At 33.8% G+C, this 72,089-nt stretch overlaps 2 protein-coding genes and 1 long non-coding RNA gene across 4 annotated transcripts; 1 reads left to right on the top strand and 2 right to left on the bottom strand.

Moving 5' to 3' along the window:
* Positions 1–22,722: 22,722 nt before the first annotated feature.
* On the bottom strand, positions 22,723–37,373 carry LOC110805866 (potassium channel AKT6-like). Its single transcript, XM_022011489.2, has 12 exons — positions 37,097–37,373; positions 27,792–28,160; positions 27,621–27,678; positions 26,859–27,176; positions 26,108–26,353; positions 25,111–25,209; positions 24,955–24,987; positions 24,680–24,865; positions 24,207–24,401; positions 23,926–24,001; positions 23,576–23,848; positions 22,723–23,249 (listed from the first exon to the last, which is right to left on the bottom strand). Exons 1-12 carry the CDS (start codon positions 37,198–37,200, stop codon positions 23,209–23,211), a joined length of 1,998 nt encoding a protein of 665 aa, XP_021867181.1. The 5' UTR covers positions 37,201–37,373; the 3' UTR covers positions 22,723–23,208.
* A 6,409-nt stretch (positions 37,374–43,782) lies between these two features.
* On the bottom strand, positions 43,783–50,608 carry LOC110805865 (potassium channel AKT1). Of its 2 annotated transcripts, XM_022011488.2 has the most exons (12): positions 50,292–50,608; positions 47,704–48,072; positions 47,518–47,575; positions 47,090–47,407; positions 46,674–46,919; positions 46,488–46,586; positions 46,321–46,353; positions 46,049–46,234; positions 45,699–45,893; positions 45,459–45,534; positions 44,761–45,357; positions 43,783–44,656 (listed from the first exon to the last, which is right to left on the bottom strand). In XM_022011488.2, exons 1-12 carry the CDS (start codon positions 50,477–50,479, stop codon positions 44,391–44,393), a joined length of 2,631 nt encoding a protein of 876 aa, XP_021867180.2. In that variant the 5' UTR covers positions 50,480–50,608; the 3' UTR covers positions 43,783–44,390. The 2 variants fall into 2 exon arrangements, with proteins under 2 accessions (XP_021867180.2, XP_056690905.1); XM_056834927.1 differs by lacking the exon at positions 47,704–48,072 and having other exon boundaries at positions 50,292–50,607.
* A 14,711-nt stretch (positions 50,609–65,319) lies between these two features.
* On the top strand, positions 65,320–68,563 carry LOC110777619 (uncharacterized). Its single transcript, XR_002530508.2, has 4 exons — positions 65,320–65,589; positions 66,324–66,406; positions 67,206–67,350; positions 68,292–68,563. It is a non-coding gene; the product is annotated as an uncharacterized lncRNA (long non-coding RNA).
* The last annotated feature ends 3,526 nt before the right edge of the window (positions 68,564–72,089 follow it).

The raw sequence follows: 72,089 nt of genomic DNA, 5'->3' as shown, positions 1-72,089 counted from the left end.
CATATCAACAAGTTAACATTCAAAAGCTCTACTTTGATGAACTTTTGAAATTTAATTGATTTCTAGATCAATTTAAGACAAACAAGTCTTACTTGTTGAAAGTAACAAAAGATATGAACTATTGTTAGAACGCCTAGACAATAGAATTCAAAGCTAAAGAAAGGTTTTATGACTTTATTATTTCACACAGATTTGAGTAAATATAGGTTTATTTACTCAATGTGATATAAGTTTGAATCTGTTTGGCTAGTTCAAAGATTCAGAAGTATAAATCCCACTTGGCAAGAAATAATAAAGATCTAGGTTAGATCATGTTGATGATTACTTAAGTCAAGAATGACCATCAATGATTGTGTGTAGTAAAATTCACAATCTACCTCCATAAGATATGGCATATCTAAGTTGGAATGATCGAAGTCGATTAGTACTTGATTCGATCAATGATGGATCATAAAGACTTTTCCTATAATTTCTAAAACAAAATTCTCAACTACCACCAAACTAAACCAAATTCGTCAAAGCTATTGAAAAGTAATTTCAGAATATCTTTTCATAATATATCTAAAGAGTTCCTAAACTCAGTGGGAGCTTAGTGTTTGTTATTCAACAAACTAAAGCCCAAGTATAGATATACGTTTCATTGTGATTTATTCAAATGAGACACAAGGGTATTGTTCCTACCACGAATTTTTGAGAACATAATGTTTGTTTGCTCGAAATAATGTCCTTTTGGAGATTCGTTTCCAAAATGACAAGTGGGAGAAAATAGACCTCGAACGTCTTCGAGGCGAACAACAAACATAAAACGGAGATTCCGGAGGCTTTTCGAAGTTCTTCAGAAAATTCGAACACTTATTCTTTAAGGACTTTAGAAGTGGCTTCAAAGAATAAACATCTCTTAGAAGACCTTACAAGTGCTTCAAGGAGAACAGAATATTCAAAAGACTTTCAAGTGGCTGTTGATATTCTATTGTTTGATCGATATCCTATACCCAAGTAGGCATAGAGTTCAAGTCACTGAAACTATGAGATTCTTCTATTAGATAGTGAAGAAACATGGAGTTCAGATCACTGAAACTATGCGATTCTTCTATTAGATAGCGAAGAAACCTACAACTTGCAGTCAAACTATTATCATGTAGATCAATGAGTTTGTGACTTGTAAGAAAGCTATGACGAAACCTAGATTCCCTAAAATGGTTAGAGGCCATGTATAGACTCAAATGTTTTAGATGGTTAAAGGCCATAAAACATAATCAATGTTTTGATGACAAAATTGACATTTTGTTGATTTGCAAGAATAGTTTCACACCTATTGGTTGCAGGTTTGTTTTAAGGATGAAAACCATCAAACATGAAATTGTGTTCACAACACAAAGCTAGATTAGTTGCTAAAGGTTACAAGAAAATTCACGGAGTGGATTGTGTTGAAGCCTCATGCATAATCGTAATGCTCAAGTCTATAAATCAAGCAATGATTGCATATTGGTACATATGGCAATTGGATGACAAAACATCTTCCTCAATCAAATGTTGGAAGAAACTATGTACATGGTATGTCATAGGATTTGTGGATCCAAATAAATGCTTGAAAAAGAAAGCTAGCTTATGAAATCTAAGTACGGATTTAAGCAAGCAATTGGGAATTGAAACTGCATTTTAGTGAAGCTAATAAGTATTTTAGTTTCATAAAATGCACATGATTCTTATAGATATATAAGAAGTTTAGTGGGAGTACGTAGAAACTTGATTGGTCCTATGTGTATCACACACATATCTCTCTATTGTGAAATAACATTCAAACGCTAATGACTTAGATTTGAAATTAATAATCAATGTTGGACCATGGCGAAACTTAGTACATACTGGGTATTAAGATCTATTTACAAAGATCTTATATTATTGTTTTGGATTAAGCAATGCCATTTACTAAATCAAACACGAAAGACTCCATTGGAGATATTCGACCCATGTGAATAAATCTAAGTAATGAATGTTTGAACTATGTATAAGCATTTACTAAGTTAAACATCAAAGAGTCTAAATGAGATTCTTAACCTATATTATATGTCAAAATTTAGCTGGATTTAGTATCTACTGAAACTAGATGAGCTAAAGTTACATGAATAGAATTCAATTGGGAATTATTCTGCAAAAGAATTTATCATGTATAATATAATATGAGGAACGCCAAAAACGTATCGTATAACTTTAGGCATGAAGAACATATACCAATCTCTATTGATCTAAGTGAAGATCAACTAGATTGAGATCAAGGATAACTTATGGTACTTGAAAGGGTACATAGAATTTGTTCTTGATTCAAGGAAATAAAGATATGCTAAATATTGATGCTACACGCATAAACACTGGCAAAGGATCAAGCAAGATCCCTTTGGAGTTAACCATTGACAAGGACGAGCTAAAGAGCATCGTGTTTTGAAATGGCAACATGGATTGGAGACCATGAGTTGTTGCGTGGGAAATTAAATATTAATTTCTATGTTCTAAGATACAGCTGGAAAGTCTTCCACATATCTGTGAACTGCTTGGATAAGTAAATCCAACCAAAGCATCACTAGCAACCTATACAGTTGAAGTAAATGTACTTATTGCCTAAGAAGAAATAAAACAGGGTTGTTTATGTTAAAGAGCTCTTCACTGAACTTGGGTAGATCACATGTCTGTTGACTTAATGGTTCTTCATTGAAAAATGCGTAGAACCACTAATGTAGCAAGAAAAACTAGATCACAAAATAAACATAGTCAAAAGATCTTATCGTTATATCTCGAAGAAAATTCGATGAAAAGGATATTAAGATTGGAAAAGCATGATAACTAAACCTATGCAACAAGTGAGAAGCAACACTCACGTTGTAGCACTGGAAATCAAGCATAGCTTTGAATTCCATGAATTGTTTTAAAGATGGGTTTGAGGCCCATGGTTGTAAAACATTGGGGTTGAACATTTATCATATATGAAATGTATTTTCATATTCCATTTAATCTTGGTTTAGTATTAAATGATGAGTCCCTTCAATTTGACGATATATTCAAGATAGACTATCAGGACCAGTCCTGTGACTAAGAAATGTCTATCAAGTGAACTTGAATGTCAAAAGTTGAAAAAGGTCCCTGGTTGGAGTTTTCTATAAAGATGGACGCATAGAAAACGTTAGACGACTAGAATGCAAGATGACTAGTAGTTGTGTTTCTTGAACTATGTGGACATGGCAATGTCGCAATCATTTACGTAGATACTTACTTTGGGAAGACTAGTATCGGACAGACCTATGAAACTTTACCTTAAGAGATGAAAATCTTTCATAAGTAAATTTCATTAAAATTATTAGACACTAATCCTCAATACCTGAGTGATTTGAGATTACTTGTTTGAGAACTGCTTACTTTGACGTTGTCAACTGTCGCACCGTAAAAGGAGGCTATAAAGGCAATGCTCAGGTAATCACCTATCAAACGAAGTCTAATCTCAAGATCTTAAGATTGGGATTGTCCTCCCATAAATCGGGATGAGATGCTGAAAGTTATACAAGGCCACTCGGAGAGCTAGAAACTGTAAAATGCATGGCCGTGCTCAGATGAATCATAGGCTATGATTATCTGTTTATTTGATCAGTTGAACTCTGAAACCGAGAAACACCTCTGGACATAATATGGATGACAACTCTTACCTTATGTTCAAGAGCAAGCATCGAGTGACAAAGGAATTAGGAAATGCACACTTGTCCCTAAGGACAAGTGGGAGACTGAAGGAAATAATGCCCTTGGTCCAAGTATGCATTTAATGATAAGTCTAATAAATGCAGTTCAGTATTAATTATGCAAGTTAATAATTCAGTGAGATTAAGTGAACTGGATGCCTAGCTAGAGGACGCTTCAGTTCAAGTGGATTAATGACATTAATCCACAACTTACTCTTGACTGAACCCGTAGGGTCACACAAATAGTACGTAAACGGATCAAGTATTTAATGGCATTAAATACTCTATCTAATGGATATTCGGAATCGACAAATCTTGGTTTCAGTGGGAGCTGAGATCGTCAAAGGCAAATAAATGAATAAACCGGAAACGATGATATTTCCGGAAACGGAAATATGGATCGTATCGGAAATATAAATATTATCCAAGTCGTAGATGTTGCCGGAAACGGAAACATGGTACGTATCGGAAAATATTATCGGAAATGGAAATATTGCCGGAATCGGAAATATTGCCGGAAACGGAAATATTGTCAGAATCGGAAATATTATCGGAATCGAAAAATAATTCCGGAAACGGAAATATTAAATATTTGTTCGAGACGGAAATTAATTCCGGAATTGGAAATGTTAAATATTGTTCGTATCGGAAATGAATTCCGGAATCGGGAAATTAATCGGAAGCGCATCGGACGAGCTTGCTAGATGAAGGCCCAACACGAAGCCAGACCCACGTCCAGCAAGGGAAACGCGCACCACAATACACCAGCCCAAGGCTGCGCCAGGCCCACTGCAAGGCAGGCCCAGCGCTCGCCCAAGGCTGCGGCAGCGTGTGGGCTTCGTGGCGAGTGGGCTGCGAGTGCTCGGGCTGCGCGCGCGCATGGCGCCCCTCGTGGGCTGTTGTGCGTGCGTGTGTGTTTGTGTTCACTTACGAAACCTAAAGCTTATAGGATTCGTTTGATGATTGAATTTCATAATCCTAAAAAGATAGATTAATTAATTTAGAGTTCTGCTAGGATTCTAATTTAATTAATTCGTATCCTAGTAGGATTCGATTACTTATTCCATGGCCTATAAATATGAGTTCAGGGCTCATAATTTACAACGAGTTTCAAGTATTCAAAGGTAAGAATTTGAGCAAAAATTCAGCCAAACACTTGCCCATATAGCCGAGTATTATTAGTACCTTAAGGGCGATTCTAGTTGGTCAATCTTAAGGCGGATCTGGACGTGTTGTGGACTTTCTACGGAGGGACGACACTTCGAGTCCTAAAGACTTGTTCGTGTTCGGTTCGGGCGCAGCAAGAGAGGACATGCTACAAAGTGTATGCATCTAAATTATGCTAATTGTTATGTGGAAATTAATTTGGAATCCTGGCATTTATGGTTATTTTCGCATGATTTATATTCGTTTATATGTATCATAACCTAACATTACAAACCAAAATGATCAAGAAAAAAAGAAGGTGTTGCCCCGTAGCTATAGCCAAGCTATGAATTCCTCAGCTCTAGTGAGACCAAATTTCAACCACTGTTAGAGGTTCCTTGTATAGACTAGTGTTACTTGAATTTTTATGCTGGTGTTACTTATACATTGTATTCGATGTCACTTTTCTTTTTTTATTGCAGGTTCTTCAAATTCATGTTAAAGGTTCATAGTATAGAATGGTGTTACTTGATTTTCTTTACTGGTGTTACTTTTAGTTATTGAGTTTCTTCAATTTCATATTAGAGGTTCCTTGTATTGACTGATGTTACTTGACTTTCTATGCCGGTGTTACTTGTACATTGTATTCGCTGTTACTTTTCTTGTTTATTGCAGTTTCTTCAATTGTAAGTTAGAGGTCCCTTTTATACACTAGTGTTACTTTATTTTCTATGTTGGTGTTACTTTTAGGTTTCGTTGGTTGTGAACACGCCACACCATCAAGTTGATGGTGTGGCTAGTCACATATAACAAATCATTGAAACGAATAATTGATCTATAAATGAGATTAGGAAAATCATTAAATGGTTATAATATTAAAACAATGAAAAATCTAAGAATTAAGCTGTGAAAATAAATTACTCCAAAACATAACATTTTAAAAAGATCACATTTCAATATCACAAAAAGTACCCAAGAAGATAATAAATTAACAAAAAAAATTGAATTTACAATTACACATGAAATTATCGCTTTAGTACTACCTCGGTACTTCCATGTCTCCAACTGTAGCTAAAATACTTTTAGAAAAAGTAGAGTTTAAGATATGGAAGAAGTAGAATTTGTATCATAATAAACTACAACTTAGAATAGATGATATATTTGTATTGTAATACTCCATAATAATGAGAAAGAAATTAACAAGTTAATACGTTTAGGTTTCTTTTCATTAGGGGTTGTAACTTGCAATTATAATTTTGTTTTTTTTTCAAAAAATATTTTTGGCCTTTTCATATTTTTCACATTTACCATGTATAAGAAACATGTAATGATTGGTGTAATAAATTATCATTTTTTCTTAAAGTAAAGTCAGTTCATTAATAAAAATTTATATACTTACACTACAAGAATTTGTATCTTCAATGACAACCTAATTACGGCGGGTCAAAAATCTCGTCGCAAAAGCCTTTTGTGACGGGGCTAACAACCAAACAAAGACGGAAACAACCGTCACAATGTCTTTTACGACCGGTTAACGACGAGATTTTCCATTAACGAAAGCCCCCTTTTATGACGGGTTCGCGACAGAAAATTCCGTCATTATTCAACGATTATTGGCCTTTAGTGACGGGATTTCCCGTCGTTAATGGTACAATTTCTCGTAGTGTTATATGACATCTATAATAGAAACTCAATTTAACAAATACTTAAATAGTTCAAATAGACTTATGTAATGGGGAAATAGATAATTTTATTTGCTAATCTTTCCGCATTTTAGTAGGAGTCACATGTTGACTGGCACGCATATTAAGGAAAGAGAGTTGAATCTAATAAAAATAATGAAGTAAGTGGGGGAGAGGGCAATAAAAAAAATAGAAAAAAGATGATGGGAAAATTATTTTAATCAAAATAGAGAGGGAGTTTATATATTGTAGTGGTGCCCCTATATGTAATTAGATATATTAAATAATTAGAAGGTGGGATAAAAACGTTACTAAAAATAGGTGCAACTCCTAATATCTTATGATGTACTCTAAATTTTAAAGACACATACATGTGACCTAAATGTGAATTGTCCCGCGTTGGAGAAAAAAGAGAGAATAAAGGTTGAAGATTTACTCCTACTATTACCAATTGGTTATATAGTATGTGTATAATTTCTCTTGGGCTTATAAGCAGACCACTATCCACCTTCTTATTAGGTTGCCATTTCATACACTTTGAAATTTAACACACAAGTATATGATTAAGTACAATTGTAACTATTTGATTAGAAATATAACTAATTGATTAAAAGGTACATACGTACAACTATTTGATTGTAGAGTATAATTAAGGAAGTTGCACATAACTACTCCCCCCGTTTCATAATATTCTACTCACTTTCCATTTTGGGGTGTTTCATAAAAATTTCTACTCACTTCTACTTAATTTATTCTATTTTTGACAACATGTTTTGTCATCTTACCCCATTTTCACTCATTCCTTAGTACTTTATCCAACTTTTTCTTACGCTCGCCCACCCACCTTTTTGCAATATATTTCTCTTATTTTTTCCACTTTTCTCCTACACTACTCACTTTTTAAACATTTTCTAAAACAAGAGTATACAGTAAGCGAGTATATAGCAGAATTGATGGAGTATTTGATTAGAACGTACAATTATTTGGTAAGAAATTGATCTTATACTCTTATACATACAAGATCGACATATATAAGTTTTTGTATTATATGGATTACATTTTAATTAGTAAACCGATTTTAAACCGTAAAATCAGGTACTCATAATCAATTAATTAATCAATTAAAAAAATTAATTACTCTCCCTGTCCTATATTAGTTTTTACACATTACACCTTTCATTTTCATCCATTCCATATTAATTTTTATACTTCTATTTTGAGAAAGGCCCTACAATTATTTTAATACATCTCTCTTTCCACTACCATAAAGTAAGAGTTTTACTCTCTCTCTCACATTAAAATAAAAATTCCATTTTGTAATAAAATAATACACCATTATTTACTTTCTATTAAAATAATATCTGACTACCAAAAAATAACTTATCTCCTAAACTATGTGTCATGATATTAGTGTCAAAACTAATATGAGAGGGAGGGAGAAGTATCTTCAAATAAATAGATAATTTTAATGAGTGAAAATTCAGTTTGAATTAGTTTTATTTTATCCTCGTCATATTCATTTTTTTTAAATGTGCCAAGGGCGGTTCAAACTATAGAATTTTTTTTTTGGGTGAAAAGAGAGAGGCAGGGCCTCAAGCAATAAAATTCAAATTGTAGATGAGGGAAGGGGATTTGAGCCTTTGAGCCTTTGAGGATTTGAGCCTTTGAGCCTTTGAGCATATGTTCTTTCATACACATACCGTCAGTCTTTATCACATGATCAAATCATATAATTAAATGCAAATTGATTTTGTCCTTTTTATCGTCGCCATTTGGTAAGGCAAAAATTAGTTCCAACTAACCGTAAGATGAGGCGAGATTAAAATTTTCCTTACCCGCAAAAATCATATTTATGGGTTGGAAACTTGGAATTGAAGGAACAGTGGAGTAATTGATTTCATCAAATTGGTCCAATTGTCTGCCTTTGTATAATTTGTCAACCTAGCTTAATTATTGGGTGCACGTTTCCAACTTAATTGTACGATAACACTGTGTTTGGTTTGGTCAGGCCTATTGACTTTGGTAGTTGACTTTTATTTCGATCATCTCACTTATTACTGTATCCCCATCGCTTTCTTTGTCATGCAAAATTTATTTTTAGAATCTAAGGAATCAAATTATAGGTTCCCTATTTTAGGAATTTAGGCTAGTGCAGGGGTGAATTAGGTAAACATAAAATAATTTGACCCAAACCCAATTTGCTAAAAACAATGGATATGTGTTTCTAAAGATATATGTTACTCCGTAGTATACATGATTATGTAATGTTGAAAAAAAAAGTTGAAAGTGCATGGTTTCGTAATATTGAATAAAAAAGAAAGTGCCATTTTTATTTATACATATATAGTGCATGGTAGTTTACAAGTTTAAATTCTCATTTCCAATTTATAATTTGTAATACCCTTTCTTGGCTCATATATGTAAAATAACCTAGTACGGAGTACGTAGTACTTTGATCAGTATATTAAAAAATAAAAAATGTAATCTATTGGACATCTATTTACTTATTTGGTAATTCTGTAAGATAACGTGAATTGAAATTGAAGGAATGTTACATACTTAACCGACCAAAATACAAATAAACACAATAATGCATGCCTCCCATGCACATTATTCATGCCAAAATTACCTCTGTTTGTGTAACTTGCGCCACAAATCATGCAACCCCAACAATCTAGGGTTTAAAGGTGAATTGATACCTTTTAAAAAGAAAAACAATACCATTTGACTGTAAATCTCTCATCAACAGAGAGGGATGGGAAGTTATAGTGAAGCACTATTATAGGGAGGCTAATCGGGCAGCGGATTGGCTAGCCAACTATGGTGTTAGTCGGACCAGAAACTAGTCATGTTCGAGGCGATCCCGAAGGATTTTCATGTTGTTTTATTGGAGGACTTGAGTGGGGTATCTTGGCCAAGATTGGTTGCCGGAAGTCCATATGGACTTGGTTGAGCTGTGACAGTAGCTAGAGTTGGTCGTTTTTATGTTTCGTTTTTGTTAGTTGTTTCTTTATAGTTAGTTGTGTTTGTTTTTCTTGGGGCTGCGCCTCCCTCTTGCACCAAAAAAAAAAAAAAAAAACAATACCATTTGACGTTTGTCGCTAGTATTTTCCGTATTTAGACCCCACTATAACGGTTATTTAATATGGAAAATAAACAAAACGACAAATGAACATAGCTATTTAAAAGAATAGAAGAAATACACGAAGAAAAAACATTAACGGAAAACTTCAAATGGTAGTGTTACTCAAACAAGCAAACATATAAGGTAGTTAGCTTTTATAAGGTACTCCCTCCGTCTCTTTTTGTTTTTTACGATTGTTATTTTTCACGCGTTTTAACGAATAATTTATTTGCATTGAAATCCCTCAATTTTTTTTATTTAAACGAGATAAATTACGTTTATTTATAATGTTTTCACTTTTATCAAAATTCTGATATTGGGAATTGAGAAAAATTTAATGTCCAAATGGAAAAGTGTGAGAGATTAAATGATCCAATGAATTTGATTGGTTAAAATAATGATTGGACACAAATTTTGATAGAATACTAAGTTATTTATGTGATAATATAAAAGGAAATGTAAAGAACATTTTGAAATACCCAAAAAGGAAAACGTAAAAAACAAAAAGAGACGGAGGGAGTAGCAATTTATAAAACCACCAAACTTAAATACAGTGTTTCACAAAATTTTATAATACTAATCACAAAAAGTAGGATTAATTACCATTAATAGCTTAAACAAAACAAGAAAACATAACCAATGGTACGTATGGAGGTCGAAGCTGTTCAGAAATACTCACATAAAGTTGCAAGGTCTTAAGAATCCGATCAAGTAATTGAATACGTAGTAAGTTGCAAGGCATTCTAAACGTTTATAGTCAGCTAAACCTGCACTTAATAATGAAATGCCTTTCTCAGTTCACATTTGTGGTTTTTACATATACGGTCGGGCTTTAATTTGTTAAACATTTGAATATGTTTAATTCTTTTTTATCATATTTAAGACACTATTTTGATCAATTAAAAGCTCTTGAAACTTTATCATATTTAAGAAACTATTTTTATCAAACAGTTAATGCAAACAATTATATATCTTATCAATTTTAACACCTTCTTTGTTTAAGGTGTAATCTTATTAGTTTAATATTCTGTATCAGTTAGCTAGTGTTGTCAAACTTAGGCTTAATTAATTAAACTGATAACAAAAATTATAAAATACGTACTGAAAACTAAAATTAATTTTTTGTGATAACAAATGGAACACGAGGAAAAACATATTAATGATCGTCACGAACTACAATATTTTATCATCGGGTACCATGTAGACTTGTCGGTCGGATCTGGTTATAATAATTTACTTATAAGTTGATCGGGTTAATTCTGGTCGGTCATTTTTGGGTTCAGTTTTACAAATGTTTGTACATGACCGAAAACTTTCAGGTTCGGGTCGATCCGGGTTGAGGGATTTTAAAATACGTATTATGTTTTCATTGATCTGCATAAGAAATATAACCATATACTCCGTATCAATAAAATATACAAAATATACGCACACATTAACCAATTATCTTACACATGCAAGTTAAAAATTATATCAAATTCAACCATAAAATGACGTGTAATTCAAATAAAAATTATATCACACTTAACAATAGTAACAACAACGTACGTGTTTGTTGTGCTTAAAGTTCCTCACAATCTCATTTATTATTATAAATACAACGATTTTTAATTGATCAGGTCAAAACGGATTTGGTTTGATTTTAATTCATTACTTTCGAGTTGTTCAGTTTCAGATACAATTGGGTTTTAAGGATTTGTTCAAGACTCAATATTTCCGGATCCATTTCAAATGGGGTCGATTTTTAACCGGTTTAGTACTACCTCTGGGATATATTTCTGTGTGTTATAGAGTTGACTAACGGATTGAGTAGCAAAAGCCAACCTGAAAATTATGTAGACAAGTAATAATATATATAGTGATGATGATTATATCTATTTATAGGGCGGCAAAGTATTAAATATAGAAACAAATGATATTGCCATTATTAGTAGGCAGGATTTGGGCATGTGAATTCAATGACCTCCCATTTCTAGAAAGATCAATACCTGTTTTCATTATGTTATTGTGGAAGGTCGTTAATAGGATTAAGGTGAACCCGTTGACCTTTCTTCAGAATGTAAGGCCATTCTATATTGCCTATATCCAGTTCATTGCATAAGACGTGGATCTGGCCGTGTCATTTACAGATTTTATATGCAACTTAAACTTATCTACAACTTTTTTTTTTTATTATTTAATTCTTCCTCTGTATTTATTTAAGAGATACACTTACTTTTTCCGGCCGTATTTATTTAATAGATACACTTGCCATTTTTAGTAACTTATCAACCCCGCCATCTAATTACATAATCTATCTACACCACATCCCTACCCTCATCCCCTAAAATGACATGGTTCCCACTTGTTTTACTTATAAAATATCTACCCAACCCCACTTGTTTTATTACTTTATTTCATTCAATTCTTTTTCTTAATACCCGTGTCCAATCGAATGTACCTCTTAAATAGATACGGAGGGAGTATGGTACGTACGTAAGGTACCAAGTCTAACGATAGTTGTCCATGTCCTGTCTCCGTGGTATAATTAAGTACGCATGACATCAGATCGATAGGGGTCCTAGTTTTGGCAGGGGTTCGATCTTGTCAAGGGGCAAGGTGTAGATATCGAGATTGACAGAGAGGCGTTCTCAACGGCTTTCTTATAGGAGGAAGTACAAATACATATCAGATATGTATGAGGAAATACATATCAGAACATAAGACAAAATAGGAAAAAAGGACAAAAAAATAATTAAATGGTTCTTTTCTAAACACAAATGGTACTTTATTTTACAGAATGGTACCTTTTTTTTTTACAGAATGGTACTTTTTTTACATGAATGGTACTTCCTTTTTTGTCTTTTAGCTATTTGTCTTTTAGTTGATATGTGTGTTTCCACACATATCAAATATGCGAAAAAAACGAACCCTTTCTTATAGTGCATCGCCACACCCTATCCTACTGAAATACTCGTCGCCTCGTCGAACACAATGCAGTAGGATCCCTTTTGGGTTCATTTACAAGAATAAACTAGTTTCTCATTCGACTCCCGAAACAAAGAGATACTGAATATGTTATTATGTGTATATATGTCAAACGGGCCCTGTTCTAATCTTTAAAAGGGGCCAGGCCCGGCCCTAGGCATAGGCGAAGGTTGCGACGGCCTAGGGTCCAAGGCCGAAAGTGGCCCAAAAGTATCTGCGTCTTGTTAATATAAGTATTATAAACACAATGAATCTGGCATTAATGATTCTGTGGCTCAATGGTAGTTTACATGTTGATTGATCCCCTTAACCAGGGATCGAATCTCGCTTTGTGCCAATACGTGATTCTTATTTTTTTTTTTTTACTGATGTTCTCTTTTTTTCTTATCTTCTTTCTTTTTAACTATTGGTCCATAGGAGTATTTTTTTTTTAAAAAAAAATCCATTCCCTATTGTACTTCTTTTCTGTTTTATTTTCTTTTTGCAATTTATGTTTGATAATTTTTTTTTTCTTCCTAGTTTTATATTATGTAAATTTTTTGGGTAAATATTCCTCGTCTTTCTTATATTATGTAATCATATGTAAAATTATTACATATGATTTGTATATACGGAGTACTTTGTAAAAGAAATGTACCGTAATATAAACAAGCATATTATTTAAAGTAGATTTTGAAAATTAAAATGCTTATTATACATGGGAGCCCATATCTCTTTATTCGCCTAGGGCCCTCGAAATGTCAGGACCGGCCCTGAAAGGGGCCTTAGTATACACAAATGTAATGTTTTGATACAGAGTAATACGTGTAAGAAGTTATTTCAAAATATTATTATGCATACAAATAGTACGGAGTATTAAGATTATGATTTTATTCTTACAGATTTAAGCACAAAAAACACAAACTGAAGTAATGAAGTAATGTGTTGGTATTGACGTCTAATGAATGAAATATATGGGGAAATTACACGGTTACTAAGGCCGGAAGGGTAGAGGTTTCACACACAAAAAAAATAAAAAAATAAAAGCATTTCCGTTTTCTAAAAAACGAGAGCCAAGTTTTCCCCCTTCTTTCCAAAAAGGCGAGAGCCAAGTTTTCCACTTTCTTTCTCAAAAAAGCAAGAGCGAAGGTTTCCGTTTTCTTCCTCAAAAAGCAGGACTGCCAAGTTTCCAATCTATCTAAAATCTATCATGTTTTGGAAAATCTCTGTCTTTATCTAAACACCTCCAATAACATTGTCAGGAGGTACAAGTTCATTCAACAAAGTATCCAATTACTCGTGAGGAGAAATGTTGACATTCCTATTGATGACCCTTAAGTCAAATTTTATCACTCGGGGGACTGTGAGACCCTCGCATCCAAAATAATTTCCCAAAATTGGATTCGCTAGCTAGACGAACTCCGTCTACCAATACTCGTCTTAAACAGATACAATCAAAGTGGGGGCTAACTGTAGACGCCTACGTTTGGTCTCCGACTAGAAGCGATAAGTTCGATGATGAACCAAAACATCCACTTGGCAAACACATTCCTAATCAACAACGAACATTCTAAGACTGACATACTCATTACCCAAACCCCAAAGTTTCAATTTATAGTAACTCTATTTATAGTAGCTGTAGGGTTTTACAGTTAAATACATAACATGATTGAAACACCCCAATAATTCCTTACTTTTATAAAACCATTTTCCAACTTAAAATAAAGGAATTACTAAGATATTACCGCTACCGTGATAACGGTTAAGGCTATTAACAGAATCACGCAGCGGAATTTATCTAACTTTCAAAACAAAATAATAGTTAATGACCTCCATACAAATCGGAACCATTACGGCCCAAAACCAAAACATTTAATAATTCATTAACTAACAGTTTAAAAATAGTTTAAATAGTTTAAATAGTTTATGTAGTTTATGTAGTCATGACTATAAAAATAATAGTAGAGTTTAAATACGGAAGAGAAAACATCTCTCAAACTCAATCCCATGCTTGATAACTTTTCCCGCAAGTTATCTCTACAAACCTGTTATTAAAAATCTACTCCCCAAAAACGCAAATGCAATGATCGATGGATCATCATAGGGTCATTAAGGCAAAGGCCATGACCAAAAGGAACATGAAGCACGAAGTAAGTGAAAGCTGAGTACGAACAAGCTGGAATGAAATCCTAGTCTAACATGCATGCTTCACTCAACAACATAAATAATCCACATGCAAAAGCTATTTAATAAACAAACAATCATGGAGACAAGACTCGACACTTGACGTACACGACTCTTGACTCATAGATTAATTAAGAATAAGCTTCGAACGGGCCAAAGAAACATCCATAAAAGGAAGGGTGTTGGGAGCCCACCAAACACCAAAATAATAAATAAAGAAGCTTGTCGAACCATACCAACGGAATTCCAGCGCATAAAAAGAATGAAACAACGTCTTGTATCATTCGTAGGAGAGCATTTGAAATTAACAGATTTAATTATATATTATTTATTCGCTTATCTTCAAATGTTTTATTTTGAAAAACGATGAGTTTTTCTGTACTTAGGATTCTATAATTGGAATTCTTTTTGTGAAAATATGGTTTACACATTCCTTGATTTTCTCTAGAAGTTGCGTTTTAACTAAGCAGAAAATCCTTGGAGTTGTGTTTTAACAAAGTTGAAATACAGTTTGGAAACACGATTTCACTAGCATTTTTATGAAGCAAAATAGTTGAGATATTGTAGTATGACTTGGTCACCACTCCACAGATTCCTCCTCATGAACTGTTCAGCTGGTTCGTGCCTTAAGTTTAGGCATCGTGGCTAACAAATGGGAGAGGTTGCTTGGGGAAGATGATAACCTTTGCCCATAAATAGATCGGTTGTTATGCTGGAAAATTTACCTGGCTTTATTGACAAAAGTACTTTAGTGTTTTTCTAAGCTTTCCTTTTTCTCCTAACGATCAGATCCTCTAAGTCTTGGAAGTTCATGCCAAGTTATTTGTTTTATATACACTAGAGTATTATCAATTTTGTAATCAATTATTCTTTTGTAAGGGTTGAGTGTATCCTTGAGTTTCAAGCTTGAGTTGAGTCTGTGAGTGGAGGGAATAAATTCTGAGTTGAAGTTGTGTGAGTGAAGTTGCTTGAGGAAGTTAATGTTGGGAACTTGAATTCAAAGGGGCATTCGAGTATTTTGTAATATCTTAAAAAGTAATAGAGTCGCTGCCATGTTAATGAAAGAGATTTAAGTAAATCACTAGTGGGTCGAGGTTTTATTTTCAGGTTGGCACTGAAAAGTTTCCTCCCTAAAACTCTCTTACACTTGCTTTAAAGTTCCTGTAGCTTTTAGTTTAAATTCCGCGAAAATTAGCTACATGTTCCAACACTACAAATCACCCCTCCCCCCCCCCCCCCTCTTGTAGTTTTCAACCGAGTAACAATTTTGTAGGTTAAGGTAATTAATTATGAATGATTTGCATGATTAATATTAAAATATTTATTATCTAACTTGTTTTATTTTGTAACGCTATACCAAATAATATGAAAATCGTATATAAATTTTGTAACTCTTTTTTTAAATTATTGTAAATAATATGTTATAAATTTTGGTTTTTAGGATGTATTGTATTTTATTTAAGCATGTCATATTATCATGATTATATCATTCTTTATGTGAATTATAAGTTTATTTTTCTAATTAAAGACTTGTAAAACACATAGCGATTAACAAGATTAACTTTTAATTGCTTTTTAGGTTTGTAGTGAATTCTAAATTAAGTGATCACCATTAATTAGTTTATATGATTAAATGAATCTACTTAGTTCTTTAATTTTATGACCTTAATTAATGTTGCGGGTTTTTGTTGCATTACCCAATTATTGTGCGAATCGGAGTGGAGGCAGAAAGTGGGGTGGTTGATGCAATATCGACCCCTCACCTTGTCCATGTATCCATCTTTTGTTGATGACTATTTTTGAGTCAAGTTATCTTGTTATTTGATAGCTAGGAGCCTTTATGTGGATATATCCTAAAACGATTTGTCCATAAACATCCTATTTGAGTTCCACATAAAAGTTTAAGGATCTCCCATAAATATCCATTGACGACTCTCTAACTTTGTCCATTTGTTGACCCATTTCTCAAACAATTCAAAACCTACATTCCCTTTGTCAAATCTGCCCTTCAAAATGCATCCTATAGGGATTAGGCACTCGTGGTTTAGGGACAATAAAATGAAACCCTACAAGGTTCAAGTCCAATAAATTCAGATAAGTCCAGAAAAAATTAGATAAGTTCATTTCAAATAAGTTGAAGAGAATAACCCTACCTCCATTTTTCTTTGTTCCACTCACTTATCATTTATGTGCTTAAATTATTTATAAAAAAATTGTTTGCACTTTCTGGTCGGGTTGTATGTATATTCTACCTCCGTTTCAACATACTTGTATCGTTTCTCATTTTGGCACTATTTATATCAACCAACTTTGACAATCTTTTTTTCACCGTCATGTTAGAAAAAAGTAGTCAAGTGGGATCTTTTTAAATTCGTATCAATGAAAAGATTTCAAATATAATATTTTTATAATTATTAATAATACGCAATTAGAGATATAAATGTCCAAAGAAGCATGTTGGAATACGTGAAAAAGAAGGAAATGGTGCATGTATTGTGAAACTAGGGTAGTATGAAATAGAGAAATTACATTGGATAAAATCAAAATCAAAATCAAATTCACCCCATCACCATATACTTATTCCCGCGTCTAAATAGGGTTGGAAACAGGTGAATTTCATTAAACCCCCTCCACTGATTTTATTATTCTAATTGTGATTTAAAGTATTTGTATGGAGATATTGTAAAAATAATGTCATACAATTGAGAATGGTATTACACGTAAAGTCATAAGATCTTAGATATTAGTTAATTTAGTAGGCGATAATTTTCAAATCTTATTGATGTGCTTTCGTTTAATTAATAAACTATTGTATAGCCCGGGGGATGCCCGGGTTTCTAATTTAAATAATATCATTTGATTTTAGCGTGAATAATTGTTACTTTGAATTATTTTCTCTACTTAAGAATAATTTGGTATCAAATTAAAATATTTTGCCCATCAACATCTAGTGAAAGTATAAAAAAAATTGTAAGAGGCGGTACATAGTACTTTGTAATAAACATCAAAACGTAGTTTGCATGCTATGAGTTAAATCGTGTTGTGTTTTTTTGCATTATATTAATGTAATTAGTTTTTGTTGGTTTGTAAGACGAAAATTGTAGATCTGGTCATAGAGAAAGTAGAAGATATGTTGTCTCTTTTGTGATTATATATTAATCTGTATAGAGAAGATAATTGCGGACTTATGAAAATTAACCATCTGCCCTGATAAGATGCAAAAAATCATTAATCAATGTTTTAAGAGAACATGCTGAAGCAGTACAAGAGATTGTCATCTACAAAAAGAAGGCAAAGGATCTTAGGAGTGGGAGGCGCAAGGTGAATGCCTAATCATGTGCTTGTGTTAGTGTTAGTTTTATTCAACATTACTATAGAAACTTCAATGCCTAGTAAGAAAAGGTAAGGTGATCGATAAGGGATCCCCTTGTCTAATTCCTCCAAAGGAGGTGAAGTGTTTCGTGGTGAAACCATTAATTTTGACTGAGTAAGAGATTGTGGTTACACAAGCCTTAACCCATTGAATCCATTGGGCAGGAAAACCAAAGGCGGCCAGAGTCGCCCACAGAAAATCCCACTCAATTCTGTCATAATCTTTTTCCATATCTAATTTAATGGCACATTATCCAATCTTAGATTTAGATTTCTAGAAGTTATTTAGAATTTCTGAACTATAAGAAGATTATCATGGATTAACCTTTCTGGTGTAAAAGTATTTTGGAAAGGACCTATATGTTCATATAGAGTAGGTCGTAATATACGTACTAACTAATAATTTGGAGATGGTGTTTCCGGATTATTATGTTTTGGTATTAGTGCAATAATCGTGTGATTGAGAGCTTTCAGAATTTTACCAGGGAAAAAGAAGCTTTTAATGGCATATGAATATTAAATTTGCATATAAACTACACTTATAGACAATTATCATTAACATCAAAAAATTCTTGCACACAGGGCGTACAATGAATTTATTGTACACTATGATAACTTTTACCCATGTTTTTGTAACTTTTACCTAGTTTTTTTTTGTAATTTTTAATATGTTTGGATTAACTTTTATATTAAAAACAAAAGTTGATAGATAAATGTTTTAAAGGGTTAAATGAATAATTTTAGACATTATTAGTGATTTTGAAGAAATAATATTTATAAAAACTAAAAAATTATCACTAAAAATAGATAACCTTTACATGTACAAGGGTAACTTTTCAACATTTTGAGTTAACTTTTACTCTGGTGAAAATAAGAATGTGTCCATTAACATATAGCTTATAGATAATCTTCTTATTAAAATTAATAATGAATAGATATATTACTGTTTATATCTAATATAAAAATGGTGTAGAAAACAAATGATATAATCTATTGTGATTTGTGAATAGCTGAAATTGATGTAAATTTTATAGACGCATCATGTGGATAGCTGAAATTGATGTAGAAAAAATATATATTTAAAAAATTAATTTTTTTTGGACATAGGCTCAAATACATAATTGAAAAGGTTCACATATTACAACGAATTACTACTAGAGCTTTACTAGCTCTTTTTTTTGACAACAAGAGCAAACAAACTAAACAAGGTCGACCATCCCACGTTTTCTTGCTTGTGAGGCAAGTTCATGGGAAGGTTTTCTACAGTTTCTACTAACATTAACTAGAGAGCAGAAATCGAAATTACTAGCATAACTTCTAATTTCCCCCATAATGCTTGCTATTTCAGTTGAACCCATTTTATTATCCTGCAGCAGCTTGCAGATCGTTCTATTGTCCGAGAGTGTTGTCAGTTGCTTGATGTTCCTTCTCTTGACCTCGATGAGTCCTCTTAGGATGGTGTATCCTTCCGCTTGTAGTGTCGACGATGCTCTGATCCTGCCACCTCCCTTTGCTAGCGTGATTTGGTCATGCTTGATAATCCATCCAACTGCAGCCACCGAGTCGCCATTCTTCTTCCTCTTACAAGCGTCAACACCATGAGTTTGACTCCTGTATCGTTGAAGTCCCCCATAAGGATCGCCACTGGATTGGAGAAATCCTCCTTTTTCGACTGGTTGTTCTTGCTGAGCCTATCTCTTAATTCTAACGCTTCTTCATTGTCTCTCTTTGGTTTCTTTATCAATTCCATGATGCTTCTCGGGCTAACCTGATTCCTTTTGAACACCACACTATTTCGGTGTAACCAAATTCCCCAGAGTGTAATTACAAAGCTTGTCGCTCGCGGGCTATTAGGCCCGTCTTCTTTCCACATGTAGTTTCGAAAATTCGTAATCCAACTGTTGATGCTGATAGACGGAACATCCTCTAATAAGATCCCAAGGTGAGACAATTTCCAAATATGCTTTGAAACTAATTAAACAAATGAGTCTCATCCTCCTCCTCTTTCCCACACAGGTGGCATTCTTTTCTTACCAGAACACCCCGTTTGCAGAGATTAACATTAAGAGTCAGTGCTTTGTTGAGGATTTTCAAGACGAAAACCTTCCATTTGGGCAAGCTTGGTACCCCACAGCCTCTTCCAAAAGAGCACATTCAGTGGAGTACCCATTCCTTCCTCTTGTTGTGTCCTTAGGAAATTATAAACCGACTTAGCAATAGCTTCGCCATTTTCTGATCTGGTCCATATTAGTTTGTTCTGCCCCATCTCTGTAGGGATATGGGTACTCAGGATTCCTCTTGCTGAACTCATTGTGAAGGAACTCCGGATAAGGTGCGAGTTCCAAACCCTTGAGTCTGGGATCATAAGATCTTCCACGCTTTTCGTTCCTAAGTTAACAACGTCTTGATCTGTCTTGAAAGAAGGCTTTCTATCCTTTAACCAATTGTCTCTACCGATGGAGATTTTGTTTTTGCGACCAATGATTTTCCCAAACCCTTCTCTGCAGTTCGCTACACTTTTTACTAAGCCTTTGAAACCCCATGAAGACATGGAGCATTGCCTTCCTTCTATTCCATGATCGATAGGCTAACCTTTGTACTTTGCTTTGTAGATTTTGGAAATGAGGAGTTGACTGTTGTTGTGAATACGGGGAGCATGTTTTACTAGAAGTACTGTGTTGAAAAGTTGCACACTACAAAGTCCACTCCTCCCATCTCCTTCGGTTGTTCAAGGAGGCTCCTCTTCCTCCAGCAAATACCTTTTGTTTCGCCACTTTCTTTCCACCAATATCTACATAACATAGAGTCAATCCTTATCTTTTCCTGCCTAGGTGCCAGGAAAACTGAGAGAACATTGGGGCAGAGAGCAGCAAGGATCCCATTGTTTATCCCTTTTTTTTGGACTAGCTCTTACAAACCAATTAAATAGTAAACTTTAAAAACCGCCAAGGTAGTAAACACGTACTTTGATCGTGATGAAGCCCCATAACATTTCCATACTCCCATTTTTACTTGGCTCGAAGGAAGCTTGTAGTCGACAGGAAGCCCTTGAAACCCTGTGACACTTGAACGACAAAGAGAGGCACGGAAGGATAGATAATCCACTACAAACAAACTGATACACTGACCGGATACCTTCTTGAAAAGGTTCATGGAGTCTCTCCTTAGAACGAGAGAGACTCGACCTAGTTGACAAGCTATGAACCCCCACAAATTGGGGAGCTGTCTTCGGATAAGAAATTTTTAATGCAATGAGAACTCCTCTCACCGCAAACCTAAATCGGACAATCCAACTTCGTGGACACCAACACCCCCTTCCACAATCACCCCCACCTTCTCCCTTCGTCGTATAACCTGACATACCACCACTAGAGGTAGTATGAACCCAGGACAAGACCACTAGCAAGGTTAACTAACACTTTTGTAATTAGAATCAGGCCAACACTTAAACTCAATCGAACAACGCCTACTTGCCTCAAAGTTGAACATACCCCATAAGACATCCAACAACAAACCAATTTTGGGGAAAACTCAAAGGGCTACAATACTACAGGGAAACTTCCAACACCAAAGCATAAAACCATACTACCCAACAACAAGAAACTAAAACTTGACATTAAAACTAACCAATAAACCAATCGAGTTAACACAACAAGATGAAAACAAGGATCACACCACTCACATAAATGACAAAATCCTCCAAATTTCGGCCAAAATTAATACCAAACACCACGTTCCCTAGTCTTAATTAACCTTTACCGTTAAGATCGGTGCATGTATATTCCAACACTACGAGACGGCGACGAGAAGGAACTTAGGTATTAATTGGTTTCCGAGAACCTAACAGAGCAAACAACCTAATTAACTAGCACACCTAATCCGAATTAAAAGCCCTTATCCCAAATTCACCTTTACCGGAGATATTATCCACGGCGGCATACGGGGAAGTTTCGGAGATGGATACCAAGGTTGTTGAATCAGATCTGACGGAGATGTCTTTTGTCAAAGGTCGGTAAAGTTGACTGAATCTTAGTCGTCGGCGAGGAGATTGAGAGAAGCAGAAGAAGCTTCTTCAACCTATTGAAAACTCTTTTTTGCCGACGAAACCCACAGAGGTAACTCCTTCACTAAACGGAAAAAAAACACCCTAAAGGAAATAACTACTACTACATTTAACCGCTCGTTGGCGACCTGAGAGCAGCGGTGATTCTTAAGTCGCCGACGACGCCAAGGGAAGAAAACTTAGGGTTTGGATTTTTTTTTTTTGGTAGAGAGAAGGAAGAGGGTATTATTATTATTATTATTTTTAGAGAGAAAAGCATCCACTTGGGATTATGAAAAAAACAAAAACAAAAACAAAATTAAGTTGATTTAGGTGAAAGTTAAGAAAACATAGTATAGAAAACACATGATGCATCTATTGTAAAACGAAGGGAGTATAACTTGATGACTTGACGTCATCCTCAACTTCCTCCGGCGCAGTCTCTGTCCAGAGTTTCAAACTCAACGTACTTAGTTGGAAAAGAACTCAAAGCTCTCCAAAGAGTAAGCTTTTAAATTTCACCTTACTATAAAAGGAAGCCGATTCACTAATAGAAATCACAACTGAGCACAATCCAACAAACTAATCAAGTTCCTCGTACATATATACACGGAGAATGACGGGCACCAATTTCCTAAAGATTTCAAATAATGATATATATGGAGTACATTCCATTCAAAAAAAAATAAAAATATACACATATTAAAGCTCAGAAAGTTTCTTAATTAGTGGAACATGCATTGATTAGTACTAGCTTGGGATCACATTGTTTTTGTTGTCACATAGTAGAGAAAGTTGATCGCCGTCTCTAATGAGTTCGATCTCATCAATTTCAGCTCCGTGTGCAGAGACTAGTTTATTGCAATAACATCCAAATTCTTTGCCACCAATTTCAAGTGGTTCTTCAATTGTGTTGGGCAACCTGACAAGCTTCAAAACCTCACTCTTTCTGTGGCATCCAAGTGTTACTCCAGCAGAATGCTTTCCAAACTACAGGCATTTTGTACTACTGTGAACAGCAGATGATTCACCTGCAAAATAAGACGTTTGTGATTTGCAACTCACAGAAAAAACAGGGATACATATTATGCTTCTTTTACAAGGGTAATTCACAACATATGTCTATGGATATTGTTCCCTTGTACCAAAAGGAAGAAATCTAACAAAAGCAGAAACACTGTAACAACAAATTTCTAGTACAGTAATATAAATCCTGCTGCATAGGAATTCCATTTTAGAGTAATTTAATCTTGTCTCTATAAAATCTAGGCTATCAAAAAGTTGATCTCTGAAAATTCTACAGTAATCATGTTTGAGAAATGGATGTAATAAGAAAAGTGTATGCACTAATTCTCACCTTGCTCCAACAAGAACCTAACAATAGCGGCGTTTCCACTGGTAACTGCAGCCTGAAGTGGTGTAATTCCATCGCTTTTGGGCAATGTTACATCTCCACCATACTTGACAATATCCTGTAGCAGCTTTAGGTTATCTTGTTCTATGGCATAGCAAGCATATTGAGGTACCTCGTCAGAATCTAGAGTAGCACCATGGTCTATGAGTAACTCGATCATAGTCTCCGGATGCTTCCCCATGATTGTATCCCATAATGGAACGTTCCCGTCTGAATCTGTAAGGGAACAACAATGTAAATGATATGCATAATATGTATGGAATGTTAAGAGTAGCAAACTGTTTTCAAAATACCTTTGACATTTGGATCTGCCCCAAATTTCAATAAGAGAGCAACACATTTTTCATTTCCGTTGGCAGCTACAATGTGCTGGAGAAGGCAATTACCAAAAAAAAACAAATGGAAAACATAATTAACAAACTGCATAATATATATCAGCAACTAATTCCACAACAATTATCCCAACACAGGAGACTATACAATAAATTTATATCTATCAATCTATGACTTCAAATGGAATAACAAGTATACGCGACAATTTTCAATGATTCGTAGTTTATCTACACGTTCATACCAGAGCAGTGCGGTCTTTCGTGCTCGTCTCATTTGGATTGGAGCCTTGTCTCAGTAAGAATTGCAACAACAACTCATCCCCTCTTGCAGCTGCAAAGCATAAGCCAAGAGGCAAACCTGTTTGACCTTGACTTATCATTTTCTCGATGTCACTGACAGTAGATTGCATGAAGGGACCACCCTGTTGACTCAAATACTGCACAGAAATAAAAACGATGTTAGCAGTCATATAAATGCTCAATTGCAACCAGTAACATTTGTGATAATGTTTTAATCATCTTAAATCCATGTTACTTCGACTCCTCTATATACTGTAACGTCTGTAAGGTACCCGTGTTGGACCCTCAAACAAGGGTGCGGAAAGATTGATCATTAAGACTTAATTAGAAAAGCACTAGAAGAACTGGAACTATAAACAATATCTTAGTGCACAAGATATTGTAAATCCATCTAAATTTTCATTTATGCACAAACCTCTAATAGATTATTCATGATAATTGCTCCATCTGCAGCATTTGCCTTAACAAGATTCAAAAGGACTGTACGGTCCAGACGCAATAGCTGGCACAGTCTCTTGGTACGAACAGTACACAGCTGTGGTCGATAGCAAAGCACACCTATCTCCCCGCAAATATCTCCTGATTTAACCTCTTTAACAACCTGTGTTAAATTTTTTGATCATAAACCGAGAACTCGAACTTTTGATTTAATAACCAGAAGAAAAGAAAAAAATTACAACAGAAACTTGCCTCTTCTACTCCATTTCTGTGGACGATTAACTCCTGCGAGAAATGCTAATAAATCAGAAACCTAAAAGTTGTTTTTATTGGTGTATAAAAGATTAGCAACGCAGGAATATGTGCCTTGAGGTAAGGAAAAGTGAAATGATATGAGATTCTTCTCACCATTTCACCATGGACTAGGACATATAGAAATGTGGGTACTTCACTTTGCAAAATCACATCTTCATTGGGAGAGAAGTACTCCGCTTCCATCTCCGGAACCTTATGAGATGCGAAGTAAAGAAGAAACAAGAAATTTGCTTCAGTGTTAACTAATGTTATTACTGCCTATTAAGAAGAAACAAGAAAGAAAGATTACAAGATTCATAATGATTTATCTCGATTAGTAATTTAGTATAATAGCCAACACTTGTCTTTTTCACAATGTCCAAGACTAATCGTTGACCAATATACTATCTTGAATTGTTGAAAATATTTTTTGAAAAAAATATAACTTGTTCAATGAATGACAACATTTAATTAATAGTGCGGTGTGAAGTAAAAAAATTTGGGATGAAGGGAGTTGCCTAGGAGCACAATTTCTACTTTTTCTTTCCTACGAGGAATCTTCATCAATACAACAAGTAGAATATATACTCAATCATGGCGGTAATGGTAAAGACTTCATATGTGATTTTGGAAGAACAGTCTCATTTCAATGAACATGAATCGTGAAAAGGCTTTTGTAAATTGTAATATCACCTTAAGTGTTGAAATACCAACAAAAATCTATCAAGTAAAACAACGTTTATAGTTACTTATAATAGACATTTCAATGAACATGAATCGTGAAAAGGCTTTTGTAAATTGTAATATCACCTTAAGTGTTGAAATACCAACAAAAATATATCAAGTAAAACAACGTTTATAGTTACTTATAATAGACATTTCAATGAACATGAATCGTGAAAAGGCTTTTGTAAATTGTAATATCACCTTAAGTGTTGAAATACCAACAAAAATCTATCAAGTAAAACAACGTTTATAGTTAAAGTTGCATTATACATTTATAATAGACATTGACATGAAAAATCTATAAAAAGTTACTTATAAACTCATTAGCAGTGCCTACCAAACAGGCATGAATGATAAAATAGTGATGGCGATCCAGGAAACATACCAGTTGGAAAAGTAGATCATTTGATACACCGCGAAACAGGTACACCTTATCAAGTAGTGAATAGAAGAGATAATGTGAAATACTTGATTTAATTGCCTTAGGCAGGGATTCAAGAACCTCTTGTTGCTGCAACCCTTCTGAATCAACTCTGTACTTCAAACACAAGTGACTAATCATTTGATCTTGGAGGCGAACAGGAAGCCTATTCCTTTCAGCAAATTTTGTAACAGCTTGAAGTTCGTTTCTCTAGCATTCAAAAATCCCCAACAGATGTAAATTAGGACGAATGGAAGATCATTATACCTCGATCTATTTGTTTAAAGGTGATGAAGAGTTTAAGATAAGAAACTGTGTCTTGAACAGCTTACCCCCTACATCTCTACTAATTGTCAAAATACACTTCATGTACACGACTACAGTACACATACAAATTTTTACTTCAAAATTGCTTAAGTTATATACTCCGTCGTCTTGATATACTTGTTACGTGGTATAAACTTTTCATAATTAATAACATGACATAAATTTTAGAAAAAATGACATGCCATGGTCTAAACTCTAAACTTTATCTTACATTCAAAAAGAGTGTAACTACTAATTCCGTGGGGGACCTTCGAATAACTGTCACATAAGCTTAGTTTAATCAGAAAGAACTCATAATTCGCCCAAAAGCACGTGTTGATTTTGTTAGGGATTTCTTTACTAAACTTGGCCTGGATTTTATTTCCTAGAAAAGGAAACGTATACTTACGAAATTCATATCTCTGTTGATCCGATCACCCACGAAGCTTGTCATAATTGCTATCCAATATGCAAACAGTCCAAGACTGAAGAGCGTGTAAAAGAAGACAAAGATCATCTCCCTTACGTTCACAGGATGAAAATCACCATAGCCAACTTTCGTGAGTGTACTCATTGACCAGTACATGGATACTACATACAAATGCCCTAGATTCTTAGTCTCGAGGTTTTCCATTGAAAGAGCAATCCAAGTCTTTTTCGGATTAGGGTAATTGACAGCTAGGAGGTAGTAAAAACAGGCAGCAAAATGTACCACGAAAACTGTCACCTACAATAAACAATATCAGCTGCGGATCTTTATCAGAGATATGAGTGGCCAAGATTTGAAACTTCAACTTCTTGTTTAATACAAGTAAACTCAATCATATGTTTCAACATTTCATATGCATAATTTGTAGGAGAATGAATAATACAGTAGGAAATGAAGAACATTTGCAACAAAAATAGTCTCACCACTATTCAAAATAGTAGCTTGTAAACAACATCTTTTCAAAATGTGGAAAAAAAAAGGAACAAAATAGAGGGTGCTTGAGAACAACAACTTATATCTTATTTATTTCTTTAATCTATATTCTCAAATTGTGAAATTAGAAAAGTTCAAATCAGACCAGAGCAAAGGTTAGCAGATTCAGATCAGAACGCCTTATTTCTGCCTATGCCTATACAGAATAATAAAGAAAAAAAGACAGTACCGGAAGCTTCCAAGACTTACACAAATCAGTTTACATATTCGAATGAAAAAATAGTTGATCTTTCGATCTTTCTCCAATCTGTAAAGGAACAAATAAAGCATAAGCATGAGCACGAGTATTTACTATATACTACGTAAAACAGTTTTCACATTTCTCTAAGTATTTATGTAGAATGCAGAAAAGAGGAGTACCTGGAAAACATTCTATTGACTTTACTGAGGCGCCAAAGACGGAGCACAGTGTTAAGTCCATAGGCATGGATGTTGTCCGGGAGAATGATCACTACAAGCTCATAAGGAATTGTCGACACGAAATCGAGAACAAACCAAGTTCTTATGTACCTCCACGCGATCTTCTTTTTCTCCTCGACTGGAAGGGAAGTTTCTTTATCATGATAAGCGACAAAGAAGGTCAAAATGATATCAATGGCGAAAAATCCATTGACAATGTTATCAGCAATAGCAAGGCCTGTAATTGATGGTTTTCTTAGGAAACCAAATTCGAATGGAGATGCCCATGCTGTATAGAATACCAATAATACTAGAAAGTCTTCCCATGCTCTGTGTACATGTAAAGATTGTTAGGCCATGCAACAATTTCAGAGTAGAGCTGCAAATTGAATTTAGATAAAGATTAAACTATAATGTTTCTAAATTTAGGGTCTTTAACAAAATTAATTTTAAAAAATGACTCAATTGTAATTGCAGTTCTCTTCACAACTATTTACTTAACAGCCGATCATGTATGTGAACGTAGTTCCACACTACATGGTCGACTGGTCGAGTAAAGGGTTTTTACTTTTCACCTTATTTTATATTTAGATAAGTTAAGTTCGTGATGTCCATTTCCGATGGAGCCAAAGTTTCATTTGTTCTTTTGGCTGTGGGATGAAATGGACTAAATCAAAATGGCTCTTAATACCTCTTCGCTTCCTTTCCATGAAGTAGAAGATGGTTGTCCCGTTGTTGTCCCGTTATCGCTTTTGGGTCAATTGGAAACAACCTCTCTGCAATTGCAGGGGTAAGGTTGCGTACGTCCGACCCCCCCTTACCCCGCTTCTTGCGGGAGCCTCTTTGAGACAATGGGGTAATGATAATGATGATGATAAGTTAAGTTCGTGAAAGTAATTAAGTTCTAAACAACTCTAAGGAAAATTAAGAGTGTGCCAAATTCAAATCACAACTACAATAAGTTACATTAAGTTAAGTTCACAAAAGTAAGTTCACATAAGTCTAAGGCAAGTAAAAATTGGGTTGATAGAACGCCCACTAAGCAGTAGTAAGGGCGAACTTAAGTCAATCTTCAAAGTACGGAGTATGAGGTTAGCTTAGGCACTAACAACTTTCAGTCTATGTGGAGCACGATTATATATGGTGCAAAGCAGTGTGCATTGAGGTGTGCAAGGCTAGACTCAACTTAAACAAGGGTATGTTATGATGTTGTACCTAATAAGCTTTTTAGGACTCCGTCCCAATTTATTCTTTAAGTTTTCCGTTTCTAGTGTCCCATTTTAATCTTTACACTTATAATCTTTTCTTTTGTATTGTAACAAAAGTCCTTAATATTCTGTAAAAAATCATGTCAAATGTTTATTTCAACCAATCAAATTCATTTAGCCACTTTAACCATTAAATCTTTCACACTTTCCCATTAGAACATTAAATCTTTCTCTTTTTTTCAATGTCAAATGTTTGATAAAAGTGAAAATATTATTCATAAACGTAATTTGAAATATTTAAGTTAAACAAAAAGAAAAACTTTATCTACATTAATTATTTGTTAAATTGCGTACATAATATCAAACGTAAAGAATAAAAATGGAGGTGTAGTACATAATATTTGGCAAAAGTGTTTCACATTTCAAGAAATTGTAGTTGCCAACAAGGGGTTTTCAAGAAGTAGAAACGCTTTCCCAGGAAACCCAAAATAGCTTATAAAGTGGGTAGAAGTAGAACTGTAAAAGGAGAAGGGTCAAATTAATGAAACCTTTTTTTGGACAACAACAGTACAACACCTTTGCCTATTTAGCAAATTGACATGTTGTGTCCCATTTAACATTAAAAGAGTCTCCCTTCTTCTCAATCATCAATCAGTCAATCAGTTTCCACAACAAACCACTCTGTGACTCTCGTCCTCCACAACACCAAATTCCAAAATACAACCCGAGCTCCCTGACCGCCACCGCCACCGCCACCGCCACTGCCGCCTTTCGGTTAACCAAAAGGGATAGGTTTTCTATTTTTATTTTTAATTCGGTTTCATGTTTGAAATTAGATGATGGAACGTAGAATAAAACCGCCACAAATATCAAGCTTCTTCATTTCTTCTACGATTAATGCACTATTGATTAATTCAAGCTTCAATTGCAAAATTTAGGGATTAATTTATTCGTACATTCTATGTTTTGATAAATTCAATACTGTGTTCTCCAAATTTGGGGAGTATATGTTTTGATTTCCACTCCCTAATTCTCCTTCACCTTTTTGTTTATTTACAGTAATAAAATTTGTCATCAACTGAAATGAGTGTCATGTTGATGGAGGATTGAGGGGAAACCCTAATTTTTTAGGAAAACTTAATTGAACGAATTAAAGAGAAATTCGAAAAGAAAACTTACCGTAACTTGATCGAACTGGGTTGAATTATAAGAACTACAACCTTTGAAGCTTCAGATTTGATAGAGGGGGGAGAAGAACTGGACAACTGGTGGTTGAAGGAGGGAGAAGTGGAGGGACAAAGGTATCACAGAGTATGAAAAATGGATGGCATCAGTTTGTCAAACACCTGCAAAGGCTGTTCAACATCCCAAAAAAGTTGTGTAATTAGGTAGACTAGATTTTAACCAGTGCAATGCACGGATTCTATTAAATTGTTAAGTTTAAATAAAACTCTTATGTATATACTAATTTAATTATGAGTTTGTTGGATTTTTGGATGAAATTGTATATGCGTAATATTAATAATTAATTAATAAAAATATCTACGTGGCACTTAATTATTTATCTACGTGGAACTCGACTTTTTTAATTCAAAATTAATTTTGAATTATTTTTCATTGGCCGAAAGCATTAGATTTCCTACGTGGCGCTCTAATATTGGATTATTGTTTGATTTTAAATTGATTTTTTATTTATTTTATTTCAGATTAGTGTTTGATTTTGGATGAATTTTATTTAGATTTATTTTTTAATTATTAAAGTGTTTGATTTTAGATGGAGTTGTATACATTAGTAATTAATTAATTAAAATATCTATGTGACACCTAATTAATAATATACGTGGCAATCGATTTTTTTAATTCAAAAATAAATTAGGAATCTTATTTTTCATTGGCCGAAACCATTAGTAATCCTACGTGGCGCTCTAACAATTCAGCAAATATGCCTATTGGATTAATGTTTGATTTTAAATTGAATTTTATTTATTTTATTTAGATTAGTGTTTGATTTTGGATAAATTTTATTTTAGATTTATTTTTTTAATTATTATAGTGTTGATTTTTTATGGAGTTGTATATATTAGTAATTAATTAATTAAAATATCTACGTGGCACCTAATTAATTATCTACGTGGCAATCGATTTTTTTAATTCAAAAATAACTTAGAAATTTTATTTTTCATTGGCCGAAACCATTAGTAATCCTATGTGGCACTATAATAATTCAGCAAATATGCCTCCTTTATATATATATATTAGATTTTTGCAAAATAATGAGCGATTTCCTTGAACCGTACTTAATGATGTACCAATGATGTGTTGGCCTAGTTGTTAAGACTGAGGGCCTGTGTACAATAGGTCTCAGGTTCGAATCTCTCCGCCCCCATTTGTAATTTGTATTGCCCTCATGGCTCATTCGCAACAAAAAAAATTTCTACTTAATGATGCGTAAACGTCAGAAGGGTATAGAGAATAGTACTTTTTTTCCGGTTCAACTTTAAACCGCCAATTGAATTAGCGGTATGGTTTCAGAAGAAACCGCCATTTGAGCTGGCAATTCACCCAATGCCAATTGAGTTGGCGGTTTTGTATGCCTCATATTTCAAAACTTGCTGACAAATAATAGTTTTTACGTTCCTTCCCTTTTTTTGGGTAATATAAACCACCAAATCAAATGGCGGTTACTTAGGTAAACTGCCAATTGATGAAATAGCAGTTTCCTAGTTGAACTGGTATTTCAGTTGGCGATTTATTGCTGAACGATTAAAAAAAAATGAACCGGGTTACTTGCTGACGTGGAATATATAGTGGGAAATAACTAAAAATATGGCGTAGTTTGGGATTTTATCGATCTCCCAACATTATTCAAGGAAATCGCTCCAAATACTCGTTAAAATAATAAAAAAAATTTAAAAAGTTAGTTTACGATTTTAACTTTTGAATCGCCATAAATATTTTAAAATGTTGTTTCTCCTTAAAATAGAATATTAGGATTAAATATCTTTTCAAAAGATCTTAATATATTTTGATTAACTTTTATACTTCGTACTAAATAAATAAAGTTGATAGATAAATATTTTAAAGAGTTGAAAGATTAATTTTATACATTATTAGTGATTTTGAAAAAATAATGTTTATTAAAATTAAAAAATTTATCACTAAAATTAGATAATTTTTACTGTTTTATACATACCGAAAACTTTTTAATCATTTTGAGGTAACTTTTACTCGAATTAAGGAAACATTTTGGGTCTAAATTTTTAGCTTTTTCACCTTTTGGGGTCTAAGTTTTTTTTCTTTCACCTTTTAGGGTCTAGGTTCAGTTTTCAAATAAGTTAACTAATCTCTAACCATACTTCAAATAAAATTATGAAAAATTATTTTAATTGTCAAAAAAATTTCAAAAACTGAGTAATAAATATAATATTTAGAACATGATTTAACCGTCAATCCCCTCAAAAAAAGATAAAAATATAAAGAAATTTTTTCTTTAAAAAATTGATCTTCTCTCACTCCATTGATTATCCTCTCCTATCAGAAATTTAGGAGCTCTCCCTCTCCAAAGTTTTCGCGTCATGAAGTTTTTGGATTAATTTTGTTCATTCTGATGTTTGACTAAAATATATAAAAAGTTAAAAAAAAAACTATACTTTTTAAAATTATGAATAAAACTATTTCACTTTTTCCTATTGATTTTTTTTTTTATTGATGTATAAATACACTTCCAAACTGAATAGACTCTTCACTTTTAAATAAGAATTTGTGATATTCCTTTAATGTTCTTTAAAATTATTAAGGCCTTATATATTCGACATTATTATAAGTTTTCAGTTTTTACAAAACTTAAAACTGAATTCCGTTGTAGCTTTTAATGTTTTAAAAAGCTAATTATACTCTATCAGTTCTTGAGTATTAGTCTCTTTTGGATTGTGGCATGAATTTTAATAGAATATAACTCATGTGGTTAGGAGAGATAAATAAATAAGGGGTTTAATAGGGATAAATTTTTATTTGCGAATAAACAAGTGGGTCATTTAGATATTTATAATGGTATAATAAAGATAAATGTTGGACAATTAGAAAAGATACCAAAAAGGACTAATAAAAAAGAACAACTCAATAATGAAAGGGATTAACATTCAAGAACAAAGGTAGTACAAAACCACCACTACCTATTTATGAAAATACAAAGTATAAAAGTCACTAGTTTCAGGTTTTTGACATATAAAATATATCAGCCGTAAAGTAATATAATTATTTATCTGACAAGTATCAAAAGAAAAGAAGAAAAAAAAGTATACAATATACTACCCCGTAATGTCTTGGAAAAGATGATAGGTTAAAATCGGATAAGGGAGACTCTTAGGTGTCTCTTAAGGAGAGAGAAAAATTAATAGCTGACTCTCTAAAATAGAGTTTGTAAGAGAAAATTCTGAGACCTGGTGAGAAATGGGAGACTCCTAATTAGAGTTTGTAAGAGAAAATTCTAAAATATGGAGTACGAGATAGCTCTTACAAATAAGAGCTAGATAGTGTCATGTCACTTTTTTGCATGAAAAAAAGAGCATAGGAGAGAATAAGAGCTAGTGTTTAGAGCTAATATCATTTTCACTATTTCTGGGAGGGGACTCTTATTTTGAGTTGGAGTTTTGTGGCATAAGAGAGAGATTAAGAGCCATCAAAGTAAGAGTCTCCCCTTATTTATGCTCTAACTTCTTATTGACAAGAAAAGATTATATTTGAAGTTGGGTAATTCGTGAAAATTTTGACATATCTATACTAATATTTTAGAACACAATATTTTACTTGACACATGTCCACTTCTTGGATTTCTATTTAACTTTTTCAAATTGATTTAATCTTTATTTTACTTTGAATATTATTAAAAAAAAAAACCAATGCAGGACTCTCCATATGTTTCTCATTACTGTTATTTAACAATTTTAGATTCATAACATCCTATTTCATCATTGGTAAAATGAATTGATTAGTTCGTTATCCCTTCCACTTCTATATCAAAGTATATTATTTAGATTTGATCAAAATGTATAGCCGTGCATGGCACATGTTAAAACTAGTTTAATCTACTTAAGTAAAAGTTTTGGAAAATAAAGGAAGAAAAGGACAGGTTGAAGGAAAAATATTTTCATTTTTTTTTTGGTTTTACCTGCTAGGGATAAAGGAATTGGCTGAAATTATACCCAACTCTTGATGTGTTATAGTGTAAAGAATCTAGATTCTAGCTTTTAAGCATGGGTGACAGTTTGATAGATGTCTCAGATGAGAGAGAGAATAAAAAAGGGATAAATATTGCGGAGTGTTCATATAGGGTAATTTTTATGTAAAACCGTCTAAGGAAAGATCGTATTTGTCATGCTGATGTCATCATTTAAAAATATCTAAAAAAAATCAAAATTTGATTTGTTAGTACTAACTAAATTAGTGTAAATATTAACTAAAACAACAAAATGATTACTAAAACTCAGAAAACCATAACTAAACCCAAGAACTCATAACTAAAACTTCGGAACTCTTAACTAAAACTCAGAAATACGTACGTGACTAAAGCTCATAAAATGTTAACTAAAACTCGGAAAATCTCAACTACAACTTAGAAAATCTTAACTAAAACCCAGAAATTCTTAACTAAAATTCAGAAAATATTAACTAGTCTCAGAAAATTGTTTTTGAAGTATTAACTAAACTAGTATAAAATATAACTAAAAGTAACAAAATCATAACTAAAAGTAATAAAATCGTAATTAAAATTAATAATATCGTTCTAATTAAATAATAAAATATTTACACTTGCGAGTTCAGTAGCTATGATTTTTAAACAAACTTTGTACTAACTAAAATAAATTTAATCTTAACTAAACTTAGAAATACGTAACTAAAACTTTTGAAATCATAACTAAAACTCATAAAATCTTAATAAAAACATATGAAATCATAATTAAAATTAAGAAAATCATAACTAAAACTCATGAAATCTTAACTAAAACTTCTATAGCCCAACGAGATTATAACCCAACCCATTATAAGGTGGTCTTGCCTAAACATACGCCTTATATAAAAGTTTGTAACTCATATTTATGGAATAGATACTTGTTAGATAAATAATTGTATTTTACAGTTGACATATTTTACATGTCAAAAACCTTGACCAATAATTTTATAGGGAGTACGGAGTATTTCATATTTTCATAAATAGGTAGCGGCGGTTTTGTATTAGTTTTTTTTTTCAAGAAAAATATTAAAAACTACAATGGAAATCATTTTCAAGTTATGTAACAACTGAAAACTTCTTAGGTGTTGAGGAAAATTCTTAGAGCGGTTATGTTTCTTAGTAACACTACTGATGGTTGTTCTATACTTCAGAAGAATAATTATTCCATTAGTAAAATGTATTATGAGATGAGGGGTTTTGTTCCTAGTGTTCCTTGGAGGAAACTTATTTGCAAGAATTTTGCTCCCCCAAAGTGCGTGTTCATTACTTGGTTGACTGTCCATGATAGGATGGTTACGTGTGATAATCTGCAGAAGATTGGAGTGCAATGCAGCATGCAATGTTGTTTGTGTGACGTAGGTTTTGATACAGTGAGCCACCTGTTTTTTGATTGCCCTTTTTCTGCTAATGTTTGGGGTGTTGTTCTTCAGTGGCTGGGTATCAATAGAAGGCATGAGAAATGGGAAAATGAGCTTCAATTTGTTGTTATGAAGTACAAAGTAAAATCGGGTTTTCATCAGATTAATAGCTAGGATGGTTGTCTCTATCACTGTGTATCTTCTATGGAGGGAGCAAAATGGAAGGAAGTTCCAACAGGTTGTTCATACTCCTGATTCAATAGTGAAGGACATCCAACTAATGATTGCTGCTAGATGTTACCAGTATCCTAAGCTTGTGGGCTTAGTGCCTCAATGTTCCTTGTTTGGTTTTCTTGTTCTTGGCTTTATTTTTCGGTTGTTGTGTAGCAACCGTTGTTTAGCGTTTGTTTGTATGAAGTTTGTTTCTTACTGATTTTTTGGCGATTAATATAATTCCTATTTTACCAAAAAAAAAAAAACAACTGAAAACTTTTAATGATACCAAACAAGGCCTAAATAATTGGATTAAATATTTGTAGGATAAAACTGTTTTTGTTCCATAGAAGCAGGTTTAAACTTTAGGGTCAAAAACAGTTTTATTTTAAAAAGTGTTATAAAGGAAAAGTTATTTTCTAAATGTTGGGTCAAATACACCATTACGGTCTGTTTGGTAACCAACCATAAATGGTCTCAATGAAAATGAATTTATATCTAAATTTGTAAGAAAATCAATACTCATTCTAAAATAATGTTAATTCACCCAAAATAGTCATTTTTTCTTCATAAATTTTCATTACCCTCCATTCCTGGAGATGCATGAAAATATTAGTTGCGGTACATGAATTTGTAATCAATGGCAGATTTTTGTTATGGTGTGCGTGGACCTGGGCATAAAATTTGAGCTTTGCCCCCCTCTAAAATTTTGAGAAAATTATACGGAGTATAATTTTACTAATCACCTGATTATTGTATGAATGTTTTCCGGGTTGCCTGATTACAAATTTTGACCTTTATCATTCCGCTTTATGCTAAGTTCCTGTTTTGAACAAATACTACGGAGGAAGTACTAAATATACTTGGTAAATACAGAGTAGTGTAACATGCATCTACGAAGTACGGAGTACTCTGTAGTGGACAGCAGGACAGGATTGATATGTCAACTGTAATACTGTATGATGATTATACTATAACCATTAGCTTCAAATAGCAAGGTCCATATTTCTTGATTTTTGTCATGTTGACTTTTAAGTTTTAACCCAAAAATGGAAATGAAGAAATAGAAGATTCTTTTAACCAAATAAATTCATTAACTAAGACATACATAACACAATAAAAAGGACAATAATCAACCTAATAAATTATTAAACCCACATTCGTAAACCCTTGTTCTCCTTCTCCCCATAACAATCACAATTCACAATAAGAATGTATAAATCATTAAATTGACATGGAGAAATGCATGAAAATTACCTATGGCGCGGATCGAAAGGAGAGACAATGAAGCGGCCAAAGGCGATGCTCCGACCGGTACGAGCACCCAAAGAGGGAACGACGCCGTTGAGACTGTAAGTCATTGTGTTTACCTCTAATCAAATTTCTTCCATACACAAAACTACTCGGATCTCCCAATCACTTTTTTTCCCCCTTCCTTAATGTGTGAACCGGTATTCTTTCATTTCATATTTTGATTTTGATTTTGATTTTGATTTTGATTTTGATTTTGATTTGCATTTCAATTTTATTTTATTTTATTTTATTTCAAGACTAATTGAAAGAGACTAGTGAAAGACGGTGGATAAGTCATAAGTGGGGTGTTTAAACAAAGACTTAAAGGAGATAGTTTCATACATTTTGATTTATTACTTGACTTTTGTTTCTGTTGATTGTTGAATGTTTCGCGTACCGGAAATTGCGGAAAATGAGCTTCATAACTTCAAGTCTTAAGTACGTATTGCTCATTCTGAAATGGAAGCCTATTCCAATTATTCCCTCTAGAGTCTAGATTGTTAATAATGTGGACTGTGGTTGCAGGATCGGAGTTGATAAAAAAAATTGGATAATACCAAAATAACTTTATGTGAGAGCAAATATATACTTCTATATAATATATTAGTTGTCGGTTCACAATAATCTTAAACAAGAATTCACTGACTATAATTCTACATATAAAAATCCTCATCAAAGTCCGGGTTCAGGCAAGGTCATCAAAATCGTGTAATTTTCAGAATTCCAGTCGTCCAATCAACCCCAAGCAAAAGTACAATTTTTTTAAACCATAAATTACAAGTACGAGTCGTTGAATCGTCATATTTTTTTTTCTCTTTTTCCAGGAATGAGCCAGTGGGACAACTACAGTCATCATAGTTTGCCATTCAACGATTATAATGAGTCGTAAGGGTGCGTTCTGTTCAACTTATTTGACCTAAACTTATCTGAACTTATCTAATCTGAACTTATTCGAACTTATTAAAACTTATTGAAACTTATCTGAACTTATTGGAACTTATTACTAATAATAAATAATTAATTAATAATTAATAATTAATAATTAATAACTAATAATTAATCATTAATAATTAATAATTAATAATTAATAATTAATATTTAATAAATAATTAATAATAAATAATAAATAATAAATAATAAATAATAAATAATATATAATAAAAAATAAAAAATAAAAAATAAATAAAAATACAAAATACAAAATAATAAATAATAAATAATAAATAATAAATAATAAATAATAAATAATAAATAATAAATAATAAATAATAAATAATAAATAATAAATAATAAATAATAAATAATAAATAATAAATAATAAATAATAAATAATAAATAATAAATAATAAATAATAAATAATAAATAATAAATAATAAATAATAAATAATAAATAATAAATAATAAATAATAAATAATAAATAATAAATAATAAATAATAAATAATAAATAATAAATACGGAGTAATAAATAATAAGTACTCCGTAATAAATAATAAATAATAAATAGTAAATAGTAAATAATAAATGATAAATAATAATAATAATAATAATAATTATTATTATTAATAATCTAAATAATAATACAAATTAATATTATTATTAATATTGGAACTTATTGAAACTTATCTGAACTTATTAGAACTTATCTGAGCTTATCTGAACTTATTGGAACTTATCTGAACTTATCTGGATTTATTGGACCTGAAACTTATTTTTTAAGGTGAACATAACACACCCTAAGTCATTGTTAGAGTAATGCATTTTGTTTTACTTTGCCACCGTTGGTTGTGGCATTGCAGACAAGGTTGCGGTGTGGTTGTGGAGTAGGCTATCCATCTTAAGCTTAAACTATTTTGTATCTTCTGAAATCCCTTGTCTCTTAAGAGTTAATTTATATTGTTTTAACTCCTAATATTATAAGCATATAACATCTGATTTTATGAGCAATATAGAAGTGCCTCTTCATGTTGCTTAATTTGTGGAGGTTAATTACATCATTTTGTCTTTCTTCACTTAATTCTCTCAGTTCAATAAAATCACTTGTTAGGAATTAACACAATTTAGTTAAGTTGATAAGAATACGAAAAGGACTTGGAGTCAAATATAAGTCTTGTTTGGATTATATATTGTTTCCTAGTTTAATTAGAATTGTAATTATGAAACTAGATATGGTTTGATATGTAAAAATCTCTAGAATTATTTACATCGGTGAGAGGAATCATCAATTGAGGGGTCAATCCCACTTGCATGGACTTGGTCCACGCTATAATTAGCATGGACCAAGGTGTTTTTGTAAATTAATGTGAACGGGTAATCGTCGTCTTTTATTATAGAAACTATAAGTTCTGTAAAGTAACTATATTTTCAGAATAGTAACTATGAAAAAATAATAATAATAATAATATAGTCATTTCGATAAGAATAATTATTCTATCCAAAGAATAACTATATCATATAGAAATGTAATTTTAACTGTAAAACAATTACTATAAAAATAAGAATAATTATACATTCATTCTTGCAGAGAAAAAGAGTATATTATAGAAACTATAGGTTCTGTAAAGTAACTATATCTTCAAAATAGTAACTATGAAAATAATAATAACATAGTCATTTCGATAAGAATAATTATTCTATCCAAAGAGTAACTGTATCATAGAAAAGTAACTTTAGCTGTAGAACAATTATTAAATTATAAAATAAACAATATGATATATAGATGCTTTAGAGGTCATATAGTAGGGGCGGACCTACATGTACTTCGAGGGGACCAAAGGGACCCCTATTTTTCCGGAAAAAGAAAAATTAAGAAAATCTGGAAAACTGTATATTAGTATATATCTATTTAATGTCCGTTTAGAACAATGATGTATTGGTGTAGCTCAATGGTAAATGTCCTTGCAGAGGCTACTTTTTGAACGCGGAGGGGTTGTGTTCGATCCCTGATACCCGCATTCATCAAAGCTTTTTTAGTTTTTTTTTTTTTTTTTGTACCCATGACCATTCATTTTCAAGGTTTCTTGCATTCTAAAGTATGTCTTTATTTTTTTCCTTTAGCATTGTCTGATGTCTTCATTTTTTCTTTCTTGCTCTTTTTTTTTTTCTTGTAATAAGATGTTAGTACTGTATTTTATATTTTATAATTGTTTAATTTCATTAAATTTTTTAGGGGTCTAATTATTTGACAACAATATGCCCTATAAGCATTAAAAAGATGCAACTTTTTTTAAAAAATAGTGTAGTTTTGTCATTCTTTTTTCCAACTTGGCAATATAATTGTAATAAATTACATTTCTTTTGACATATAAAAACTCGTTGTATACACTTGTAATATTTTTTTTTTCCCTTTGAGATGAATCGTTGTAAATTATTCTTAGACTAATATATTAATTTCTATTGCTGTTAAGCCCACACACAAATTCTTAAATCTTCACTGCATGATTTTATTATGGTTATTAATAAAATTTACTACCTAATGTTACCTATTTGACTATTTCCCCTTAACAAAAGGGGCAAAATAGTTCAGAGTCCAAGGTTTGGAGTTCGGTGTCTAGTGTTTGGATTCTTAGCCTAGGGAGCCTTCTCCAAGGTGTCTTTGTTTGTTTTTAGCCTTTGTTTTTACAGTTTGATTAATATATAAATAAATACTTACAAAAAAAAAAAGGGGAAAAATAGAAGGATTGCATAAGGAAAGACAAAAAAAAGGAGGTTAAAATCTTGAACAGTAATAAAGAAAACATTAACTACTTGGTTAGTTGTTTTAGCTACGACATTCTAATTATTTGCTTCTATTAAATAAACCAGGTTAAAATCAAATATTTTTGAACTAAAAAATACTAATCGACACGTCCACGTCTCTTTTTTCCACTATCACATCCTCTCCTTCCTCTACCACGTCCTTGGTTTCCATTGTTGTTAGGAATTTCTTCTTCTCATGCTTTTGTTTTCCTTGCAAAATTTATTCTTTGCACGACTTCAATTCTGGGTGCATCATCTTTGTATTTCTGAATCAATAATATTTAAACTAAGTTAATGATTTAACATTTAAATATGAAAAAAATAATATAGTAACTATGTAAAACATATAGTTTCTATTATGCATCATATAGTAACGCTTAGAATTAACGATGGGTACTCGCAGAATTGCAGATATAGTTATTGTTATTGTTATAGTCATATAGTTATTGTCATAATAACATAGTCACTTTTATTACTAATAACATAGAGTACAAAGAAAGAACATAAAAGAACGTAATGATAACATAGTAACTATTAAAAACATATAGTTACTATTTATACATGATATAATATCTCTTAATATTAATGATAGTCATATACGAGCAGGGTTGCAGATATAGTTATTGTTATGATCATATAGTTATTGTGATTATAACATAGTAAGTCTTATACTAATAACATAGAGGACAACAAACAGCATAAAAGTAACATTATAGTATACATAAAAAACTATACCAAACATATAGTTACTATAATACAAGATATAGTACCTATACATATTATTGATGGTCATTTAGTCACAAAGTTGCAGATATAGTTGGTGTGATAATAATATAGTAACTCAATCCATAATATAGTAACTACATCACTAAAAATGTAGAATAAACATAAAAAACATACACATAACATAATAAACTAACATAGTACCTATTTCAAACGTATAATAACTATATAAAACATACAATGCCTATTGAAGAAAATAAACATATGGTAACAAATCATGATAAAATAAACATAATACATATTTCAAACATATAGTAACTATATAAATAATATAGTAACTATGGAAGAAAATAAACATATGGTAACAAATCATGATAAAATAAACATAGTACCTATTTCAAATATATAATAACTATATAAACCATATAATAACTAAATAAAACATATAGTGACTATTATTATAATATAGTAACTATTGTACACATATAGTAACCATTATAATCATATAGTCACTATCTAAGAAGCGGACAAAAACATACTGTAATCGTATATTAACTATTATTTATCAAAAACTTACTATAAACTGTTCATAACATAATAACTATCTTAAACACATAGTTACTGTTTTAAACTTATAATAACTTTCTAAAAAATATAGTAACTATTTTAAACACATATATAGTTACTGTTTTAAAGTTATAGTAACTTTTAAAAAAATAGTTACTCTAAAAACTACTACTAACATAAACACAACGAACATTCCGGTGACTATTAAAAACAATATTTCGCAACATAAATTAAAGGTGACTATATCATTTATATACTAACTATGTGAAACACTAACCCAAAACAACAAAAATTTCAAATCAATCAACAAAATAATAACTATTGTACACATATAGTAACCATTAAAATAATATAGTAACTATTGTACACATATAGTAACCATTAAACTTACATAGTACCTCTTTAAACCATATAGTTACTGTATTACTCATGTAGTTATTATTTAAAATCGTGAAGTCACTGATCGAATTCGCGAAGTGAAAACGATATTTCGGTTAAACACAAACATTAATTTCTCCAAAACAACAAATATTTTCAATTTTAAATAAAAATAGACTTAAAATTCTTTAAAAAACAACAAACCGAGATGTAATCTCTAAAAATTCTTGCGAAGATTTGTAGACGAGCACAAATTCTTCAATTCGATTTCGGCAACGACGAACCTCCTTCTTGATCTACTACTTCCTCCAATTTTTCCTCATCTAATAGATCCAATTATAAGAATTATAAGATAATTACGAAGAAAATCGAACAAAATCTAGAAATTTGGGCTAAATTTTGAAAAGCATAGAGAGAAAATGAAGAGAGAGAAAAGGAAGAGAAATGAACATAATGTAGTCTGAAATTTTGAAAAATAAAAAAGTTTAAAACGTATATAAAGTGGGATAGACATAAATCGCATTGAAACTCTACAAAACACATAGTAACTCTTTAAAACACATAGTTACTGTAATACGCATATAGTTACTATTTAAAATCACAATTACACATGTTGCCCATACAAATTACTCCGTTGCCCTGATCCACGCTAAATTAGCGTGGACCAGGTTTATATTAGTGTAAATATTGAGGAGATATTGTATTATTTTGCAGGAATTTAATAATACGATAATATTTGAGGGGATGAAATCTAAATTTCCTCACAAACACTTGTGTCTTTTATTATTGTTTGTTCTATTTGGTCTATATTGTATTTGCAGGGTTTGTTCATAATCGTTCGTGGTACGCGTTTGGTTATAACACCACATAAACTCATAATCCTTTGATATTACATTCTCGGTCTTTGCTCACTAGTTATTCCGTTTCCATGAGACGTTGACGAATAACTAATTTTCATAGTTTCTTTGATTTATACTTTTCCTAGGCCTTTTCCAACTCATTATTATTTTTGGGCATAAATTTATGTGACTTGAACCTGTTACCCTAAAATAGCTTGAAAGTAGTGTGTTGGGCAATTATCGTTTTCAAGTTAGTGGTTCTTAATTGTCATGACACACGAAATTCCGGCCTGGACATTTTTGTTGTTGTTATTCTCTTAGTTGTGTAGCTGTGAAAACACTGTAGTTCTGTTAGGAATAGTACGAGATAACAATCTAGACAAAGCACACACAATATAAATAACGTGGTATACCCACGTCCCAACTTGTATTATTAATCAAAACCGTTATTAACAATACAATCAATCAACCTCATATGTTTTTCTCTCAAACTATGCTCAAGCTCAGGATCTCAAGCATATCAATCATAATGGTATATAAATCCCTATTTATATACCCCAACTTCCTAACCCTAGCCCTAGTATTAGGAAACACAATATTACTAGAATATTACAATTTAGGAGAAACCAATATACTAACAAATCTATCCCTAAAATACAACTCGTAAAATAGGAATACAATAACATAATATATCTCCTAAATAAATATCTAGTAATATATCATAACTGAAACTCATTGCCATATTGGGTTTAATATTAACAATTTCCAACAAGCCTTATAGATTGAATGTTGTTTGTTAAGCCATGAATTATTTACGGAGTACAAGTCTAAAGTCAATATGCACTAGTAATATTTCCATCAGAAAAAGATGTAGATGGTACGTCTAGTTGAAAATGAACATGCATGCAGCTTAATTCTTCACTAGTCCACCAATTAGTTGATTCAACAAGTGGTGTCCAGTGTCCGTGTTTGGAATCAACTACTAGATTTGAATTTGGCTTACGTTAAGCAGACTAATTTTCATCAGACATGAGAGTAAGATGATCGCCATCTCTAACGAGTTCGATCTCATCAATCTCAGCTCCGTGTGCAGAGACTAGTTTAGTGCAGTGACATCCGAATTTCATGTTACCAATTTCAACTAGTTCTTGAATTGTGTCCGGCAACCTGACGAGCTTTGAGGCCTCACTCTTTCCAAGGCATCTAAGTATTACTCTGGCAGATTGGTTTCCCATAGGAACAGACCTTGTGTAACTGTTTACACCAGCAGATGTTTCACCTACAAATTCAGAATTAAGTTTGTGACTTAATTAACTACTTAAAATATAGAGTACGTAAAGATTGGAATGAAATAGAAATGCTTATGCACACATATAGCCTCACCTCTAGTAGCAGCAGACACTACTCCAAATAGCGAGTTTTCAAACACGTTAGCCCGGGCTCTAGGGTGAGCCTGAACTTGAGGCATATCGACATGAACACTAGGAACCAGAGTAACATCATCCAAATATGTACCAGTACTTGAGTACTTCTTCAGGGAATTAGTAGAATCCACTTTCTTATTAAGGATCACTACATTATCCGATTTGAGGCTAACCTCTTTCTTACAACTAGTACCAAATAATGCTTTAATCTCAACATTTCCATGAAGATCTGCCAAAATCCTGGGTGTCACCCCATCTGCATCATTCTTGTCAATGTCTGCCCCTTGCTCTAAAAGGAACTTAACAATGTTGGCGTTTCCATTAATCACTGCAGCATCAAGTGGTGTAGTTCCATCGCTCTTGGGCAACGTTACATCTCCATCATGTCGCACAATACTCTGTAGCAGCTCTAGATTGTCTTGCTCTACAGCATAGCAAGCATATTGTGGTACATCGCCAGAAGCCAGAGTAGCACCATGGTCTACCAGTAACTTTATCAACGACTCAGGATGCTTCCCCATTATTACATCCCATAACGGAACATTCCCTTCTGAGTCTGCAGTATGAAGACAACACAACAATGTGAGTATCACGATTTATCATAACAACAACCATCAAAACAAACAACATTATATTGTTTTTCAGAGTAAATGGTACCTTTTGAGTTTGGATCCGCCCCAGAAGTCAGCAGGATAGAAACACAGTTTTCATTTCCATTGGCAGCTGCAACATGCTGGTCAAATGCAAAACATCTACAGAATTAGTCAAAGAATTACCAGAATTAACTTATACTTCCAGTTTTCCAGACGCGATACATTTTGAATATCTTCAAGTATATTACTATTACACATGCAGCAGTTTCCGATAACTAGTACTGTTCTCAACATATATACGTACCAAAGCAGTGCGGTCTTTCATGCCTCTCTCATTTGGATTGGACCCGCGTTTCAGCAAGAGTTGCAGCAACGGCTCATCTCCTCTTGCAGCAGCAAAACATAAACCCAGTGGCAAATCTGTTTGACCTTGAGCTATCATTTTCTCAATGTCATCAACAAGAGATTGCATTAATGGATCATGCTGCGTCTTCAAATGCTGTAACAGCAACAAAATTGATCAATGTTAGCATGTATGTAATGATCTTATCATCTCTGAAAGTAAGGAACATATTAAAACAATCTAGCATTTTTTTTCTAACTAGTTCACCGCATACTAGCTATTCTTCAATTCCTTGAGTAAAACACGCAAACCTCTAAGAGATTGCTCATGATAATAGCTCCATCTCCAACATTTGCTTGGACAAGATTCAGAAGGGAAGTACGATTTAGACGCAGCAACTGACACAATCTCTTGGTGCGAACAGTAAAAAGCTGTGGCCTGTAACAAAGAACACCTATCTCCCCACATATATCTCCAGATTTGACCTCTTTAACGACCTGTGGATAAAATCCTCAACTGATTAAATTAACAGACTGCTGATGAAATTCAATTATAACTGTACCAGTGTACCTGAAAAATTTACCTGTTCAACTCCATTCACGGGTAAGATCAACTCCTGCAAAAGTGTCTTAAATCAGATTGTTGATTTTTACGAGCAAGCTGTATTAGTCACCCTAGTCTCACACAATAAGTTATTGTGACTCTGACTCATTCAAGGTTAAAATCATAAGTGAGACATTCTATTCTCACCATTGCACCATGGACTAGCACATATAGGTCCGTGGGGGCTTCGTTCTGTAAAATCACGTCTTCCTTAGGAGGAAAGTACTCAGCTTTCATCTCTGAAACCTTAAGATGGAAAAACACTTGAAAAGTAAGACATATCAATAACGAAGCAACAAGGAGCTAGTATTGGTACAAAATAGCCTAACTTACCAGTTGGAAAAGCAAGTCGTTTGACACTTCTCGAAACAGATATACCTTATCAAGCAGTGAGTAGAAGAGGTAGTGTGAAATACTTGATTTAATAGCCTTAGGAAGGGATTCAAGAACCTCTTGTTGTTGTAACCCTTCTGAATCAGCTCTGTATTTCAAGCACAAGTGACCAACCATTTGATCTTGGAGACGAACAGGAATCTTATTTCTTTGTGCAAAATTGGATGCTGCTTGAAGTTTGTCCCTCTGTTGAATTTCAAACAAGTTTATGCAACTCATCAATTTTAGACATATACATTATACATTATACATTATACATTATACATTATACATTTATACATACCAAGTAACAACTTAATTGGTAGTGTAATTTTTAGAAAGAAAACTCCGAATAAGAGAGCAAATTGTGTACTTACAAAGTTTCTGGTTCGACTAGTCCGATGAACCACTAAGTTTGTCATATTTCCTATCAAATATGCTGTGAGTCCAAGATTGAAGAGCATGTAAAAGATAGTAAAGACCATCTCCCTTATATTGACAGGGTGTAAATCACCATATCCGACTGTAGTGACAGTGGTTATGGACCAGTAAATGGATGTGACATATCGTAACCACATATTCTCAGTCTCAAAGTTCTCCATTGAAAGAGCAATCCAAGTCTTTTTCGGGTCAGAGTAACTGGCAGCTAAGAGATAGTAAAAGCAGGCAGCACTGTGAACCGTGAAAAGAGTCACCTACAACAAATTAAATTGGCAATTAAGCATCATACACATCTAGACATCCACAATTTTACATCCATTTATTCGAAACAGAAACAAGGGCATCTTGAACTTCCAATACTCACACAGACTAGCTTGCAGATTCGAACAAAAAAATAGTTAATTTTTGGATCTTTCTCCAATCTGTGAATGAAATGAGTGAAAAAAGAGAGTGAGATTTCTATACATAGTTCAGTTTCCATACTTTTCTAATTCATATATATATATATATATATATATGTTATTGCGTTGATAAGTATAAAAAAAGTAACCTGGAGATCATTTTACTGACTCTACGAAGACGCCAAAGACGTAACATACTGAATAGTCCATAGGCTCGAACGTCGTTAGGGAGAATTTGAAGAACAAGTTCAGAAGGGACAGTGGATATAGTATCGAAAACAAACCAGGTCCTAATGTACCTCCAAGCAATGTTCTTCCGGTTATCCACAAGAAGGTAAGTTTTCTTATCAAGATACGCCACAAAGAAGGTCAATATTATATCAATGGCGAAAAATCCATTCACAATGTTGTCCGCGATTGCCAGGACTTTAATAGATGGTTTTTGTAAGAAGCCGAATTCGAATGGAGATGCCCATGCTGTATAGAATACCAACAATACCAGAAACATTTCCCATCCTCTGCGTAGTGCGTACATTATATTATTGTTAGTAAACTAAACATTCACTGTGCTACTATACGTTTGCAAAATATTCACTTGTTGGAATTTAAAGTGCGCCGAAAACCTGACAGATTTTCCGAAACGGGTAGGTTTCCAGCGCAATTGAAAAAAGCCTTTCTTGAATTGCACCGAAAATCGCCCGCTTTTGAGAACGGACTAGTTTAGTAACTTCATCTATCTCACACTCAAGAGTGTCATTGTATGTTGAGAGTTGTGTAAACCTTATGGAACGGATCGGTGAATACAATTGTGCACCCCAATTGCACTAAATCTCGTTTTCAAGGCAGTGGGTTTGGTTACCACGGCACAACAAGTTCCGTAAATTCTACTTTCTTGTTCTTCATATTAGCCTTTAAAACCACTTAAAATACAACATCATTGATATTAGCTACATTCATATTTCTTTTACTTTTAGTTGAAGAAAAGGTGTGCTAAATGTTGAGCCTCGAGCTTGGTGATTGTTCTTTTTAGGTATACCTAAGAGCATCAACCTCAATGTTAAGATGCAACAATTGTAGCTTATATTGCCACATCAAATTTTAAGGTAAACGTACTTCTATACATTTTGGGTACAAGGTGTTTATATGGTCAGCTGTAACATGTTGTGGTTCGTAAAAAAAGGAAAAAAAAGATTGTCATACAAATGTTACATTTTGAGGGGAGCTTGTAATATTTCTTTTTCCAATCAAGCTTGTAGATCGTTTGGGCTACAACAGCTAATTTGTTTATCTCCAATAATGAACTTGTAACTATATATTTAATTATATTTCCTATGTTCCTTAAATTAAGCATTATGGTTGACCTTTTGTTTTCCAACACATACTTTGACTCTTAATATTTCGAATGATGTATAAGTAAAAATTTATAAAAATGTTGATATTTAGAAAACATATATCTATACGAATTTAATAAAATATCACATGACTACAAATTTTTCTTACGTATGAGTCATAAAAAATGATCAAATATCTAGTGTGGAAAAATATTTATGAAACAGGAAAGTATTACAAACATGTCCTTTATTAAAGTGTACAATTGAAATTACTAAGGTGCACCCAACCTCTCACAAGTCACAACTATGAAACGCACCTAATTGATACGATAAACTTGAGTCAAAAGTCAAAAAGATGACCCAAACTAATTTACCCGACTCGAACCGAATTCTACCTCATCAATTCATCATACATACGGAATATATAACATACGGAGTAGAGCTGTCAAAACAGGTCATTGGGTCGGGTCATCTTGGGTTTCGGGTCATGATCAGATCGGGTCGTGTCGGGTCAATATTTCATTCGGGTTGAGTTCGGGTTCGGTCGGGTCGATTTCAGGTCGGGTCATATCGGGTTTTTTCCTATCCCGGGTTCAGGTCGGGTTCGAGTCGGGTCACATTTCGGTCAGGTTTGATTTCGGGTTCGGGTCTTATCGGATCGGGTTTAAGTCGGTTTATAGCAGATAATTTCGGGTTCGGGTCTTATCGAGTCGGGTTTAAGTCGGTTTGCAACACAGTTATTTTCGGGTTCGGGTCTTAGTTTGGATCGGATAATAATCAGATCAAATAGAATTCAGATCGGATCACTCTCAGGGACGGGTCAAACTCGGGTCTGATAATTAACCTATACATTTTAAGGATTTTATATTCTAAAAAATTTTGTTTAACTTATTTTAGAGTTAAATTTTTCAATATTTAGCAATAAATAATTAAAATAGATATATCAATGAAGTTAATATTTGGTCGTGTCATTGATAACTCGGGTAAATCGAGTACGTAGCGGGTTCTCACAGGTCGGGTCAATAGCAGGTTTCATCGAGTTACAATCGGTTCCGGGTTGACATCGGGTCGGGTATCAAATCGGGTTCGGGTCATTGTTCGGTCGGGTCAGTTCGGTTATCGGTCATTTTCGGGTCGGGTGTCGGGTTCGGGTTCGGGTGTTACAACATCGGGTTAAAATCGGTTATCGATTTTTTCGGATCGGGTACAGGTCGGGTTTCGGGTTACCTGTTTTACCTTAATTTCGGGTCATGGTCGATTACGGGTTCGGTCGGTTCAGGTCGGGTTTTCGGGTCGGGTCAGTTTTTGACAGCTCTAATACGGAGTATGGAAAAATGTAAACAAGTCTAATTGTAACGAGGTGACAACAGTAACGTACCAACAAGTAAAAAAAATGACGTAGGTACCTGTAACGAGGATCCATAGGGGCGATAACAAAGCGGCGGAGAAGGATGCCACGGTTGCTTTGAGCACCCAAAGAGGGTAGGATGCCATTCGTAAGACTAAATTGGGTGGTAGTACCACCTACTGATGTTCTGTCTACCTCGCTTAATTTTTCACCACACACTGAACTCTTCACCCAACTATTCATCATCTATCTTTTTTCTTTTTCTTTCTTTTTATTTCCCACATTCTCACTTCCTCAACTGCAATTTATCTTATTTCCATTTTCATCTCCATAATTATTATTTTTAATTTATATGATGAAAAAGACAAATATGTTTTTGACAGATTAAAAATATGCTTTCATTCGATTTCGGTTGACATTTCTTTTTATTATTTTTGTTAAATAATTACGACACTTTCAGGGGACGGTTTTGTTCGCGTCCAATACGTGTATGTATATTAATGTAATAAACTAGGATGAATCATCTGTGTTAGCATCTACGGAGTACAATGTTAATTATAAGCTTAATACAGATACTTTTGGGCTTTTAAAAATCAATTATTGCCGTTGAATAAGATTAGTTTATCACTATATAGTACGGGACAACTAGTGCAATTCCAACCAAAGCTGTCTGATAGAGCGATAGCCGATAGGGAGGACTAATGAGCCAATAAGGCCCCGTTTAGTAGAGCTGGCAAAAATTAACCCAATCCACCAACCCAATCCAATAATAAAGGGTTAGGTTAAGATTTTCAACCCGTTTAATTAAATGGGTCAACCCAACCCAACCCGTTTAATTAAATGGGGTGGGTCAGGTTGAAATGTTCAACCCGAAAACAACCCGCCTAACACGTTTAAGTTCAAGCAAGTATGTAATATACATCTGTAGAATTTATTTGAAATATTTTATTTCTCATTTTTCCTTCAACAATGAATAATTATTTGACATTTTGATTCATGTCAAATACATATTGAAGTATTACTTTTTTCTATGAGATATGCCACAAAAATATCACCTCGCGATTCTATAGTTAAGTCAATTTACACTTAAAAGTGAAAAAAAAAAAATTAAACGGGTCAACTTCAGGCCAACCCGTTTATAATTGGGTTGGGTTGGGTTGAAAATTTCAACCCGTTTAATTAAACATTTAATTAAACAGGTCGGGTTGAGTTGGGAAAATCTCAACCCGTTTACAAATGGGTCGACCTGATTTCGACCCAACTCAACCCATTGCCAGCTCTACCGTTTAGTTCACCTTATTTCTCCTGATCTGATCTGATCTGGTCTGATTTGATTTGATCTAAACTTATTTTTTCTGATCTGATCTGATTTTTCAGAATTAAGTTTAAACAAAAATCTACATTTATTAATGTTAAACGACTTACGTGTAAAATAAATGTTACACAAATTTATAATATTGTTATTATTTATTTTACTTTGCTCATGATTTAACTATTCCTTGTATTAGATAGACCTAGACATGATCTAGATAGATCAGTTATGATCTAGACATATAAGTTCTGATCTGGATATGATCTGTACAGATTTTGGTTTGGGGATGATATGTACAAATTTGGTTCTGGTATGGATATGATCTGGACAGATCGATTCTGATATGGACATGATCAATATAGATCTAGACATGATCTATACAGAGTAGTTTTGATCTAGACATGATCTGTACAAATCAATTCTGATATGGACATGATCTTTGCAGATGAATTCTAATCTGAACATAATAAGTACAGAGTCGATATCTTGACCAGTTATAATCTGGACATATCGATTCTAATCTGGACATGATCTGTACAAATTAGTTCTGATCTGGACATGATCTGTACAAATCGGTTCTAATCTGAACATATTGGTTCTGTAAGGATCGGTTCTGATGTAGACAAGATCTTTGCAGATTTGAACATGATCTGGACATGATCTGGATATTATCTGATCATATCGGTTCTTGTCTAGATATATAATGGTTTTGATCTATTAAAATCAGTTCTGATATGGACATGACCTGATCATATCGTTTCTGATCTGGAGTTAATATATGGTTTTAATTTGGACATGATGAATTTGAATGTTTTGTTAATGTTTTTTTTATGCCTTAAATAAGAGATTTTAATTGCACCGACAACAATTCTTTTTTATTAAAGTAATAATAGTAACAAAATATTAATAATAATAACAATGATATAAATATATACCGATCATAATAATAATAATAATAATAATAATAATAATAATAATAATAATAAAATAATAATAATAATAATAATAATAACTATTTGTATCTCGGCTTCCCACTAACTATTTATAAATTATTATTAATCAAATGCTAACAAAGTCAATATTTTACAAATAGTTAGTGGGCAGCCGGATACAATCTGGGCCCACTAACTATTTGTAAATTATTTGACTTTGTCAGCATTTGATAAAATAATAATAATAATAATAATAATAATAATAATAATAATAATAATAATAATAATAATAATAATCTGATATAATCTGTTCTTATCTGATCTGGTCGGTCTGATCTGATATGAACTGAACTTATTTTTTCTGATCTGATCTGATCTGATTAAATCTGAAATAAGGTGAACTAAATAGGGCCTAAGTAGATACTCGGTTTAAGAATGAAAATCGATTTGGGTAGTTCTACCCAGATAATGAAAATTAGGAACAGATTTAATCCGCTTCCGGTTCAGCTTCTCGGATTTCTTTTAGAACTGGAATGGTTGGGTACTCGGTTACCCCAAATTAATCACGGTTGGCCGGTCCATTACAAATTAGAAAATTTTCATGAAAAACGATGAGAAATTTCAAAACAATCCCCTTGATTAACATATCAAGTGACATTCTCGTAATTATAATGAAAAAATATACAATCTAAAATTTGTGACGTACAATATATTTGATATTTTAAAAAAGTTAAAAATAAAAGAAAATAATTTTAATATAAAAAGAAAATATGTAGATTGTATATTTTGACAATTTATTTATGAAAATAACCCTTGATATGTTTCACTCGCCAATCATAGAGATTGACTGGGCGAAGCTCGAAAATGATAAAAGCAGTACGTACTATGAGAAGCTAAACAGATGGAAATATTTAGTTATATTAGAGCAAGATTAAGGGGGTCTTGTCTTAAAACATTCTTCATATGTCATGTCAGCATTTCACTATTATTAAATAATGAAATTATTATTAAGATTCAATCAAATTTAGCACTTCACCCTTCAAACTTATTTAAGACTTTTATATTTATGCACTATATATTATTTTATTATTTTATTCAACTCAAACACGAGTCTTAAGTTGAGTCTTAGTTTTTTAAGACTAAAATTAAGACTTTGTCAAGACTCATCCACTCTAATGCTACAAATTTCTTTGTCTAATCTTAAAACTAGGTGAGTCATAAGCCATGTCAACACAACTCAAATTTTAAGACTTAGGGCTGATTATGCTCTTAAACATTAATTATACCGAATTTTGTGTGATTTTGACATGCATTTCAAAAAAAAAAAAAAAAAAAAAAAAATCAATTAATGCATTTTATGCTTATTTACCACCCTTTAGGCCATTATCAAAATTAAATGGCACGAACCCGTAACCACTACAACCTATGTCAATTCCAGTTCAATTTTTAAACCAGTTATACCGACTCCGTTTTCAATTTAAAGGACCGATTCCAATTCCAAGAATTTGGATCGGACATCCGATCTTGCTCACCCCTAATCACTAACACGGAGTTCTCCACTATTCACATGTTCGGCAACATCTAATTAGCTTAGCATTTAAGACAAAGTTAAAAGATTGATAGTTCCAAAGTGAAGTAGCTTTTAGCATTTCGACTAAGTTAAAACATCAATAGCATTTTATCTAATAATAAAAAGGGGACCTTAGAGTATTTTCTCTATCAACTGAGAGAGTATCGACTCACTACTAGTAACTCGCGTTATTTATGAGCAATTAACCTTGTCCACAAGGTCAATGCAAGTTATGCAACCACCCGTGACTTCGTTACCCTAATGTTTTTTGTTTATAAATATTGACTAGCGCCAGGTTAAGTTAAGTGGAACAAAAATGCGGAAAACATTAACTACTTGTATTTTGTTTGCTATGGTGCATTAAGGCTCTGTTCTCTTCATCTTATTTTCACTTATTTTAAGTCTGATAAAATAAGATAAGTTTAGGGTCATAAGATAAGATAAGTTAAAATAAGATAAGTTCAGGGTCAATAAGATAAGATAAGATAAAATAAGATAAGTTCAGGGTCAATAAAATAAGATAATATAAAATAAGATAAGTTCAGGGTCAATAAGATAAGATAAGATAAGTTCAGGGCCAATAAGATAAGATAAGAAAGATAAGATAAAATAAGATAAGATAAGGTGAGGTAAATATTACATAAGGTAATACTATAAATTTCAATAAGATAATATAAGATAAGATAAGATAATGATTAATAAGTTCAGATAAGATAAGATAAAATAATATAAGGGTCAATAAGATAAGATAAAATAAGATAAGTGAAATTCAGGTAAAGTGAACACTACCTAAAATTTGTTAGGGTGCATGATTCTGACAAAAGTGACAATTAAGGGTCAACAATCAAAGTACTACGTATATACTATATAGCTTCAATTCTTCAAATTGTAAAGTAAAGTTTCCGTGTTCATTAATTTGGTATGTAAAACAGGGTGTTGCTCATTTTAGTAACTTCAGCCATATAAGAATTGTAAATAGCCCTTGTAGTTTATTTCCTGTTAGTACGTTGTTGTACTTTGAGGTCTTATTTTGATTAATGTTCAATTAAGTTAACGTCAAAAAAAAAATATTTTTTTTATTTCTCAAAGTCTTGCCTTTTCTGTGGGGGAGGATGGGTGGGGGTGGGGGTGGGGGTGAGGGGAGTGATCTTATAATTATAGCAATCAAAGGGTGATTTTATGGACATTTTAGAAGGATTAAGTCATTCAAATGGCCTCCCAGATTGACAAGGGACAATTAGCTACAATAGAATGTTCAGTATCTAATTTTTTTATCTACGGAATACGGATAAGCAATTGGATAAAATCTATACTAATATATTAAAAGGCGTTGAGAAAAATGTCTATGTGGCACGTAGTACTCTTCCCTTTACGCCACATCATCCACTCACCAATGATATGTCATATCATGGACAACCAAAAATCAATACGTACAATGAGGTTCGAACTCTAGACCTCAAGTGTGGATGATAACTCTCATTACCATCTTAACCAACAACCATTTGTAGTTTATCTCTTCACATTAATTTATAAATGAATGTTAACATGAAGTTTGCAACAACTAAACTTTTATGTGAATTTTTATTTTTTATTGACTATTTTGGAAAAAAATTATAATTAAAGAATTAGGACAACCATGAATAAATATGATGTCATAAGTCTCATAAACATCAACTACAGAAATATCTTGCATGGCTGCATATATCTAATTTGGTGTTTGTTAATTTTGAATCACTTATTTTCATTAGAAAACAAATTATACAATTGTAAGGTGATGCAATTGAAAAATTATTTCTCATGATAAATGACTTAGTGTGTTTGTGTAATTGACGAGCTTGATGAATGCTTTCACTTAATGGTATACATGTATCTTATCAAATATTTTGCTCAAAAAAATCTAAAATTTTAACTATTCAATGTAGCAATCGGGGCATCGCCCGAGCCACACACTAGTTAGCATTTTAAATCCAGACAGTTGCTTGCTTGGTGCATAATGTTTTTAGACAATTTCACACGTGAGTTTATTTTAGGAAATAAGGCTTTGTTTGGTAACATTAGATGAAATTAAGCTGAAACTGATAAGGTAACTTAAATTAATGAGTTAGTACCTGAAATTAATAAGGTCTTGAAAATGATAAGATACTGATTACATCAACTATTTGGTAAAACTAGTTTTATAAATACCTGAGATTTTATTAAAATTACTTTTAATAATCCAACCTTTAATCCATTTGCCAAAATTAATCCAACCTTTTGATTCTTTTTTATTAATCCAAGCTTTATACCTCTTTAACTTTTGTTGCACCTTACAGGTTACCAACAAGGTTTATCCGGTCATAAACGATGACATGGCATTGTACCATTAAAATCTTATGAGGGTCCCATTTATTTCTTTAAAAAACTCCACTTATTGTCATCTCTTTCCCCTTATTTCCCCTACTCATCTCCTTCAACCCCTTCATCATCTTCGTTCGTCTAACCCACCATGAAAGCTCGAACTTCTTCTTCATCCATGCCACTTTCACAGTTACCACCATTATCACCCCTCAATTCAACATCCGATCTCGATTTCCCCACCTTTTTCTCCCACTTAAACGCTGTCCTCATCTCCCCTAAATCCCCCAAATCCAACAACAACAACAACAACAACAACAACAACAACAATGTATTTCTCCCCCATTATCTATCCTCGTATTTCCGGGTGAGATATATTAGCGAGCATTTCGTCGGAGGATTTCTGGTCGAAATCGCCGATATTGAAATTTTCAACCACAACGCCATTATCGTTAACTATCCCCGTCCTCTCAAGCACCGGAAACGGCGGTAATGGTGGTGGCGGAGTGGTAGCATTGAGAGGAAAAGGGGAGGGAGAGAAGGAAGAGAAGAGGAAGAAGAGAGAGAGATGCACAGGAAAGAGAAAACTGTGACTTTGATGAAGGTGGGATCTTTGAGGTGCTCCCATGGAGGTGGCGTCATCGCTTCTTTCATTGTCGTTTAGGTGTCGGTGATTAGCAGTTGAGGGTGAAATCTAGAAGCCGGAATTAGTGGGTCCATAGTTAAGATCTGCAGGCGCTTTCACCTACAACTACCTTTACCCGCTCGAAACCATCAAGACAAAGCTTCAGACAAAAGGGGCGAGCCAAATTTATGCGAATACCATGGACGCCATTGTTAAGACCTTCCAATCGAAAGGTATACTCGGGTTTATAGTGGGGTTTCAGCTGCATTTGTTGAAGATGATGAAAGCAGTTATGGTGGGGGGAGAAAATGACAGTGTAGCAGAGACATATTGAATATGGTGGGTGAGAGGAGTAATGAAGAAGACGTTTTTGGGAGGGAAACCAAATAACCAAAGGTCAATGAAAGTTTTTGACCGGTTTAGGCGGTTCCCAGTTTTTTGGATCAATAAAAGTTAAAGGGGTATAAAGCTTGGATTAATAAAAAATAATCAAAAGTTTGGATTAATTTTGGCAAATGGCTTAAATGTTGGATTATTAAAAGTAATTTTTCTGAAATTGTAAGTAATTGTTTAATTAATTTTCTATATAATACCGGCATACCACATCTAAATATTGGTTTGTCGTGAATAGTTACAAATAAAATACAATCTCAATTAACTCTTAATTTTATTTATTTATTTGTAACTAAAAATGTTTATACGAGTATTCCATAATTTGAACACAAAAAACCAAGGTCATATCTTCCACATAAAGCCCAACCTTTCATGTAAAACAAATAAAAGCCAATAGTCCAACCCTAAGAACTTTATCTTCCCTATTTCTCACCTGCTCCTCAACGGGATGAAATCCTCCACCTTGTACTTGCAACCTATCTTCTCTATCCTTCTATTTTCTTATTGTCTTCTTCTAGTATATTTCTGAAAAAAAAAAACACTTGGTGGATTCGAAATTCATTACTTAAGTAAAATTCTACTTGGATTAAATTCTAGGATTTTGGCAATATCAAATTTGCAAGTTTTGATGTAATATAAGCTCCTAATATTGATTCTGTGATTTTTTTTTTAATTTGATTAATCAATTTTTCTGGGTTTTGGTTTGAAGGAAAAATAATAATTCAGCACCTGATCTACAGAAGTTACTTTGAATAACATCTTGATTTCAGTCTCTTAACTCACCTTAAATTCTGTTTCAGCTCCCTACCAAACGCTCCTAATCATTTAAGGTGACTTATACTAGTAGCATCTAATTATTTAGGAAAATTTGTCATAAAGGACCTTTTAAAACACAAAAATTGTGAGAAAGGACCTTTTAAAAAAAAAGTTGTGAAAGAAGGCCCAATTGAGATTTTTTGTTGTGAATCAGGACCAAACGTGATTTTCCGGTAGTCAACCACTACTTTCCGGCGTTGACTGGCGCGTGACAAGCACGTGTTTGACTTTTTAACAATTTTTTTTAATCTTCCCTCCAAATTTATCCCCCCACCCTTTACTACCCTAACTACCCAGAAACAACAAAAAAAAAAACAAAAAACAAACAAACTCGATTTTCTCTTTCCTGCGCTACTCTACAGCTTCCTATTCCTCCTTCGTTGTGCCAAACTCTCCAACAACAACAATCCTTCTTCCTCTAATGATGCTGTTTTCGATTCCGTCGCCGCCGACCGCAAACGTCGCAACGCGTTGTTTCGATCCCCACCGCTGCCATCGATCCGCCGCGGCGAGGTGGATAACCAAATTGAGGTAATTAGAGAAAAGCTCATGTTCGATCTTCGCTCTGAATTTAAGTCGACAAAATCCACACCACTTATTTAAGAAATTTCGATTTTCCCCCTCCGCCTCCGCCAGAACCACGACCGTGGAACCTCCCCGAAAACCCTAATTTCAAGATTCCAAAAATTGGAGAAATGAGAGCCAAAAAATTGGGGTTTTTAGTATTACATCGTACGAAAAGGGCCGAATAACAATTGGGTTGCGTGAATTTGATTAATTTCAATTGAGGAGCAGAAATTCGAGCTTGGAAGGAAGAAGAAAATGGGGGAAGAGGCAGAGCAGGTCTTCAGCAAGAGAGAGAGAGAGCCGATTTTTTTTTTTTTTTAAAGTTTAATAAGTTGTTGGGGGTGGGGGATAAATTTGGAGGTAAGATTTTTTTTTTTAAAAAAAAATTGTTAAAAAGTCAAACACGTGCTTGTCACGCGCCAGTCAACGCCGGAAAGTAGTGGTTGACTACCGGAAAATCACGTTTGGACCTGATTCACAACAAAAAATCTCAATTGGGCCTTCTTTCACAACTTTTTTTTAAAAAGGTCCTTTCTCACAATTTTTGTGTTTTAAAAGGTCCTTTCTGACAAATTTTCCAATTATTTAAGATGACTGAAAGTGTTTGCCAAACAGAGCCTAAATCTAGATATAAAATAAGTTAAGTAATATATAGTACTTTTTATAAGTTCAAAATGGGCAGAGTCTACCGGTAGAACGTCAAATTCACAAGGGGTTTTTTTTTTTGTCCGAAAAAATTTCAGAGACTTATGCCTTTTTAGCTTGCACCATGGTACACACTTATGAAATTTAATCTTACACCATGGCACAGACTTATGAATTTTTAGCTTCGACCATGGTATAGACTTATACAGTTTAAGCTCGTACCATGGCGTAGACTTATGAACTTTAAGCTCCGTCCATGGTGCGACGTACGAGCGTAAATAGTAAGTGTAATACCTCGTATTTTTCTGTATTTATTAATATATTTTATTATATTTATAAAGCCTTTTTATGATTTTTCAGAATTTAAATCGCATTTAAATATTATTTAAATGCATTTTTCATTAATTAAAATTTTGTTTATTTTAATTATTTACAAAAGGAATTTATTATTTGAAGTTGGAAATTTATTGGGTTCAATTCTTAAATGGCTTGAATTAACTTTAAACCCAACTCATTCCATTAGTTGAGCCCAACTAAGATTTCTAATCTCAATTTTTAATTCAAACCCAACCATCTATTTACAAAGCCCAATATAAATTTCCTAAGCCTAGCCCATTAGGGATTGGGGAAGCCTATAAATAACCCACTTCATTAAGTTGATCCCCACTCCCTCATAAAGTTTCTCTCTCCTCTTTCTTGAATCACACACCCGACTCTTCTCCTTTCTCTCGTCCCTCTCTTTGCCTCACGCACCAGCCGAGCACTTCGTGCCTCGTCGCTGCCTCGTGCACTCGCTGCCCTTGCCCCTTGTTGCCGCTCGTGCTCGTGCATCACCGCACATCACCACTCATCTCTCACTCCCTCTCTCGACGCAATACACCCGCACAACACCGCACCCTTGCGAGTGTTGTTGTTGCTGCCTTGCTTTGTTTCCCTCGACGCCAGCCGACACTCTCGTGCCCTCTCTTGCTCGACGCCCAGCCGTGAGCCTTGCTGCTTCCCTTGCTGTCCCGTCGCACACCACACATGCACACACAAGTTGTGTGTTTGTCGTGTGTATACTCCGTATATTTTGATCCTTTTGTGCTCAATCACATTCAATTCGTGGTTGTACCGTGGTATAGGCCGGTTTAGTATAATTATCTTCTTCCTTGCCTATTTTATTTCAATTCCGTATTTTAAATTAAATTATTATTATTATGGATTTTGATTAATTAAACTGCTGGGATCGGTTATGAACACCGAATTTTGATGATTTGTATGATTGGAATGATGAGGAGTATTTTATATTGAAGTGATACAATTTTCAGATTTGTTTATTTAATTAAGTGTCAATTTTTAAAGGCTTAAAGTGATTTTTATGACAAATTAGGGTAAGGGTTTTAATCCCAACTTAATGGTTGATTGATTTACATAATTTAATGTCAATTTCAATTATGGAAATCAAATATAATTTTTAGAATTATTTCAAGGCTTAAAAGAGTCGATTTAGATGATTTTAAAGGCGAAAATTAATGTTTTCATACTAGGAATTTGGTTTTTCAATTGAGACTATTATTTTACTAATGGACAATTAATTTCCAACTAATTCAAAGGTTTTAGAATTTATAAAAGTTGCTGGAAATTTAGTGAGCATGAATAATAATTGGTTTTCATTATTTTAATGATAGGAGGTGATTTCTAATCTTGAGTCGTGATTCGCAAAGTGGCCCCCGTACTTAGATATTCAAGGTACGTACATGCCTAGGGTGACCACCGTTTAGATGAGGACTTTTGTGATACTTTATTTTTGTGAATAATGTGACTTTGATTATTATTGGATTCACGTTTGATGTTGTGAACAAACATGTTATGGATTATTATTGAATTGTGAATTCTATGTGAACAAACATGTTGTGATTATTTATTATCGTTAAATTTAGTGTAAAGCATGTTGTTCAAGTATTATTTTGCATGTATGGTTGTTTCACATGCAAGAGATTATTATTATGCTATCATACGTAATGTCTAGCATATTTTGAGCCAAGTATTCGTGCCTCATTGCACTATTTATTCTACCCCGTCAGTAGGGTATGTTTGGGAAGTCTATGTGAATTGAACTAAGGATTTTTCGTGTCTTGTGCACACCTCGCTTGTAACACCCTGATAATTCCTTATATTTATAATTCCCTTTTTTCGACTAATATAAAAGAATTACCAAGATATTACCGCCACCGTGATAACGGCTAAGGCTATTTACCCGAATTACGCAGCGGAAATAACTAACTTTCAAAACATATTAAATATTTAATGATCATGTAACAAACTGGAATCATTAAGGCCCAAAACCAAAGCACGAGTATTTCCTTCACTATCCCCAGTGGCGTCGCCACTGTGAGGGGGTCGAAAAAGCACGAGGCTATTGCGTGACCTCGTCCCTCGTGGGTGTGACGCTTCTTTTTGTCAAATCAAGTGTAATTGGATTTCCTGTGAGTTTACACCCAATTGACTAGTAATATAGGAGTCGCCATTCAGTTTTTAACGACAATGAGAAAAACTGACAAAACCCGGTTATCGTGGCATAAAGGGAGTGCAATTATGTTTGACCACGACGGCCGTAGGTTCCCTTGTGATCCCTGGTGGTGGGGATCGCTCAACGTACAACCGCAGGGTAGAGATTGAGGGTTCGGGGGACTGTAACTACCGAGAGGAGTACTCGCTCTTCGATAACTCCAGAGGCATGATATCCTTACTAGCTCAGCATAAATAATTGAAGGGACATGCGTTAACTATTAAACTAATCTGAGTTGATTTTAACAATATGCAACACATAGTACTAGATCGAGCGCGATTATCTGATTTAGATTGTTTTAAGGGACCTAACATGATAATCCAATTTCTCAAAAATATCATATTTATTAGGCGTGATCGAACAATCAGATTTAGTTAGTTTAACAGTTCATAAAAGGGCGAGGAAAAAGCAATTAAACCATGGAAAAGGGACACATTACGACGCACCCTTGAGAGGTGCGTCACGGTTCTCAGAAAACTAACCACTTTGACTTTGCTGTTTCTCCTTTTATTTAACGAATCTCAAATTATGGGACGGGATACGTTCTGTTCGATTTATGGATCGATTGCGACAGAACGTGTGATCAGTTTTGCAGCGTGAGGCTTAGGCTTAGGGGTTTAGAGTCAATACTCAGAATATAATTGTGTGTTGTGTCCTTTTCACGTCGAACTTAAGGCCCTATTTATAGAAAAGAGTTCGTGGAAAGATAGAATTGCAGAACTCTAATCCACGAGGAATTAGGAAAAAACACGTACCATGTATTTTCAGCGCCCAGAGCCAGGCGTTGAAAATAGGATCTGGGCTGTTTTTCTTAGTCAGATTCGGATTCCTAGAATCCGGAGTATTTGAGATTTAATTGAGTCTTTTTGTGCGTATTAACCTTGTGACGAGATGCGTCTGGGCCCGTTACGAACTCTAGGCTCGTTAGGATTTTAATTAATACGTGACTCTTACTTCCGAATCATATTAGGAATAGGATTCTCTCGCAATTTCTATCTCATTTAGGATTTATGTTGGAGTGCAACACCTAATTCTGACATGTTTCTATCTTTTATGACTTGCCACTTTTAACAACTACCCATTACGGCAGTTACTATTTTTAGCAGGTTTCCATAAATAACAGGTTTCTATAAATAGCAGGTTTCGAGTGGAATGAAAAGGGGTAATGAGATTCGTTATTTTATAGGAGATGTGTTGTCAAGTGGAGATTTACGTTTTCATCATCGAACCTTCCCTTTCGGGAATGGGGACAAAAGTAGGTGTCTACAGAACTGTATACCTAGCTAGAGGCCGATTCAGTTCAAGTGGAATTAATAATATTAATCCACAACTTACTCTTGACTGAACTCGTAGGGTCACACAAATAGTACGTGAACGAATCAAGTATTTAAGTGAATTAAATACTCCATCTATGGATATTCGGAATCGACGGATCTCGGTTCCAGTGGGAGCTGAAATCGTCAAAAGGCAAATTATGGAAGCTCCGGACACGATGATATTGCCGGAAACGGAAATATGGATCGTATCGGAAATATAAATATTATCCAAGTCGTAGATGTTGCCGGAAACAAAAACATGGTACGTATCGGAAAATATTATCGGAAATGGAAATATTGCCGGAATCGGAAATATTGCCGGAAACGGAAATATTGTCAGAATCGGAAATATTATCGGAATAGGAAAATAATTCCGGAATCGGAAATATTAAATATTTGTTCGAAACGGAAATTGATTCCGGAATCGGAAATATTAAATATTGTTCGAATCGGAAATGAATTCCGGAATCGGAAAATTAATCGGAAGCGCGTCGTATGAAATAAGCATCGGACGAGCTTGCTAGATGAAGGCCCAGCATGAAGCCAGGCCCACGAGCAAGCCCAGCGCGCAAGGCACGAGCAAGATGGCAAGCCAAAGGCACGCAAGGCCCAACGCAAGGCCAGGCCCAGCGCGCCCTTAGGCTGCGAGCAACGCGGGCTGTGAGCAACGCGGGCTGCGAGGTTGCGTGCTTGCTGCGGGCTTCTCGCGCGCGCGGGCGTGGCCTGCTCGCTTGTGGGCCGTGCTCGTGTGCGTATTGGAGTTTGTGCATGAATCGAATCCTTAAGCGATTAGGATTAGATTAAAAGATTAACACTACTACAGAAATGTCCTTTAATAGCGTTCATTTAACATCGTTTTTCGCCCTACTGCTGTTAAAGATATCAAATATAGCATATCATAGCGCTTAAAATGTGAGCGCTGTCATAAATATACATACTATAGCGCCTGAGATAGAAACGTTGTCATAAATATACTCCCTCCGTCCCTTAATACTCGCACCGGTTTGACCGGTGCGGAGTTTAAGACATTTGAATTGACTTATTAATTTAATGGGTGTTAGTTGATAGTGGGGTATTTTTTTAATATAGTTAGTGGAAAATGTGTAAGGGTGGGGAGTGGTGAGTGGGGGTGTGGATTTTTAAATTATTTTTTTATAGGGAGTAGAGGTGTAGGTGGGTAGTAGGTAAGTGTGAGAAATAATATAATACTAGATTTTAACCCGTGCGATGCACGAATTTTAACTCCGTATGTTTAAATAAAAGTCTCACGTAAATACCAATTTTATATTCTTTGTATTAGATTAGATTAGTTTTTTTATTTTGTATTGAATTTCATTTTAGATTTTTTTTTTTTATTATGAGAGTGTTTGTTATTGGATGAAGTTGTATATACGTAATATGAATAATTAATTGATAAAAATTTCTACGTGACAATTAATTATTTATCTATGTGGCACTCGAACTTTAATTCAAAATTAATTTTGAATTCTTATTTTTCATTGGCGTAAATCATTATATTTCCTACGTGGCACTCTAATATTGGATTAATTTTGATTTTAAATTGAATTTTATTTATTTTATTTTGGATTAGTGTTTGATTTTGGATGAATTTTCTTTTAGATTTATTTTTTTTATTGTTAGAGTGTTTGATTTTCGATGGAGTTGTATATATTAACAATTAATTAATTAAACTATCTACGTGGCACCTAATTATCTACGTGGCAATCGATTTTTTTAATTCAAAAATAAATTAGAAATCTTATTTTTCATTGGCCGAAACCATTAGTAATCCTAGGTGGCGCTCTAATATTTCAGCAAATATGCCTCCTTTATATATATATATATTAGATTGGTAAAGATTTCTATTTATAGAAGTGATGCAAATATTAAGGGACGACCCGAAAAGGAAAGCGTGCGAGTATTAAGGCACGGAGGGAGTACATACTATAGCGCTAGAGATAGAAACGCTGTCATATTTACCTACATACTATAGCGCTTATGGTAGAAGCGTTGTTATATTACATAAATATCATCAAATAATATACGAAAAAAATAAAATAAAAAACACACGCTATCAGCAAAGAACCGCCTTGAGTTTCCCCTTCCCACACTTCTCTTTGCTCTGCAAAACTTTCATTGTCAAGACTTCCCTTTTCACGGCGAAACCCACGGCGGCGATTTCCCTTCTCACGGAGGCGTGCTTCCCTTCTCACTGCGAAACCCACGGCGGCGATTTCCCTTCTCACGGAGGCGAGCTTCCCTTCTCACGGCGAAAGTGAATAATCGAATTTGAAGGTATAACTTTAAGAAAATTTTCTGATTTATGTTTGGGATTTTTCTTAATTTTGTGTTTTATGTGTGCTATTATAGTTAATTAATTTTCTTGAATTGGTTTTGTGGGAAAGAGGGTTTGAATTCAATTACAATTGGTTTACTTACGGGTTTTAGGGTTTTGGGGTTTTGGTCATCTGAATTTGTATATGTAGGTTGTGAGTATTACGTGATTTCATTATTTGGTTCGTTAAGTATACAGATTTCTGTAGTAGTGATGTTAGGGTTATTATCATGTTTCCGCTTTTTGGATTCCATATCCTCAACGAAGCATCATCTGAACCCGTGCATATTGATCTTCCTTCAGAACACAAATATACAAAACATCACACAATTATTCCTCTTAGAAAATTTAACCCAAGAAAAAGACCTTGAATCCTTGATTGGATGGATCAGATTACCATCAGGGGTAAAATCACCAAGAGTCACAGTATCACCATGGCCAGTAAACATGTTAAGGTTTAACGTATATTTACATGAATATTTATAATCCTGCTTATCTAAGTCATTGCAAAATCTCCAAAAAGAAATACTCTCTGAAGAACCAGGTTTATATGTCCCATAGCACTTGAATGCGATTCTATGGAATAAATATCAAAGAGCTAATTAATTGTCAGTGTATGCCTTGTCATTCTCAGTGTGTTCATTAGCAAAATATTTTGCAACTTTGAGCTTTGCATTTTTCCTCCTTTTCACAGATAAAGAAGTTGTAGTGCTCATACGTCTTTTAGTCGGAGAGTTCAGAGATCTCCTGAACTTTGGATGCCTTACTGGTGTTGAGGTATACTCATGGTCTCTTGTTGATCTCTTCTCCTTTAAGCTCTTATTCTTTGGGTGTCTCTCTTGCTGCAACTCCTCTATCATTGTTACACAAAACAAACCCATATAAATACCAACAAGAATCCTATTTGAAGTGGTTGGTAAACCCATATCCCTAAATGGTATGTCTTTTGTAAAGATAGCAGCGATTGTTATGTTACTAGTTGTTGTATCCATGCTTTCAACAACCACAATCTTTTGAAAACCCTCCACTTGATGGGTGTCAAGATTACTTTTAAAGGGGGTTACTGGTTAGAGATCCAACATCATTGAATATAGGTGAATATGGTTGCATCATGAATTTATTACCATGAGTAAATGCGTACCAAATAACACAATCCACACCCAACTGTGATGTAATTACTGCTAGAGTTGGTAAGTTGATTCTTCTCACAATATATGCACCCGTCTCACATGGTGAAAACGGTAAAAAAATACCAAACTGCAGTTTATTCCTATGATAATGATAATCAAATTGGGGTACTAAATGCTTTTCGAATCACCTCCAACCCCAGTGGTTGGAAATCTCTATGCCACCTATTTCTAAGAAAGTTATAGTCTATATCTTTGATAGAAAAACTCTTTATTGAATCATTACTTGTCTTAATCCATGTAGTAATTGCTAATTGCGGTTTGATTATATTAGCGCGACTCAAGAATTGCATGATATATATATTTTGTCTTTTACTTGATTATATCAATAGATCAAACTATAATGGGGAATTTGATATCTATGGTCTTATCTTCCTCTCATTTGATAGGATAGTCTAAGAGTATGGCTTTCTCATGGTGGCAGCTTCGCGAATAACACCTGAAGCTATAGACTTTTTAATGAACCGAGGATCTGGGATCATCTATGTGACAGTTGAAGGGGGAGGCTTGGAGAAACTGCAGTCCCCTTTTATGGTAAGAAGTAAACCTGGATATACTTAGTTACATAAACAATAAACAATATGCCAGTATTGAATATTTTTTCTGTGCATCAATCTAAAGCGAAACTAGATAACTAGACTGTAAGAACATTAACTCAAATCCCTTAAATAGGGAGGTAAAGATAATAAATCTTCTTTTGTCTCTACTCTATGTCGATGTATCTAAAATGAGAATCTGATTCTAATGTGCTTTATTTTGTTCTTGTTCTTTTTCTAATTGAATGGTGCCAACACTTTTCAGTTTGCAATTGTTGAAATCAGTCTAAGGACATGAATTTATGAGGTAATCTAGGATTTGAACCATTACCTTGCCAGGAAATTACATTGAAATTGACTGCGGATATTATGTGATGAGATTCATTAAGCAGATAATCTCACACAAGCGACTTCAAATTCCTGAAGTTGTAATCTAATCTTAATCTATGGAGTAAATGTTAATTATATATGTTTAATTACCAATAATTCCAGTTAGACTGTTATAGCTGAATAGTTTTTTTTTTTTTTTGGCAACCATCTCAGCTAGTCTGCCATGAATTTCAGCTAGTCTTCCATGACTGTGGTATGCCAAGAATTTAGTTGTCTTGTGGTAGGCCAAGTTTGCAGATGTCTTCTAGTCCATTGATGTGACATATAGGCCAAACTTGCAGAGGTCTTCTAGTCCGTTGATGTCTTACATATGTGCAGCCAAGATGTTTTTAGTTGAGTTTTCTTCTAAGATTTTCCACACTAATTGAGCGTTCCACCCCCCGTCAGCCATTGAGTTTTCTTCTAGTCCATTGATGTGACGTATGTTCAGCCTTTTAAGGTGCTTTACTTTCAGATCCTTTGCAAAATTACCCACCCCCCGTCAGCAAGCATATACCCCCTCCCCCGCTATATTTATATATGAATATCTAATACCTTGTTGTTTCGCAGTGTTTTTCAGATTGTCATTTTCCAAGTTATGATAAAGAGCAGATTGATGAAGTAAATACTCATTTGGTGCGCTATGTTCAACAAATGTATAGTAGCTTGATAGATTACATTGAAGGAATAAAAAAACAACTCTACTAGTTAATGTGTTTTGCGTAGTTTAATGTTTGGGGGCTTATTTTAGAACATATTTATGTAATTAGTTATTATAGTGACAATTGCAAATTTCTTTTTATTGGAGGATTGGAATTAATATTTAACTATTTACTATATTATTCATGTGTTATTATAAAACTATTTCTATTTATAGTTTTGTGGTATCATAAAATGAAATATATTTTAAAGCCAACGAAATTATTCTAAAAAAAATTACTTTAACAACGCTTCTAAGACGTTCACTATTACATAACAATTTACAGTTGGAGGTAAAATCTTTAACAACATACCTTTACTAGCGCTTATAATGTGCTGTAAAAGAATCATTTGAATTATCCTAAAGGGACCTTTTACATCGCTTATAGCAAGCGCTGTTAAATGTGCTTTTTTGTTTTAACAGCGGAGCGATTAACAGCCCTTGTAGAAGCGTTGTTAAATGCCAAAACAAGCGCTGTTAAATAGAATTTCTGTAGTAGTGTAATTTCCTAGGTTACTAGTTTTAAGTAAACTCTAATTCTAATAGACTTAGAATACTTGAATCCTAGTAGACTTCTAATTCCATATTCTTACTCTATAAAATGTGATGGCATTCACAAATTTATGTACAACATAATTTCAATTATTCACCTAGTTTTAAGGACTAAAACTAAGTCTAATATTTGCCTAAAATATTCGAACATATTCATGGAACCTTAGGTGCAATTCTAGTTAATTAAATCTAAGGCGGATCCGAACTTGCTGTGGACTATCTACAGAGGGACGACATTTGGAGTCCGAGACTTGTTCTTGTTCGGTTCGGGCGCAGCTAGGGAGGGCACGCTACAAAGTGTATGTTTCCTAAATTATGCTAATTGTTATGTGGCAATTAATTTGGATTCCTTGCTGTAAACACCTACTTTTGTCCCCATTCCCGAAAGGAAGGTTCGATGATGAGAACATAAATCTCCACTTGGCAACGCATCTCCTATAAAATAACGAATCTCGATCACCCTTTTCATTTCACCCGAACCTGCTATTTATAGAAACCTGCTAAAAATAGTAACTGCCGTAACAGGTAGTTGCTAAAAGTGGTAAGACATAAAAGATAGAAACCTGTCAGAATTAGGTGTTGCACTCCAACATAAATCCTAAAAGAGATAGAATTTGCAAGAGGAATCCTATTCCTAGTATGATTCGAAAATAAGAGTTACGTATTAATTAAAATCCTAACGAACCTAGAGTTCGTAACGGGTCCAGACGCATTCCGTCACAAAGTTAATACGCACTAAAAGACTCGGATAAGTCTCAAACACTCCGGATTCTAAGAGTCCAAATCTGACAAAGAACTCGGCCCAAACATCATTTTCAACGCCCAGCCCTGGGCGCTGAAATTGCCTGGATCCCATTTTCAACGCCCAGAGCTGGGCGCCGAAATCTTTAACGCCCAGCCCTGGGCGCTGAAAATACCTGGGACGTGTTCTCTCCTAATTCTTCTTGGATTAGAGCTCTACAATTCTATCTTTCCACGAACTCTTTTCTATAAATATAGCCCCAAATTCGACGTGAAAGAACAACACACAATTCATATTCTGAGTATTGACTCCAACCCCTAAGCCTAAGCCTCACGCTGCGAAATTGATCCCGCGTTCTGTCGCAATCGATCCAAAAATCGAACAGAACGTATCATGTCCCTTGTAGCTGAAGAATTAAGCCCGTAAACTTGAGATTCGTTAAATAAAAGGAGAAATAGCAAAGCCAAAGTGGTTAGTTTTCTGAGAACCGTACCTCTCAAGGGTGCGTCGTAATGTGTCCCTCCGCATGATTTAATTGCTTTCCTCGCCCTTTTATAAAACTGTTAAACTATTTAATCTGATTGTTCTATCACGCCTAATAAAGATAATATTTTGGGAAATTAAACTATCATGCTAGGTCCCTTAAAACAATCTAAATCAGATAATCGCGATCGATCTAGTATTATCTGTTGCATATTGTTAAAATCAACTCAGATTAGTTTAATAGTTAACGCATGTCCCTTCAATTATTTATGCTGAGCTAGTAAGGATATCCTGCCTCTGGAGTTATCGAAGAGCAAGTACTCCTCTCGATAGTTACAGTCCCACGAACCCTCAATCTCTACCTTGCGGGTGTACGTTGAGAGATCCCCACACCAGGGATCACAAGGGAACCTACGACCGTCGTAGTCAAACATAATTGCACTCCCTTTATGTCACGATAACCGGGTTTTGTCAGTTTTTCTCATTGTCGTTAAAAACTGAATGGCGACTCCTATATTACTAGTCAATTGGGTGTAAACTCACAGGAAATCCAATTACACTTGATTTGACAAAAAGAAACGTCACGCCCACGAGGGACGAGGTCACGCATTAGCCTCGTGCTTTTTCGACCCCCTCACAGTGGCGACTCCGCTGGGGACAGTGAAGGAAAAACTCGTGCTTGTAGGTAATCAAAATAGCTGAAGGGTGAAACGATCCTACCCCGCGTTTATTTCCCCATCAAGTTGGGACGACCTGAAAATCAGCATATTAATGTGAACGGGCAGAACCGCATAACGAATCTTGGCTCCCTCAGGGAGTTTGGACTAAGGATACCCATCGCCAACCGGGGGGTGCATACGCTTCGAATGTTGTCCACTCGGCACTTTCGCTAGTAGTACACCCGTCCGAAACCCAATCGCTCGCCCATTAGGTCCCTCTCATTGGTGCATGCCCCCTTGGCTTACATCGTGATTGGCCTCTTGGGCGAAATTCGTCTGTTGAAGGCACTACCTCGACCGAGGCATGTGTTGGATCTGCGATAGAAGCGGTACCAAGCCGGCGCAAATACTACCCATAGAAGCCTATCATAAACTACATGACATATTATTATTTTGCCTCATGGTGTAATGTTAGTTATGTGTAGCGAATTATGTGATTGTGTGTGACATATAATGCTAAAAAACCAACGACCTTAAAAATTTCCCAAACATTCATAAACCAATTGGCCAAAGTGTTATACCAAAATATGTGTTCCGCAAACCCGAACGATCGCCACAAAAATAAGCGACGCTCGGGATGGCCCGTAACGAATCCCACAAACGTTGCACAATGCGTAAAGGACGTTATTAGGCAAGCACGCAAAATCAAAGTCGCATAAACAAAAAATATACGTAAACAGAAAACGAAAACCAGCCAGGGTCGCATTTTCAACGCCCCTGGCTGGGCGCCATTATTTCTAACGCCCTTCGCTGGGCGCTGAACTTGCTGCCTGGCCTTTTGGTCAGGCACAACAGCCTCGGTGCCCGCACATAAAAAATACGTAGCAAAAAAAAACTTTTCGTAAAAGAAATTGATGCGAGGGCATATGAAAAGGCACTCGATTCTAAAAGCGAAAAAAATAATAATAAATAACTCTTTGTGTCGTTGTTAGGCCTCCTACGACGACAATGTTCGGCACCAAAACCGAGCATGCTAATTAAAATAACCTTGGATGTCACATGGGCAAAGTATTCAAAAAATAATGTTCAAATAGAATCTTCAAGGAAAAATAATGTTCGAATAAAAAACAAATCCGAGTCTAGACTAGGCTATGCCAAAGTACAATCTAAATCCTAAGTCTTAGTTGTCTTATCCATAGAATCGGTCCTAATGCTTGGTGTCGTTCTGCAAG

Source organism: Spinacia oleracea, chromosome 1 (genome assembly GCF_020520425.1).
Source record: "Spinacia oleracea cultivar Varoflay chromosome 1, BTI_SOV_V1, whole genome shotgun sequence".
Classification (NCBI taxonomy): domain Eukaryota; kingdom Viridiplantae; phylum Streptophyta; class Magnoliopsida; order Caryophyllales; family Amaranthaceae; genus Spinacia; species Spinacia oleracea.
This window is presented reverse-complemented; position numbering and strand designations above follow the sequence as displayed.

Bases quoted from the DNA above. Each gene is read 5' to 3' on its own strand.
- LOC110805865 (XM_022011488.2), bottom strand. From the start codon at position 50,479: ATGATGAATAGTTGGGTGAAGAGTTCAGTGTGTGGTGAAAAATTAAGC. The intron at 46,354-46,487 runs GTGAGAATAGAA...ACACTTTTGCAG, and splicing joins TGCTAGTCCATGGTGCAATG to GAGTTGATCTTACCCGTGAA. The intron at 44,657-44,760 runs GTGAGGCTATAT...CTGAATTTGTAG, and splicing joins AGTGTCTGCTGCTACTAGAG to GTGAAACATCTGCTGGTGTA.
- LOC110805866 (XM_022011489.2), bottom strand. From the start codon at position 37,200: ATGACTTACAGTCTCAACGGCGTCGTTCCCTCTTTGGGTGCTCGTACC. The intron at 28,161-37,096 runs GTAATTTTCATG...ACATGTACACAG, and splicing joins CCTTTCGATCCGCGCCATAG to AGCATGGGAAGACTTTCTAG. The intron at 27,177-27,620 runs GTAAGTCTTGGA...TGTTTATTGTAG, and splicing joins GAATATGTAAACTGATTTGT to GTGACAGTTTTCGTGGTACA.